General features: G+C 44.3%; 1 protein-coding gene across 1 annotated transcript; it reads right to left on the bottom strand.

Annotated features, from left to right (window-relative positions):
- Nucleotides 1-20,685: 20,685 nt before the first annotated feature.
- On the bottom strand, nucleotides 20,686-42,408 carry POMGNT2 (protein O-linked mannose N-acetylglucosaminyltransferase 2 (beta 1,4-)). The gene is made up of 3 exons (XM_084860423.1): nucleotides 42,030-42,408; nucleotides 29,628-29,759; nucleotides 20,686-22,989 (listed from the first exon to the last, which is right to left on the bottom strand). The coding sequence occupies exon 3, from the start codon at nucleotides 22,896-22,898 to the stop codon at nucleotides 21,162-21,164; it is 1,737 nt and encodes a 578-aa protein (XP_084716549.1). The 5' UTR covers nucleotides 22,899-22,989; nucleotides 29,628-29,759; nucleotides 42,030-42,408; the 3' UTR covers nucleotides 20,686-21,161.
- Between the last annotated feature and the right edge of the window lie 29,681 nt (nucleotides 42,409-72,089).

Genomic DNA, 72,089 nt, shown 5'->3' on the forward strand with positions numbered 1-72,089 from the left:
TAAAACTCTGAAAGGAATTCTGAAAGGCTAACTACCTGTTACAAAATAGGCCTCAAGCCATTCTGCCCACTGCCACCATAAGGTTCCAAACTTGTCTTTACCCTCAAGAGCAGGTTCTGGAACTTTGGAGGAAGAAAAGCAGCTGTGGAATGGGGGAAGCTGCAGTAAAACAGTGGTGGGGAGGGAAAGGATTGAGCACCTCCCACACACATATATACACACTGCTTTTCTCCTGAAAATCATCCCTTCTCAACATTGCTTCTCACAAAAGAAGTGGATACATTGAAGGGCCGCCGATGCATTGCCCCCCAAAGAGGTCACATTTAGAAGAATTGGAACATGTAGTGATGTATGGCCATTAACTGAACTCATTGGGCTGTGCAAGATGGGTAATTCTCAGGGGGGGGGGTTGTATCTTGGTTGCTCATCTCTTGCTGCCTGCACCACACCGGTTGGGGCTGTGGAGGCTGCTCCTGTGTCTGGTAGAGGAGGGTGGTGTCTTTGAATAAATAAATAAATAAATATTCATTCATTCATTCATTCATTCATTCATTTAATTTCTATACGGCCCCATAGCCGAAGCCCTCTCAGTGGTTTACAAAAGTTAAAATATTAAAATACAATATACAAAATTTAAAAGCCATTTACATAAAAGCATATGGACAATATATACAAACAACATCTATCTAAAAACAACTTTGAACTAAGGACAATTTAACAAAAAATATCCAACAATAAACCAACACAGCTTAAAAACAGTATAAAAGAGTCAGCAAAAGAGTCATGGGGGAAGGTTCTCATTCACCTGTGTGTCTTAGCTCCTCCCATTCACCTGTGTGGCTTGACTCCTCCCATGGATATTATGGGTGGGGGATTGCTTTATGATTGTTGGGAGTTGAAGGTATTGCCATAGATCCTGGGGGACCAGCTGTTGAAGTTTACTGTGTTTTGTGTTGATTAAAGCAGTATCACTTTGCTGTTGAATTTTTGCTGAAAGCACACAGAACCCCAATTGAGCTACATTGAAATTACATGGATGTTAGTGGCCAATAGTGTAGTAGGGACCACAGGACTGCTCTGCCTAAAACTCTGCTATGATATTTTGCTAGATATGGACAGAACAAGCCAATCATGATCTAGGGGCACGGTCCTGGCATATAGCAATTCCTGGCAAAAGGTGAGACTGGCAGAAATGCATCATATATCATTCAATTACACCTAGGTTGACTACAAGATGATACATAGATAGGAGATACTGATCAGGTTCACACGATCACCACAGCTCATGATGGCATAACCTTAAAATAGGCAATGGGTTTTATGAGGGTTGTTTAACCCTTGCAAAACCCACCCCCGCTAGGTTTGGACGACACGACAAGCCGCAATTGTGGCTTGAATATTCAGAATCGCTGCACGCATGCACCGGCATATACTGCAGCCTACCATGGCTTAAATAAGCCACGGTGGGCTGTCTGATCATGTGAACAGACGATCATGCGTTCATCGCAGCCAGTTATGCATTGCAAAAAAAAGGAAATGCATCACCAAAAAAGAGAGGACAAAAGAGGATAAAAGTGCACACAACATTTGAATATTATCTATATGTATTGACCCAAATTTAGCAATAATTACTATAATTTAAATAGAAATACAATACATCTTGCCATTGTGGGGAAGATTGTGAGCAGGTGAGCTGTGTGCCTGCTCAGTCTGCTGTCCAGGGGCTATGTGTTGATGGACAACTTCACGGTCCCTGCTCTCCCTTATTAGGGGTCTTCACCTTTTAAATGGACTTGGACTGGACAGATCTTCAGATACAGGACCTCATCTGACAGCCCTTCAGATGGAGAACTCTCCTCTGTTAAGTAGGACACATGGCTGCTCTACGGCTCACCAGGTTTTCCTACATGTGGTTGTATGTATTTCATACTTTGGCCCTGAGACTTTGCGAGCCAGACTTCCTGTGAACTGGAAATATAGCAGGAGGCTGAATTGTTGCTGCTTTAACTTTTGTCAGGAGCGGTTATTAACAGCTTTTATTCTGTTTTATGTTTCTGAAGTTTTATCGTAAGACAATGTGGTGGAAAATTAAGATTATGAATATATACAAATAAAGGAGTGTATTGCCATTGTTCATGTGAATGCAGCTAGTTCTTAAGTACAATTAGGAACTACCCAGGGATTTGGCTGGGGTAGCGCGTCGTATCCTACCACAGCTTTGTACTAACAACCTCTACACGTTTGTGAAAGGAAGTAGGATCTTGCTTACATAATCAACCTTCTTTAAAAGGACCTCCCTCTATAGCAACTAGTCTGCTTCAAGAAGGTCAGTAATATAGGACATGCTGACTTTTATCTTCTGCCTGGAAAAATTTGTTTTGTACATAAAACAGGGATGTCTTTCTCCATTATGTATTGGAATTATAATAACAACTGCTTTAAAAATATTAGTTCTGAACTAATATTGGTTTGGGAATATGAGAGAAGGGTAAACAAATTATAGAAGCAAAATCAACATTCTTCTAGGAATAAATTTCTTCAGCAGTATTTAAATGAATCCTTAAATTTCACAGATTTTGCCAGCCTGTTCCCCTACCCCACCCTCTCTTCTTTGTATTCAAGCAGCAGATATATGAAAACTAAATAACTAAGTTCTGTTGATAAATAAATCTCATATCCCTTGAGATAAAAATTACCACTACTCCAACCGAATGTCAGAAATATGGAAACATGTAGCTGGAGGTTTGACAGGTGGGAAAACATTTCTGGCTGCATTTTCCTGCATGACTCTAGTTGAGATTAATTGCCCGGCTGCAGTCCTCAGTGTAACAATGAAATTGAATTCAAAATCAGTCAGGCAGAAGGAAGAAGTAGGTTTAAAAAAAATGCCTCTTTGAATCCTCTCCTTATTCCCTATTATTACCGTCTCTTCAAGATTTCACTTCTGAATTGCTCCAGTGATTCTCATTGAACCTGATGGTGGCGGCGGCGGCGGTGGGGGGTGGGGGTGGCTTGCGGCCTATTTTGTTGTAATGGGTAGTTAGCCTTTCAGAACTCCTTTCAGAGTTTTACTTCCTTGGTGTGGGCCTGATAAGTCTCCTATAGGAGAGAATCCCACAGTATAGATGTCTCCATAGGTAAAGCTCTATTAAAGGTATGAGAGCTATTTTAGATTAGCCCTCATTTTTGGCCTTTCACAAATAGTGGTAAACTAATGATAGGCAAGGATTTTTTTGAGTTAGGGTCAGTGAAACCTTTGTCCCTATGCATATACAGGGGCTTGCATCAAGCCTATATTTGTCAAAGAGAGAGAGAGCAGTCATTCAGGGCACCCTGTGTGTTGTCTTTGAGTATGCTACCTGGACAGGGAGAGATGTAAGCATAAGGTGAGGGTTTAGGTTAAAACTCAGTTTAGGGTTAGGGTTACACAAGCCTGGGTCTCTGTGCAGGAACCGAAGCCTAGATCAAGCCTACGGGCATTTCTACACCAGCCTAAAATCCTGCATTTAAAACAGGGCTTTCTGCTTCTGTTTTAAATGTAGGATCACCACTGACTCCCTTTGCATGCACTTCCTTCCCACCCCCCTTCTCCCCGTATCTGAGTCTTCCATTATCTTTCATTGATCTCGCTTCTCTTCTTGCCGCTTTAACTCTTTTCACAGAGGAAACTGAAGCAGAAACACAAAAGCAGAACACAACGGAGTAATTTGATAGCTCATTATCTGTGATCTATTTAAAAACAGAACAAAGGGCATTTAGTGCAGGGGGGTCATGGCAGGGTCACGGTGTCATGTAAAGAGCCCGCAAACTTCCGTGAAGGAGCAATCTCAATTGCAGGATAAAAGCTCTGTGTGATGAAGCCCCAAATTTTTCTGCCTGGGGAGGACCAGCAAATGCCTCCCATTTCTCACTGGATAATTTGGTCCATTCAGTACCTCCCAGCTTAACCTACCTCACAGGAAATCTTTAGTTCCTGGAGGAAAGGCAAAACATAAATATAATAAAATAAAATACATAATTCCATTCTAGAAAACCATTATTGTCTTACACTATGTTCATAATAAGCCTCCCTAGCGTGTAAAATGGCCATCTGTGCATCGCTTTACTGGGTGCATTCATTTAGATGGATGTTCAGATCAGGCAAGATGCATGAAGTATCCCATTTGGAAATTTATCTTAGAGAGACCCTGGGGAGGCAGCTGGAAGACTGACACCAGCTCTTATAACTCACATTAAATATTCAACATTTGAAAAACATCCTCTTGTTGCTCACATCCCCAACCCATATGCCTCCATCTTCTGCATGAACAGCAGTTCAAAGAAACTTTATTAACAGCAGAAACAACAGAGAGTCTTGTGGCACCTCAAAAACTAACACATTTACAGTCAGGGCCAGAAATACTGGAACGAGGATAACTGTTTTGGCGGTTGGCCTCTGTACACCACCACATTGAAGTTGAAAGTAAACACACCCAGATGGGAGCCAAGTCAGGACTTTCAGCTGTAATTCAAGGGGTGTGACAAAAGTGGGGCACTGCCCATTCAGGAAGGACAGCCAGTGGCATACACACACACACCCCATTGTTGGTGGCTCATAAATAATGGAACGAATGGCTGACAAGCCTCTGCATGGCCAGGTGTGGCCTGTTTCCTGGGTGCCCCATGACCAATCAAGCAGATGAAAGGCCTGGAGGTGGTTCTGAGTGTTACATTTGGTAGCTGTTCACTGGAACTCCCAACATGAGATCCAAAGAGGTGTCCATGCGAGTGAAGGAGGCCATCATTAGGCTGAGGAAACAACATAAACCCATCAGAGAGATGGCAAAAACAGTGGTAGTAGCCAATACAACAGTTTGGAACATCCTGAAAAAGAAGGAATTAACTGGCAAGCTCAGCAACAGCAAAAGGCCTGGAAGACCATGGAAGACAACTAAAGTGGATGACTGCAGAATGACGAGGAACCCTTTCACAACATCTAGCCAGGTCAAGAATGCTCTTGAGGACGTAGGCATGTCATTGTCAACATCTACAGTCAAGAGACAGCTTTATGAATGTAAATACAGAGGCTTCACAACAAAGTGCAAACCACTGGTAACGCTCAAGAACAGACAGACCAGATTAGCCCTTGCCAGCAAACACCTAAAAAAGCCTGCCCAGTTCTGGAATAAGATTATTTGGACTGATGAAACCAAGATTAACTTGTACCAGAATAATGGGAAGAGAAAAGTATGGAGAAGGAAAGGAAGAGCTCATGATCCAAAGCATACCATATCATCTGTCAAACATGATGGAGGCAGTGTTACAGCATGGGCATGTATGGCTGCCAATGGAACCAGGTCGCTGGTGTTTATTGATGACCTGACTGCTGATAAAAGCAGCAGGATGAATTCCGAAGTGTATAGGGCTATACTTTCTGCTCAGATTCAGCCGAATGCTGACAAACTGATAGGACGCCGCTTCATATTGCAGATGGATAATGACGCAAAACATACAGCAAAAGCTACCCAAGAGTTTCTCAAGGCAAAGAAGTGGGATGTTCTTCAATGGCCAAGTCAGCCACCTGATCTCAACCCAATAGAACATGCTTTTCACTTACTGAAGACAAGACTGGAGGCAGAAAGACCCACAAAAACAAACAGCAGCTGAAGGGAGCTGCAATAAAGGCTTGGCAAAGCATCTCGAGCGAGGAAACTCAGCATTTGGTCATGTCCATGGGTTCCAAACTTCAGGCAGTCATTGACTGCAAAGGATTTTCATCCAGGTATTAAAGGCGATCCTTACGTTTGAAATGATGTTGGTTTGTTCCATTACTTATGAGCCACCAACGATGGGTGTGTGTGTATGCCACTGGCTGTCCTTCCCGAATGGTTAGTGCCCCACTTTTGTCAAACCCCTTGAATTACAGCTGGAAGTCCTGCCCTCGCTCCCATCTGGGTGTGTTTCCTTTCAACTTCAATGTGGTGGTGTACAGAGGCCAACTGCCAAAACAGTTCTTGTTCCAATATTTCTGGCCCTGACTGTATATGGCAACATTTAGAACGGAGATGTGTTTCGTATCCCTAGGGTGATTTGAGTTCCAGCTGGGGGAATATTGGGCAGAATCCAAGAGGGAGCTTCCGCCCCTGCCAATTCTTTTCCACCCGGCCAATTGCGTTACCCATCTGTTGACATTACCACATTTATTATGGGCTATAAAAATAATCACAACAAATGCTCTTAAAACCCACCACTTTTTGACGATATAATTTTGAACTCAGGACCAGCTCCAGGCTCAGTAGAGCCCGCAGCAACCCCTGTGGTGGCTCCCCCCAGGTCAGCCCTGCTTCTCGGTATGGTGGGCCGCCCTCCCTCCCATTACTTTTGAGAACAGCAGGAATACTTGGCAGCATCCAAAAAACTGCCTAGACAGCAAGTGCTGGTGGTGGTGGCCACCATTTTAATTCCCTCACAAGCCTCTGGGGCCCAACATAGGATCGCTCCATAGCATCGCTACCCCAGGGCCCCATTGGCAGTGTGGGAGGAATTGAAATGGTAGGCACCAGCCGCAACCTCCTGGGCTCCAGAGCTTCACAGCCACTGGTTTTCCTTTACCCAGCACTGGAGCCTGGGTGGCTCTAGCTCAGGCTGTCAGCAACTCCCCAGTGAAATCTGAAATGGCCTTGTGGGAAGAAAAAATAAAGGAAGCCATGCTCCATTCCATTACCATTTATTATATTTCTATACCACCCAATAGCCAAAACTCTCTGGGTGGTTTACAAAGATTAAAAAAAACATTAAAATACGTTATACATAGTATAAAAACCCATTTACATATGAACATATAAACAGACAGCACACACACAGACATACATATATCTAAACAATTTTTAAACAATCAATAAGAAAAATCCAGGACCTGTTTAAAACCTCATCATGCCTGAGAGAAGTGGAAGGTCTTAACCTGGTGCCAAAAAGATGACAGTGTGAGCCTCCTCGGGGAGATAAAATTCCATTATTGGGGGGCACTATTGGGGGGGTCACCACTGAGAAGACCCTCTCCCATGTTGCTGCCTTCCAACCCTCCAGAGGAGGTACCTGAAGGAGGGCTTTAGATGATGAAAGTAATGTATGGGTAGGTTCATGCCAGGAGAAGTGCTCTGTCAGGTATTGCTGTGTCGAGCCATGTAAGACTTTATCGGTCAAGGTCTATAAAACAAATTCCCAAATCCTCAATTGGACAATACCTTTATTAGGACCAACCAAAATGTCAGAAAATACCATGCAAACTTTCAAGTATTCTCCATCAGGCTAGTTAAGTAAAGGCAGGAGAAGTGAAGAAAAAGGCTGGCTCATTATTAAAGTCGCAAGTCTGTATTTAGCCACAATCTTAAAATAGAGTGTAGGATACCTAGCAGGCAATTGGATTAAGCTCTACCAGGAATTATGCAGGTTTCAAGTTACACCTAGGATTTCTGGGATGAAGAAACTCACAATGGCTGGATTCCTCATTTCTGAAGCTCCAAAATCCAGCAATTACCTGGATCTGTCTCGCCAGCCTTAAGCACCACAGACTCCATGTTAAGTAAAGAGAAACATGGCAGCTCTTCAACTGCTTGCCACTTGTTTCTGACAGACAGACCAACTGAAAAAGCTGATGAGCGCTGGTTGAAGCCCAACAGGAGTTAGTCTCTGAAACCTAACTGTGAGAGAAACAACATTCATTACTAAAGCTCAGTCCCAGCAGGAGCTGCCATCTGGATCTTATCTTCAGAATTAACTGAGCAGAAAGTAGGCTGAGGCTCACAGATGAGGGGGTCTGGAGATTTGGAAGGATAATCGAAAACAGCCCACAGAAGGAGAGCCTGATGAAATCTATTTTTGGCCCTACTTCCAATGTCTCTATATCAGGGCTGGGCTGGCCCAGGACATTTTCCTGCCTGAGGCAGGTTAGCAAATGGCGTTCCACCCCTCTCCAAGTCAAGGTACGTAGTACCCAAGGCTGGCCAAGATATTTTGGCACCTGAGACAGAAAATCCCACAAGTGCCTCTGCCTAGGAGTAAAAATACAATGGGTTGGATCCAGATTTAGTCATACTTAGACATAATGAAATCAATGGGAAGTTAGTTAAGTCACATTGGTTAGAGTAGACCCATTGAAATCAATGGGACTTAAGTTGTGATTAAGGCGGCCACTTCTGAATTGCCCCCAAAAAGGACAAAAGAGGGCACTTATGTGCATGAGTTTGCGTGTGCTAACTTACATATGTACAGATGCAAATTAAAAAATAATAATTATAATTTAGATAGAAATACAGCACATCTCACCATAACGTGGAAGACTTTGACCAGGTGGCCTGTGTGCCTTGCTCAGAGTGCTGTCCAGGTGCTGCTGATGGGCATCGTCAAGGCCCAGCTCTCCCTTCTGAGGGTTCTTTATCTTTATACTGGACTGGGCAGCCCTTCAAATAGAAGCCACCTTCAAAATGGCAGCTCTAAATACAGGGCTGTCCTCTGTAAAAGAGGACACATGGCCACCCTGTGGCATGAGAGGCTCCACCTCCCAGGTTTCCCCAGCATTACTGGCTGTCACGGTGGCTCATATTCCTCCTAAAATCCTCCATGTGGCCTCATCATGGCAAGGAGGCTTAAACTGGGGGGCAAGGGGGAGGGGGAGACATGAGAGAGAGAGAGAGAGAGAGAGACTACCTGATATAAAGAGCAAAGGCATGGAGGCTGCCATCAGCTGGTCACTAGCATGGGGGATCACCCAGGGGACACAGCCAACACAGACTGCCATGGGCATATGAATATGCTGTGGTCATTGCCCTGTTATAAAGAGATGCACAGAGTGTCTCTGACCCTTCCTGTCCAGTGTTGCCCCCTCATGAAGCTATGTGGGTAAAATATTCAGGATCTATTCCCTATTGCAGAGGTGAGAAATCTGTGGTCCTCCAGATGTTGTTGGACTGTAACTCCCATCATCCTTGACCAGTGGCCATGTTGGTGGAGTCCCAAAACATCTGGAGGGCCAAAAGCATCTGGAGGGCCACAGGTTTGGAGGGCCAAAAAGATCTGGAGGGCTACCCCACCCTATTGCTTTCCACTCAGAATTCTGTTGGCCCTGAACACACTCAGTCCTCAGTGGGTTGTTTTAGGGGGTTCCTCCCTTTAGGACTTCCCTATTATTTTCTTCCTGTGGCTGATCCCTTCAACTTTCCTGCCCCTGCCGCCAGATGCAACAACCTCACAGAGATTGCTCTGCCTGCCTTCTAGCATGAGCTCCGTGGCAATGTGGGCTCCAGCCCTCAAATAAGAAGTGCTACAATAAATCTATTATGGCGCAAAGTAAGGCCAGGCATCAGCACCTAGTAGGGCAGCTGCTGGGGCCCCAGTACTCCAGCAGAGGCCAGCAGCACTGACACCTGCCCTGGGCCCTCCACATTGGGCAACTGGATCTGCAAGCCTCCATTTTAATTTCCCACAATGCCCCAGTGACACTACCTTGGGTGCTTCAGGAGGTTGTTTAAAAAAAATTATTGCAAAACTTCAACAAAACAAAACAAAATAAAAATGGGGGGAAATGCATTTTTAAATCAAGTATCTGTCCATGTCCGCCACAAAAACAATTTCTTGCCAATTTTAAAATTTGGGTTTCCCCACAGAGTCAATTTAGCATGAGAGAATGGATCAAAATGTAATTGAGGTGACATTATACACCATGCATCTCTAAAAGCTGTAATTGTGGGAGGAACCCTATCCGTTTTAATGTGCCGAGTACCTAATGCCATCCATTTAGAGAGAGGATCCAGACAAGAAGATCAAGGTGGAAAATCTTATACAAGTGAAAGAGACCATAACTGAGCCAACAAATAGGCCCAATGTTATAAGACAAGATCCAAAAAGCCAAACTCACACTCTCTAATTGGAAATTGCATCCCTTTGAAGGTTATTCGTGGCAGCCCCCAATTTACAAAACAGAGCATTAAGTTTTTGAAAATATTTGCCAGGGATACACAGAGGAATCCCACGTATTTTTGTGGGAAATTAAAATGGCAGCTCCCCAGCAACCCTTGGAATGTCATTACCACCACCACTGCTATGTACATTGGGGGGGGCAATTAACCAGGGGGCAGTGTACTCAAGGCCACCTCAGACCTGGAGCCAGCCCTGCACAAGTCCCCTTTCGGTTTGCTGTACGAGACCTACATGGCTACTCCTTTAAGATTCTTGTTAATGATTCAGAGACACAAGGCTTCCTATTGGCCAATGTGCTAAAAGATCCAAAGATCCATCAAAGAGGACTTGGGGTAAATTTAAATGTAATTAAAACAGTGGGGTTGGGGAAAATAAACACCCTCTACAGTCAAGTGGGCCTTAGGAAGCATTACTAACAACAAAGCTAGCGGAGATGACAGTATTCCAGCTGAGCTATTTAAAATCCTAAAAGATGATGCTGTTAAAGTGCTGCACTAAATATGCCAACAAATTTGGAACACTCAACAGTGGCCACAAGACTGGAAAAGGTCAGTTTACATTCCAATTCCAAAGAAGGGCAACGCCAAAGAGTGTTCAAACTACTGCACAATTGCGCTCATTTCACGTGCCAGCAAGGTTATGCTCAAAATCCTACAAGCTAGGCTTCAGCAGCATGTGAACCGAGAACTACCAGAAGTACAAGCTGGGTTTCAAAGAGGCAGAGGAACTAGAGATCAAATCGCCAACATTCACTGGATCATGGAGAAAGCAAGAGAATTCCAGGAAAACGCCTATTTCTGCTTCATTGACTACGCTAAAGCCTTTGATTGTGTGGATCACAACAAACTGTGGCAAAGTCTTAAAGAGATGGGAGTACCAGACCACCTTACCTGTCTCCCAAGAAACCTGTATGAGGGTCAAGAAGCAACAGTAAGAACCAGACATGGAACAACCGATTGGTTCAAAATTGGGAAAGGAGTACGACAAGGCTGCATATTGTCGCCCTGCTTATTTAACTTATATGCAGAGTACATCATGAGAAACGCTGGGCTGGATGTATCACAGGTTGGAATTAAGATTGCTGGAAGAATTATCAACAACCTCAGATACGCAAATGATACCACCCTAATGGCAGAAAGTGAAGAAGAGGATCTAAAGAGCCTCTTGCTGAGGGTGAAAGTGGAGAGTGCAAAAGCTAGTTTGAAACTCAACATTAAAAAAAGTAAGAACATGGCATCTGGCCCCATCACTTCCTGGCATATAGAAGGGGAAGAAATGGAAGCAGTGACAGATTTTATTTTCTTGGGCTCCAAGATCACTGCAGACGGTGACTGTAGCCATGAAATTAAAAGGCGCTTGCTCCTTGGGAGGAAAGCTATGGCAAACCTAGACAGCATAGTAAGAAGCAGAGACATCACCTTGCCGACAAAGCTATGGTTTTCTCAGTAGTAACGTATGGCTGTGTGAGCTGCTGGACTATAAGGAAGGCTGAGCGCCGAAGAATTGATGCTTTCGAACTGTGGTGCTGGAGAAGCCTCTTATGAGTCCCCTGGACTGCAAGGAGGTCAAATCAGTCAATCTTAAAGGAAATCAACCCTGAGTGCTCACTGGAAGGACAGATACTGAAGCTGAAGCTCAAATATTATGGCCACCTAATGCAAAGAGAAAACACCCTGGAAAAGACCCTGATGCTGGGAAAGATTGAAGGCAAAAGGAGAAGGGGACGGCAGAGGATGAGATGGCTAGATAGCATCACCAATGCAATGAATATGAACTTGAGCACGCTCCGGGAGAGAGCGGAGGACAGGAAGGCCTTGCGTGCTATGGTCCATGGGGTCACGAAGAGTCGGACACGACTTAACGACTGAACAACAACAACAACAACCATTCTTTGAAGTATCCTTTTCTGATTCAATAAATCCTCATGTGATTGATGGGTCTTGGCTTCCTTTCATGGTTGCTTGTTTGGATAAACAGAGCGCACAATGCAGCCACCTCCAGCAAAACCAGCATGGCTTCCCACTCCGAATACAGAAAATGACTGAAGAGAAGGTTTTCAAACAACCCTTCCTTGCTAGTTCTCCAGCCTTCCCCAACCTGGTGCCCACCATGCTGGCTGGGGATGATAGGAGTTATGGTCCAACACATCTGGACGACACCAGGTTGGGAAAGTTTTATTAACCCATATTGTATTTTTCAGTGGGTTTTGCTGTCCTGCTGTGAAAAATGACACTATATATGGACACCAAACAGCAAGTTACAGGCATTGACAACATCATAACACTGAACAATTAATGCCAGTCAAAGAGTAGGGAGAAGTACTAATGGGTTCCTGTGCAGAGTGGACACACATTTAAATATAAGTTTGTACCTAGGGATGCATCAAATATCTGCTATTTTAATTTTGGGAAGCAAAATCTCATATTTCAAATTGTGAATATTTGAAATATAGCAACAGGTTCCTGAGCAGTTGCGATAGAATTGCAAATAGACAAGCAGTGATTCGGTATGAAAGTTATTTCACTATTAATGACTAACTATTACACAGGCTTAATCTGTAATTCGATACACACTTACCTGGGGTAAGTCCCATTGAACTCAGTGAGACTCATTTCTGGGTAGATATGCCTAAGATTGCACTGTTCGCTAATTGAATGGGGAATGGCGGTGAGAAATATCCCAGCACAAGTTAGTTGATTAGCCTGTTGCACCCATGGGGTCACGAAGAGTCGGACACGACTGAACGACTGAACAACAACAAACAAGCCTTGCCCAACCTGGTTCTCTCCAGATGTCCAAGAGCTGTGCTGGCTGGAGATGATGGGAGTTGTAGCTGAATTATCTGGAGGGCACCAGGCTGGGGAAGGTGGATTTAAGTGAACATGTGAAAGAACTATTTAGAAAACGCCCTTGTGAAAATTATGCATCCGCATCATTTTCAGAATGTGCAACATCACGTTTTTCAGCAAAGCCAAAATCTCTGTAGAAAATTATGTGGATCTCCCCTCCCAAACTTCTAGTCAATACATGCAGCACACTGAGGTGACAGAATCCTGGGGTGATACAGCAGATTTTACCACTCTAGACTGTAGGTGGAAGGTGCTGTTAATACACACACCTGTGCGCGCGCACCTGCACACATACACATATAACGTCCCATGTGAAAAACTCCCTGCAAACAAAAAACTAGCCCAGCATACAATTTGTTGTGCTAATTTTTTGCTTGCAGGGATTTAAAAAAAAACACTGAATTTTTATTAGTATAATTCAGGGGGCTGGAGAAGAGTTAATTCTTTCTTGTAAGCCACTTTGGAAATTTCATATAAGTATATAACACTTTAATTTAAAATTAAAACGCTTAAAAATGGGAGAATGCCATCCAACTGATACCATCCATTCTGGCACCTCTGGTCCACCTTAGACTGCTGCATGTATAGATGAGGGTTAGACTGCTTTTCATTTTGTCGTGCTAGCACAAGAACTGCACATTCTCTCAAAGGCAGGTTTCTTAATTTATTTCTATTTTTTATCCATCAGCAACATTTGACACTTTCTTTCCAAACATTTTGGAGTCGAAGAGGTAACTTAACATGGCAGAGCTATGTTTCTTCTCATGCTCAGTTGTGTCCTAAGGCTTTTTTGAAATTACAGATTACATTTAAAATCTTATAAAATGTTACTTGGCAAACACAGGAGCTTCCATCACACTAAAGCAGGAGTACCCACATAATTTGAGTTGATGGACACGTTTGTAATTTTAAGAGGATCATGGGTGTTCTCACAAAATAGCTGCCATGGAACGATTTGCCCATTCATAAAATGGCTCCCATGATGGGCATGGCCAGTCACAAAACACTCATTTCCCAGGAAGCAAACTTGTGGGACTAAACGAGAAAGAACTTGCTCAAGAGCCTAAGTACAAAGCAGAGATGGGCACTGAACTCCAATGCAGAAAAACACTTTCAAACACCAAAACACCAAATAAAGATGGCACTGAAGGGCAGCACTTTTGCAGCATGTCAACCTTCCAGTTTTAAAAAAGTACAATTTAAAACAATTTTATGGAAAAGCAGAACAAAACAGGAGGGACAGGAAGCCTGGCATGTGCCAAGAGAGGGGTCTGCAGGCACACTGATGCTCATGGGCACCATAGTGGAGACCGTAGTGCTAAAGAAACTCTAATGACAAGGCCACCCTTGAGCACAGCCTGTTTATTATTATTATTATTAGTAGTAGTAGTAGTACTACTATTACATTCACATTCCACCTTGTTTCCTCTTGCAAGGAACCCAAGGCGTTTTACATAGCCCTCCTCCTCTCCATGTTATTCTTACAACAACCCTGTGAGGTAGGCTAGGCTGATAGTCAGTGACTGGTACAAAGTCACCTAGTGAGCTTTATGGCCAAGTGGAGACTAAAACCTGGCTCTGCAGAGTCCCAGTCCAACGCTCTAACCATTCTCACTGTTTATCTTTGAGTGGCTACATCAATTTGCTGTAGCTGAGGATCTTGCCCACAGCTGTTCCAGGATACATTTTGAAGATACAGGCTTATAAAAAGCTCTTTTTCTTCTTTTACACAGATGGGATTGCTCTCCACACCTCCCTAATCACAGATGGGCTTTCAGTCATGATGCTGGATATACTTTAACCACATTTCTAATCCAAATGCACAAGCGTGGTGGAAATCATGTTCTTTTAATACCTTAATCCTACAGTGTTTTACAACTCACAGGAATCAAAATATTTTAGAAATAAACCTGCTACATTTGTAGAGCTCAGCCGCCCTGCTTTTACCCCGAACTTTAAGACTGATGTTATTGTGGTTTATGCTGAGTAATTGTTTTCGGCTTGCATAAAATTGCAGGCCCTAAAATACTTTGTAAAAAGCTGAGCCAGTCTTGTAGCCTCCATTTCACAGGGAGGAGAAACTTGCATCCAGGGGAGAAGATTGCCTCTCCATCAAGGTGATACCTGCACTAGCATTGTCTTGCCACTCTCAATACACCTGTATGGGTTGACACTTCTAAAAGGGTTGTTGCAAAACAAAGGACTAAATTAAACATTAGTGTTAGGGTGAAGTCACACACTCGCTGGAGAGAGATGACAGCTCAGTGGTAGAACATATACTTTGCACGCAGAAGGTATTTAACCAGACCCTGGTTAAATCCATGGCATCTTCTGTTTAAGGATCAGGTGGTAGGTGAAAACCCTGGAGAAACACTATCAGACCGGGTAGGCCATAGTGGGCTAGGAATACCACTGGTCTGACCAGGTATAAAGCAGCATACTATATGCAGTATCCAACTGTGTCATTCCATTAGCAGAAATGATTAGGTTCTGAACTATAGAGGAGAATCCAACTAAAGTTCTGTTTGCACAAGCATAGTTGTGCAAGCAGTCGTGCATTATGCTTCTGCAACGTGTTGTGCAAAACTCTTGTGTAACTGTTGTGTGACCCACTGTGCAACTGCTTGCACAACAAGTTGGATAAGCGTAATGGGCAACCGCTTGCACATGGAAAGATGCAGTGGAGCTCTGCTAGCGCTATTGGAGTTTGCGGAATGACACAGCTGGATACAGCCCTATGTTCCCAGATGGGAAGAAGTCACCACTAGGGTGACATATATTTCCAAGATATATTAGTTTTCTATGCTCAAGGTTCTTTTGGCATAGAGAGGCGCTCAGTCATGCAGTCCCCCACCTACATTTTGAAATGCACACAGCCATGCACACCTCTTCGGCAGTGAAACTCACTGCCTGGCCTTAGGGAAACTCACCATCTCCCACGGTCTTTGTGAGGTTAACCAGACCCCTTTGAGCTCCTTGGAGGAAGAGTTGGAAACAAATTATTTAATAATGAAGAAAAATAAAACATGACATTTATGCATCCTGTATGACCCTCCCATATGCCTGCCCACCAGCTGTTCCCTCACTGCATGCTGATAAGACCATCTTGGGAGCCATAAGCATCTTGCCAGCACACCTTGTGAGCTATTTCCCGTTATGGCTCAATAAAAGGCTCCAGCACAGAATAGTCAAATAGAAGGCAAAACAGATGTGAGGAGCCTCTTTCAGCCTGAGGGGCCAGATGCCTCTGGGACACTGCCCAGAGGCTGCATGACAACAGTGGGCACGGCCAGAACCCCAAGCGCTTTCCTCCACATGTATAAGGCTACCTGAATTCTAAGGATGTACAGTGTCCTATATCCTGATTGTGCATCAGCTGGTCTATTTGCCTACGCTGATGTCAAATGTTATTGCATACCAATGGAGCACTGTTTTGTGACAGTGCTCTGGCACAACTGTTGGCACACCCCTGGCTCCATTCACACATCACAACAACTGAGGGGGGTTTCATTTTTTAATGCACACTGCCCAATCACTCCTGCTGCAAGCAGGAGCACCTAAACGGCCCTGGGTTCCTACTCTGGCTTGTCTCTCCCCTGACAAGCCTGAGTTCCAGGTTCACCCATCATGCTAAACAACCCAGGGACTAAGCAACCCAGGGCTGTTGTTCCATGTGATCCAGGCTGCTGTCTCAGGATTGGACCACTGGCTCCATTTATAAGACTATTGAGTCCAACTCCCTGCTCAATGCAGGAATCTAAGTCAAAGCATCTCTGACAAGCGGCTATCCAGCCTCGTCTTGAATGCCTCCAGTGTGGGAGAGCCCACTACCCCCCTAGGTAATTGGTTCCATTGCCATATTGCTCTAACAGTCAGGAATTTTTTCCTGATGTTCAGCCAGAATCTGGCTTCCTGTAACTTGAGCCCATTCTTCCGTGTCCTGCACGATGATCAAGAAGAGATCCTGGCCTTCCTCTCTGTTACAACCTTTCAAGTACTTGAAGAGTGCTATCCTATCTCCCCTCAGTCTTCTCTTCTCAAAGCTAAACATGCCCAGTTCCTTCAGTCTCTCTTCATAGGGCTTTGTTTCCAGTCCCCTGATCATCTTCGTTGCCCTCCTCTGAACCCTCTCCAGTTTGTCTGCATCCTTCTTAAAGTGTGGTGCCCAGAACTGGACACAGTACTCAAGATGAGGCCTAACCAGTGCTGAGAAGAGGGGAACCAGAAGCTATACTTCTATTAATATAGCCCAAAATAGCATTTGCCTTTTTTGCAGCCACATCACATTGTTGGCTCATATTCAGCTTGTGATCTACAACAATTCCAAGATCCTTCTTGCTTGTAGTATTGTTGAGCCAAGTATCCCCCATCTTGTAACTGTGCATTTGGTTTCTTTTTCCTAGGTGTAGAACTTGGTATTAAACAATGTTCCTTTCATAAAATATGTCATTAATGTGCCTTAAAAATGATGATGAAGTAATTTAGCATTCAGTCTTGGGGCCCCAATTTTATGCAGACTTACTTGGGAGTGAGCACCTCTGAACTCAGTGCTGCTTAGTTCTCGGTAAACATGGAGAGAAATACCCTGAGATAGAGACCTCATTCTCATGGAGATGGTGAATTTGTTTCTGGGTTATGCCACTTCAGACTGCAAGCAGGGGGGGAATCACAGGATGGAATACTCCTCCACAGAAAAAATCCTTGATATATCTGAGGGAAGACCAACTCAGAACCTTCTCCCTGACATCAGTTTTCTATTTAGAAGGAATTGGGGTTTTATTGTTTTGAGTTTTTTGTATGGAGAGTCATTCAATTGTGCTAACTGACGTGGCAGAGCAGAAGCACAGGCTTGCCACATCAATGGGAACTAGGGCCATTGTCTAGTGAGTCAGAGCTCCTGAAACCTACAAGAGAAAGAAGATACAGCTCACGGGGGTCTCATCCAATATCATTAAACCTAATATAAATATATGACTTGAAATAGTTGGCAGATGCTAATGGATAAATGAAAGCCCAAAGGATGCCATTATTCTTCTGTGAGCCTTCTCCTTCTTCTCGGTGTGGTGTGCCTCTTTAATGGCAGTTAAATCCCATTTCCACACAGGTTGCTCTCTGTGGAGCTCCAGAAGTTAAGCAGCCATGCATTGCAAGGGTCGGAAGAAGGGGGCGGGGGGAAGAAAGAAAAAAGAATAAGCTGTTCAACAGTGTTCAGTATCATATCTGAAAAATGAGCATGCATGCGTGATTCTCCAGATGTGTTGAACTTCAGCTCCCATCATCCGCAGATAATGTCACTGCTGGCTGGAAATGATGGGAGCTATAGTCCAGCACAACTGGACACAACTGTAGACCCCCAGATTGGGGGAAGGCTGAGCTAGCTAATGTACATTACACAGTTGCTGTGAACAGCCAACACTTCTCCTCTGATGTTACTTGACCTGTTTCTCATGCAGTCTAAAGGCTGTATTAGATGTTCAGCATTAGAGCTGGATCTCCAAACAGCTGCAAGGAGGTGAGGGGAAGAGTGCAATCTGCAGAAGAGGAAGGGCATGACCCTCTCCCTCCAGCCACTTTCCCATGCAACGTGATAAACATTCATCTGCAATCCCAACAAAGGGGACAGGGTTACAGGGAAAGAGATAAGCACCTTCTCCCACATGCAGCTTCTCCACTGAAAATCACACCCTCCTACTGTCACTTTGCAACTGTTCAGTGGTGACCTGGATCTGTCCAAAGGCTCTGTTTAAACACAGTGGGTTGTATCCAATGTTAATCTAACTTGAGTCCAATTCATTTAAATGGGTCTCCTCTAAGTAGGACTAACATTGGATGCAACCCAATGTATTTCACAATCTCAAGGTCACGTTGTCATACCTATCAATCTGGCCAGAAGTAACCACCGTTAAGGTGTTTGCGTAACACATGACAGCCACTGATGTGTAAATTGTGATATTGTGCAACATTCAGCAAGAAATGGAATTGCTCCCAAGCATCGTATCTTCTTATTTAAGATGTTCAATTGACAAGAGATGTCCAGCATGGGTCAAGCAGCAATACATGTTTAGGTAATCAGAACTTGGTTTCCCAAGTCCCACGTGCCAAAATTCATTAGACAGTTAACTTTGCGAACATGTTTTGAAGGGAGAAAAAACATACCCATTCAATTTACTCTGCCTACCTTCCACGTTCTAAGTCTCATAGTTCTAGTATGAGACTGAGGAATGCTCAAATTTATTTGGGGTCTTGAGATGAGTCAAAGGTCGATAGCGGCCTCAGCACATTCCATACTAACAAGCTAGAGTGTCTTATCAAGATGTGCCTGGGAAGTGAAGCTATGTTTATGCTGAGCTGCAGGTGTCTGTGCTGGGAAAGTTTCCTTCTGATCAAGCACTGCTAGCCTATGCTGGGAAAGCTGCAGACGAATGCTAATTAATGCTTGCTGTTGTCATGCTGCCTCACTGCTGACATGTATGGTATAAGACCCATTTTACCCCATGGCTCAGCGTTCAGAGAAGCTGTCTGATCCAACCATTGGGTGCACCTGTGTGCTGATTGTGCTCAATAAAGCACAATTTAGTGCACAATAATTTAGTGCACAATATAATATAATATAATATAATATAATATAATAATATAATATAAATAATAATTTAGTGCACAATAATTTAGTGCACAATTTAGTGCACAATAAAGCACTCCTGCTAAGTAAACCTGGATCTGATTTATCACTATCTTGGCACCTCTAAATTAAGAGTTCGAAGCCTACTGCAGGGGCAATACAGGTCTGGAACACACCAGTCAATTTTAATGCATGATAATGAATGAACAGAAAATATTTGTTGCTTAGAACCACTGCTATCTAAAAAAGGCCAGCAACCTTTTCTGCAAACTTAGTACCAAATCCACCTTGGATTTAATATGTTCAATAAAATCTCTGTTTTTTGCCTCTTTGGTTTGCCAGTTAGTTGAAAGAAAAACAAAACCGGAAAGGTGAACACATTACTCTCATATACTCCAAGCTACAGAACTGAAGTGCTGAGTGCAGAACATCAAAGACTGCTTACCCCTTGTCATGGCTGCTTATATGCCGGGGTGGGGAACCTGTGGCTTGTCAGATGTTGGACTACAACTCCCATCATCCCTGTTCATTTGCCTTGCTGGCTAGGGCTAATGGGAGTTCGAGTCCATCATCATCTGAAGGGCCACAGGTTCTCCACTCTGACTTATGCAGTCCAGTGACACACCATTTTGATCATCAATCCTTTCCAACCATTATGTTACATCACCTTACATAATGTAATTATGTTACCTTACATAAGTTAGAACTACATACATTGCCATTCATTGCACAGAAGCCTGGTTTTGAATATTTTACCTATTTCTTATCAAAATGTGAAAGTGCCACACATCACTATAGTTGCACACACACTTGTCCTCTAGGATGACTTTTCTCCTCGTTTTAATGAGCGAGGCTCTACGTAGCTTTCCTGAGTTCAGCCTTTATATTTTGCATCACTTGACTGCAACTGGGCATTGGGTTTTGACAGAAAGGATACCCATCACTATCTGATATGTGGCTGATACATAATGCAAAAACAGGATTATAAACCAATAGCAATTTATGTATTTATTACATTTATATACTACCCAACTGGTAGATGCCCTTGGAGCATTTTACTATCGTAAAAACAAAACAAAACAAAACACCAAAGCAATAAAGCAACAACCAAAATAATAAATACAACAATGAAAATATCAAAATAATATTAATTATTAAAGTAATAAAATTTTTAAAAGCCATGCACACCTCACCATTTGCTGTGAAATAGTCATTCACATACGAATACCCATTTGGGGGGCATGAAAGAAAGAGAAAGTGCTTGAACAGGTTTTCAACAATTTAATGAATACTCTGGTACCAAATATTTTGCTCTGGGATACAGATATTTTGGGGAAGCAGAAAAATAAATAGAAATAATCTTAAACAGTGGAGAATATGAAAAAGATTGCCCATCCAGTGACATAATCAAATTCCATTATAAAGCTGGGTTTAAAACATTCAACACACAAGAGAGAGATTCATATAACTAGCAAGGTACAACAGTTACTTTCCATTCTGATTTCAGTTTTGTAGCATCATGCCAGTAGACTTCTTTCAAGGGCCAAAGAGAGTTCACACACCGACTGGAAACAATGCTGCCAACACAGACACACTGGACACAATCAAATGGACACTTAGGCACTAGCATGGTCTGCAAATCCTTCTCAGCCCTCTAAAAAGTTACAGGACAATGGGGCCAGGCTTGTTTTATTGAAACCCACTTGCCGGAGTAGAATTTGCACTGCACAATGGAGTTGTTACGTACTGCACAACAGTACGTCCGCAAAGGGCCCAAGGAGATTTTTGTTGAAAATGCAGCGGATCCATACCAGATAGTTCGTGAAGGGCTTGATGTTGTCTGAAAAGGTATGGTTCTGATGGGACAAGATGTAAGGCATGTACGTGTTTTCCCCTTGCTCCTGGATCCACACTTCATATCTCACTTCCCTGACCTTCAGGTACTTAAGGTTCCAAGGGATCTGCCAAGACACAGAGAGTTTCGCTTCGCTGGTGCCCTGCACAGAAGCTTGGCATTTGGCATCACGGACTTTGCCCGGGTAGAGACCCCAAGTCCACTTTTGCCTCTTCGGCCCAGGCTTTGTTTTCACCATTTGCCTGATCGCCTGGATAAGGGAAGCAATGTCGATTTTTGTGTCCTGGTAGATACGGAAAAGCCACTCTGGGTTTCGGCAACAGAGATGCCGGGGAACTTCTCTGCTTTTTGCAATGCGGTCTTGCTCTGCCTTGTCCAAGTGGGCAATTCCTCCTTGATCCCAGGGCCTGTCTGGGTAGGTTATAGTGTTCTCCTTCTCAGTGTTCTGCCAGGCAATGTACTGAAGGTCCATGCCAGGAAGAGTACACAACGTTTTGTAAGGTGTGTAATGTTCAGGGTTTATGGCATAAGGGAAGAGTTCCACCACAGTGGCTCCTCTTGGCAGGAAGAGAGACATCACTAGCTGGGCTCCATGCATGCTGACGAGCATAGACGCATTGCTAATCAAGCGGACAATATCAGAGAACGTATGGTCTTCGAGGGAAACTGTGATGGTTTTCATCTGAAACTCTTGGGCCAGTGCCAAGATAAGTTCTGCCTCATTTAGAATTAGTCTGTTTATGGTTCGACTGAACACTACAATATATTCCTCACTGGGCATCCCTTCCATGCTCACATTCAGCTTCTCCATCATGAATTTGGTGAACTGTCGGATCTCATTGCCAGAGACCAGGATGTTGGCCTTTGGCCCCTGAGGCTGAACAAAGCCGTACTGATACCACGTTGTGATTTTGGAGAGCCCCACATATGACTTGGTAAAGCAAAGGAGCCGCCCAAGGGTTTTAAGCTGCTCCCTCAGGAGAGGTTGTTTGCTGCTCAGCAGTCGGTACAGCTCAAAGTGCAGGCCTTCGCCCCACCCTTCCATGAAGAACAGCCTTGTCTCCAAGTCCAAATCTGGGAACTGCTGCATGGTGTAGAAGATTGGGAGGAGGTCATCGTGAAAGACATGCATCAAGTTGTCGGGGTTGAACCTATTCACAATCAGCGCCACGTCGGGGACGAAAACAGGCTTTGGCATAAATTTCAGTGCCGCAGCAGGCAGCTCGACAAAGTTGAAGTACTGTGTGTTGTGGTCCTCCACCGATGAGAGATCAAGCAGGGCGGGCTGAAATCGCCGGGAGCCCAGGTTCGGAAGCATGATGGAGGAGTTGCTGTGGAAGAAGACAAACTCCTCGGCCTCGGTGGAGTAACAGAGAGACTCGAAACGGCAGATACGGTCGGTGTGCATCCGGCCGGTGCACACCATCCTGGTGCCATCTTCCACAAGAGCTTGGAGGGCAGCATGGTAATCGATGCGGACCTGGGAGAGTTCCTGGGACTGGCGGGTGAGAACCAACTCCTCTTCCAGCACAAAGATGTGATCGCGCAGCTTGACGTATTTCCACAGCACAGCTGCAAGGAGACACACTAGCAAGGCATTAAACACAGCCGCTATGTTCATTCTGAATGCAGATCCTAGCAAGTGGGCAGGTGGTGAATGCAAAGGAAGAGGGAGACATCCTTAGTCCTCTTTAACATGGTGGAAGAGAGACCTATAAAAACAATAGCAAAAAAAGAGAAAAACAGAGCACAATTCAGTATAGTTTTCATAACTTCACTGTAAAGGTTTATAATGTCACTGAAAATATCCATGGGGTTCCCACCCACCTCTAATTAGATTCATAAGTCCTTCAGCTTTCATGCAAGGAGGAAGGCATGCAGATAAAATGTAAAAATACTCTTTGGAACAGCTGCCCAAATAGAATCCTCTCTAATTTTAGCTGCACCGCTCTCTGCACAAAAATACATGCCTTCCTGCTGCAGACTGAATCACAGATGCTACAGCAGCCTTCCTCGGGCCAGCACCCTTCAGATGCGTTGGGCTACAAGTCCCATCATCCCCAGCCAGCATGGCCAATGAGGAAAGACTAACTTGATAAATAATTTTCTATTTTCAAAACTCTCATAAAAGTTATTATCATTATTTATTACATTTCTATACCGCCCCATAGCAGAAGCTCTCTGGGCAGTTTATAAAAGTTAAAACATTAAGATATAATACACAAAGTTAAAAACCATTTACATAAAAGCATATGGACAATATATACAAACAACATATAACTAAAAACAACTTTGAGCTAAAAGCAATTTTAAAAAATCCAACAATAAAAAAAACACAGCTTAAAACAACGCAGCTTAAAAACAGTATACAAAAGTCAGCAAGAGGAACAAGATTTCTAAACAAGGAAGGCCTGCTGGAATAAGAGAGTCTTTAATGCCTGCTTAAAAACCTTCAATGAGGCGCGTTTCAACCAGCAGGCCATTCCACAACTGAGGGGCGGCAAAGGAAAAGGCCCTCTTGCGAGTGGCTGCCAATCTCACATTAGGCACCCGCAGCAGAGAGCCCTCAGAGGACCTCAGGAGGCGGACTGGGAAGTTCACCGCTTTGCTTGCATGCTTTGGGATGGACAATGTATTTACAGATTCACTGCCATTTCTTCACTGCAAATCAGATGCTTTGTATTCCTTTCTGAAAGAATCCTGGTAGAAAAGAGAACTATAAACTTTGGTGTTTCCTTCATAAGGGAAGGGAACAATCGAACAACAACATCTTGTCCAGAAAGACTGGGTTGGGATGGCAACGAAAGCAACAGCCTGGACAATATTCCAAGTAGTAAGGACAGGATGATGGGGCTTAGTCACCCCACATTATCAAATTAGGGGAATGAACCTGAAGGATGGTCAATAACAGTGCAATCCTATACACATCTACTCAGAAGTAAGCCCCCCTAAGTTCAACTGGACTTTTCCCAGGTAAGCAGGGAAATTCCATGGTAGTGTCCAGATGGCACCAACCCAGTGTCCACTGTATCAGCAGTGGAGGTGCCAATGAAATGCAGAAAATAAGGGAAGGAAGAGGACAATGGCACAGAAGGAGGTGAAGCATACAAGCAGTTCATAGAGCCTCCTTTGTCTTCATGGTAGGAGGGAAGCTTTCCAAATTCTTAGCAAAAGGTGAATTGGGCAGGAAGAATAAGCAACAGGTCTTGAAAGGGAACTGAGATCTACTCTAAAATGCTGGGTCGATATGAAAGAAGATCTGGCGTTATCTTTTGGAAACTCTAGAACAACCTTCCCCCACAAGCTGGTGCTCTCCTGGTGTGCTGGACTGTAACTCCCATCATTCTCAGCCAGTAGAACTTTTATGGTATCCTCACAACAACATAATAAATGGAATCATGGGTTTGGATCCGGACTAAGTTAGCTGACACAAAATATCAAGGAGTGAACAAGCAAAACATAGGTAAAGCCAATGGGTAAGGTGTAAAGTTACTGAAGTAAAGCCATTACTGATAATAAGATCACTTACATCAGTAGGGAAGCTAATTAGTGTGATCTTTCCCCAAACTGTGTCAACAGGAATTTAACTATTAGCTTCCATATCAGGACTGCATCCAAGTTGTTTGACTAGAGGCATGAAACTAAGCCAACAAGAGTCCATAAAGGGCTGTGTTTGGACATCATGATAAGCCTAACCCTAACTCCCCCTGTGTTTGTGCATTAACCCCCCATCCCACCCCAGTTTAGCTGTGATGAAGAGTTGGGAAGCTTTTGCCTCTGGTTTAGATGAATCTCGGTTTAGCGTGTTGACCGAACATGGACGACCTGTAGTTAATCTTAACTACGGTTAGTGGAAACAAACCAGCTTCATACACTCTAGTTTATGAAGATGGCTTGTTTCCACTAGCCATAATTAAGATTAAATACAGGTTGTCTGGGCTCAGACAACACACTAAACTGTGGTTAATCTAAAATGGAACTGAACATTTCTAATCTCTGCGGCTACAACTGAGAGGCAGAGGGAAGGCGAAGCATGTGAGCCCTAGGGAGGCTCTTTCCCAACACAATAAACCAAGGTTGATCATGATGTTCAAATGCAGTCTTTGCTTCCCAAAGCATTTTAAGGGCTGGTGCCTTGTTGTGGCAGAACTACAAGTAGGTACAAATGCCAGACGTACATTAACATGACAAGAAACTAGACTGAAAGGGAAATGGCAAGCTGAAGCTCAATATGCACAGCCTTTCCTGGCATAGCCCAGCTGTAATAGGGTTAGTTCCACCTGTCGCATTTTTGCTTGTCAAAAGGCGCAGGCAGTCACCCCGGCAGACAGGGCAACCTGAAACAATTTAAGGTAAAACCAGGGCTGCAATCCTATGCAGATTTACTTAGGAGTGAGCCCTACTGGATTCCATGAGGCTTACTTCCAAGTAAACATACAGAAGTTCAGGCTGCAAGTCTATTAATTATGAAAGACTTTGAATACTAGCAATGGAAGTCTAGCAAACCAGTACAATATAGAAAAAGAAAACAAAAGAATTATAGCTCCATCTGAAAAAGGAAATTGTACAAGCTTAGAATTGTGTGAACCCATAAGTATGGTTAGGAACTATACAATAAGCAACAGGAACCTCGCATTCACTTGCACACTACATTTCATCACTAGGGATAGGGAACATGTGGCCTTCCAGATGTTCTGGGACTGTAACTCCCGTCATTCCTCACTAGTGCCCATATTAGCTAGGGATGATGGGAACTGCAGTTCAACAATATCTGGAGGGCCACATGTTGCCCGAGCCCTGCCTTACACAAAACCACAACCTCAATGGAGATTTAAGACTAGATTTAAACATTAGCACCACCTGAAACCCCAGAGTTTGTCATTTTAATGTATAAGTCTGTTTCCTATGCAAGAAATTCTCCCCAAGACCCCAAAACGTTGGCTGCTAAGCCAATAGAAATGCTCAGAAACCTTCCCACAACAATGTGGGTGTGAACAATAAAGCTCTACATATTGAATGAGACTCTACTGTATGGAACCAAATTTAAAAGAAAAACAATGTTACCCTGACCAAGTCTTTATTACAGTTCTCACCTCATCCTATGGGTCAGAAGATGGTGCAGAAAAACAGTGTGGTTCAATTAAATACTCCATGGTATACACACACTCACTCACTCACTCACTCTACAGACAGGTGGGAATGGTAAAACAATCAGTTTGAATGACAGTATATGCTAGACCGGCATTCCCCAACCTGGTGCCTTCTAGGCATGTTTGGACTACAATTTCCATCATCCCCAGCCAGCAGGGGTAATCTGGCTGGAGGTGATGGGAGGTAGTGCAACACAACTGTGGGCAGCAGGTTGGGGAAGACCAGTCCAACATACAGTATTAAAAAAAAGCAGGATAAAATTAGGGATGGACGAAACTGTGAATTTTGGTTCCTCTCAGTTTCTCATTTTTCCATTAAGTTTGGATCATCTTGAACTTTGAGAATTTCTTCAGCCTTAAGTTCGGATTGTCCGGAACGTTGAGAATTAAAAAAAAAAGTTTGCATGAAAATTCATAAGCATGTTTGTGCACATTTCTCCTAACACATGCATTTTGTATATTTGTTTTCTCTAATGTACACATTTTTTTCTGAGCAGCTTCCCTAATATAATGCATACTTGAGCATTACTTCCTCCAGTATATGCATTTTGGGATCGGAGAACTCCAATACAAAATTTGGAGAAGTGCAAATTTCAAAGGATAACTCTCCATTCACAAAGTGTCTCGAAAGGGCGAAACTAGGTAAGTTCGTATTAAAATGCAAACTGAATGAATTTCTCACCCGTCCCTAGCATGCAGGAGCCTAACCAACCAGCAGAATCAAAGCGGTGCCTGTGTGATCAGCAGATCTAATAGAGCATGTTTGCAATGAATACTAACCAAGGAAGCATATTAATTTCCAGCAGCCTCCTCCTCTTACTCCACGGAAGTACCATCACTGGCAGATTAAGGGCGCAATCCTATGCATGTTTAGACAGAGAAAAGGCCTACAACTCCCAGCATTCCCCAGCCAGCTATGCTGGCTGGGGAATGCTGGGAGTTGTAGGCCTTTTCTCTGTCTAAACATGCATAGGATTGTGTCCTAAGGTTTCAAGGCATGTATGAAATGCACACCTGAGGCTGCTTCAGCAAAGGAAATGCGATGCCCAGGCCAAAAAAAAAAGGCAGAAAAAAGAAAGTGGGCTTTCTTGCAAGGAAATATGCTCTGACGCCTTCCTTTCTGCCCCACTCACCCCTGAAAGAAACCTAACAGCTGTCAGGGCAAGAGTTTGTGTTTCGCCTGCAACCCCAAACTGCCTCCTGCACAGGCTCTCCCTCTCTCTGAGCATGCCCCATCCGTCAGCGGTGTCCTATTGCTCCAGCAGGCTCACCTCAATTTGCCAGCCCTCCCTGAGGTCAGCCAGCCTTGCATGCCCAATGGTTTGCTGCCGTCTTCCGGAAAACCCACAAAGGGCAGCGAGACTGAATCAAATAGCCTGGTGCCGTTTTACCAAACTATAGAGTGGGTGTCTGGGAGACAGACAGGAAGCTGGTTATGCATTTAAGCAATTAAAAAAAAAGAGAGAAGAGAGGGTGGGGGGAGAGGCACGTGCAGACAGTGGAACAAAAGAAAAGAAACAGAACCTCAGCCACGAGGAAAAAAGAAAAGCAGCTGAAAATTCCTTTTCATTCCAACCTGGCGAGTCCCTTGGCTCTTCGTAAGAGCAATCCTAACTACCTGTGATGGTCAGAAAGGCTCAGTACAGACAAAATACTCAACATTTTCTTCAGGAATGTCATTTTAAAGTGATGGGGCTGAAGATTCATATTCCTAGGCTGCAATCTTCCACATGCTTGCTTAGGAGTAAGCTAACTGATCCCACACAAGGGTACAGGAAGATTGCAGCCTTCGATGGGACAGCAGAAAGTAAGAAGAAAATGCACCTAATAGTAGTGTTGCTCTAGTTCTCATTGGAGGAAGCAAACCTGAGTCTGTCTGTACCATGTCAAGCTGCAGGTGAGCGCTCACACAAGGGAATGCTACCTCATGCATGCATGCGTGCGCGCACACGTGCACACACACACACACACACACACAGAGACTACATTCAGACGATCATATCTTGGCTTAATAAGCAGATACAAATGCGCCTTTTGTCAAGTGCCCACAGCCCTTTCGCTCGAGGGAGATATCGAACGACTGAACTGAAAGAATCGTTCTGCAAGACAACAAGGAGCCGTGGGGAAGCTGGGTGATTAGCTTCCTGCAAAGCTCTCAAGGAATAGTGGGCCTGACAGATGGACTATGAGGTGTGCCTTTTAGGGTAAAGGTGCCATATCTTAGGGCAGGTGGCTGGACATGAGATCAGCCACGGGATACCTCCTAATTCTGATTGTGGTATGCGCCCTGACCTTTACTAATGCCAATGGCAATGTAGCATGTCAAATGAACATATACACACACTACTAGTCAACAGAGTAGGCCAATGTAAGACCGTGAAGAGAGCACCAGAGCCTCAGAGGAGGCACTCGAGGGCGTACGCATCAATTCTTGCCTGCTGCACAACAAATCACAGAAGTTGCAAGACTGCCAAGACTGAGCGTATTTGAGATCTGGAAGAAAACAAGAAATCCTCAGAGGGCTGGTGATCAGATTTACCCCTCCCCACTTCAAAGTCTTTCAGGAAGCAGGTTAGTTCAGTACAAACACCCAGAAAAAAGGTCAAAATGCTTTTGGATTTGACCCTTTTTCTGGCTCTTTGTACTGAGCTAACCTGCTTCCTGGGTCAAAATCCCTAAGAATAAATTAATCCCTTGGGGAAAAAAGAGGAGATGAAGCTGTATTTGTTAGCCTCACTGAAACAGAGATGAGGGAGTGGTTCTTTCCCCCAAAGCTGTTTAAAACAGTCTGAAAGAGAACATGGTACAGCCCTCCCAGACTGTATCATTCAGATCAAAGGGTGGAGGGAGAGAAAGGCAGATTATATACCTGAACGGCACTTGTGGCAAAAACTCCCTCTATCTGGAAAGCTAGCTCTAACCAAAGTTTCTTGCCAACATGCTAGCTTTCTACATCCTTGGAGTTTCTGACATGGTGGAATGAGCATGTAAAAATCTCCAGCTAGGACTATATCATTCAGAATACAGGCAGAGAAGATAATCCCACACATTTTTTTCTCAATGTTGGGAATCATCTCCAAGAAACTGGTTTATCCCACATGGATGTCAGGGCTTCTTGCATATATAAATTCTCTTAGAACAGGGACACTCGTATCATAAGTGAAATCATGCACACTCATAGCTAAGAGACTTGCACATACCTGTGCATACCAGTGTTTGAAAATGCAAAGCAGGTTGATTTTCTTTTTCCTCTTCAGGACCTGAATATCCCGCCTACCATATTCCTTGTATTATCTGACCATGGTTGTCCAGTAAGTGCTGGTCTCACTATGCTGAAAATAAAGTCAATAACAGTTAATCAGGTACTTGTAATATTTGCATTTCTTCCAATCACATCACTAAATTTTCTGGTAAGAGTTCACAATTTCTTGTGAACAATTTGTTTGGTTGTTGCTTTTTAATTTAATTTATTTCTGTATTTATAGGCTGCCTTTCAGGGTTACCCTTCTCAAAGCAGTTCACAACATATTAAAACATCTTCAGCAACATATTACAAACCATACAGTCATAAGCTAAAACACACTAACACATCTAAAAAACATGATAGCAGCAGAGAAAAAGATCAAGAACTGACATGTAGCTGACCTCTGGCAAAATTTAATGTAGGGCAATAAAAGGGCAAATAAAATTGCAATTGTGGTTCCATGTAAACATGTGTAAAGTGATGCCCATTAGGGCAAAAAATCCTAGCTTCGTGTGTGTGTGTGTGTGTATATATATAATATAATATAATATAATATATATATTCTCAGCTGGTGGTGAACAAGAAAGGGATCTTGGAGTTATGATGGATATAATGAAAACCAGTGGAGGCTGGTGGCTTCTATGTCAGTGGGGTGGTAAATCCATTCCAGGTTTCAGTCAGAACCAGTCAGAACTCTAAAGGAGCTATCCAAGGTCAACCCAGTGTGCAGCTGCAGTGCAGAAGGTAAATTCCATGCTAGGAAACATTAGAAAAGGGATCGAAAAATAAAACTACCAATTTTGTAATCCCTTTAGAGGTTTTAAAGGAGAAGCTGGATAGCCACCTGTTGGGGATAAGAACATAAGAAGAACCCTGCTGAATCAGACCAAAGGCCTATTTAGTCCAGAATTCTGTTCAAACAGTGGCCTACCATCTGCTTATGAGAAGCTCATAAATAGGACATGAGTGCAATAGCACCATCCCACTCATGTTCCCCAGCAGCTGGTCTTTTCCAACTCTACCATTCTATGATTCTAAATCTATGGGATGACCATGTTTGGAATGTTTTGTACAGCTCTGGCTGCCTTTTAGCTTAGAAAAAAGGACGAGTGAGGGGAGACATGATAGCGGTGTAAAAAATCATGCATGGTGTGGAGAAAGTGGATAGGGAGCCATTTTTCTCCCTCCCTCATACTGTTAAAATGCAGGGTCATCCCATGAAGCTGAACGGTGGTAGGTTCAGAAGAGATAAAAGGAAGGTCTTCTTCACACAGCACATGGTTTAACTATGGGATTAGCTACCACAAGATGCAGCAATGGCCGCCAATTTGGGTGGCTTTAAGAGGTGATTAGACACATTCATGGAGCATGAGGTTTTCAACAGCTACTAGTCATGAGGGCTACATGCGCCCTCCAGAATCAGAGGCAGTATGCCTATGTATACTGGTTGCTGGGGAACAGGAACAGGAGGGGATTCTTGTGTCCTGCTTGTGGGCTTCCAAGAGGCATCCGGTGGACCACCGTGAGAAACAGGATGCTGGACCAGATATAGGCCTTTGGTCTAATCTAGCAGGGCTTTTCTTATATTCTCTCATCCAGACATAACTAGACCCAGATCCACTTATCTTCAGCAAGGTTCAGTCCACAGCTCCACTTCTTCAGTACTTCCTATGATTGTTAGTAAAGGCTCGATGGATCGTCAGCACTATGATGGTTATATGCCTAACATTAAGCAGTCATCAGTGCTGGAAGACTGGCTACATCCAAGGACAAAATCCACTGATGACGCTTCCTGGGCATACTTAGCTGAAATGAACAGTGGAAGTTGCCTTATATTGAGCCAGAACATTGGTCTATCTGACCCCACCATGTTGTCCCTGTAAGTCAGCAGCTCTCCTTCAGGCAGGGGACTTCCAGACTCAAGATCCCTACTCAAGATCCCTTTAACTGGAGATGTCATGGACTGAACCTTGGGGAGGAGGCATGGCTCAGTGGGAGAGCACATGCTCTGTGTGCAGAAGGTCTCAGGTTCAATCTCCAGTATCTCCAGGTAGGGTTGGAAAAACTCCTGCCTGAAATCCTGGAGAGCAGCAGCCAGTCAGTGTTGACAATACTGGGCTAGATGGACCAATGGTCTGAGCCAGTATAAGGCAGCTTCCTGTGTTCCGGTGACTTCCTGTATGCAAAGAATGTGTTCTGCCACTGAGGTGTATAACTCTGCCCCTTGGACTCTGCCCCCCTGGCGTCCAACTGTATTGACTGCAAATGCTATGCTCTGGTTAGGAAGTCTGCCACCTAGTGATTGAAGCTTGTGTTGCAAGCTTCAAATACACTGACACATTACAATTTAAATTAATTAAGGGCACAAACCTATGCCTATTTAGACAGAAAAAGTCCTATAACTCCCAGCATGCCCAAGCCAGCCATAGGATTGCATCCTAATGCATTTTAAAAACCAAATAACCTCAAAGTGTGCATCCCTAGGCTCATCTTAGTATGCACGCCAAGTTTCAGGTGTCTAGGTTTCACAGTCTTGGCTCTATGGCACTGGCAGACAGATGCCCTATCTTATTAATATAATCATATTATAATTGTTATAATAGATTACATTATATTACACACAAAAACATACATTTGCCTATGTATACACATTTCCACCTCAGCTTATTTATGACACACATACTCTGTGACCAAGAAAGTAACATAACCAGATATTTCAAGGTATATACAAGCAAAGACAAAAATGAATTGTTTTGCTTATTTATAAACTTGGAAGGAGGTAGCAGACCATAAATTCCTAACGGCTCATATTCAAAGTCTGAGCAGTAAAGCATCTCCCGACTTTTAACAGATGCAGTCACTCTATAATAAAGCACTGGTGATGACTTATTTATTAGATGGGCCATTAATGAGCTCTACTCACCATTTCTGGGACACACTGCTTTTCAAAGCACTATAGAAAAGACTAATGGCAGTGCCCCAAACTTCTTCCTCTGAAGTTCAGAGGCAGGTTATCAGGCAGGCTAGATAGGCAACCTCCAGAGGCTGGATTTCGCCCATGAGCCAGAGGTTGCCAGTTCATGCTCTGAACCCACTTGCAAGTGGCATAAAACCATTTGCTCAGAGACGCTTCCTTCTCCAGTTAACAGGAAGCTCTGAGAACTCCTTATCAATGCAGTGCTGGCAATAAGCCCCACCCACTATTCATCAGGCCCTTCCTACACTGCTCTGCGATGAAAATATGCCAAACGTGTGGGGCTTTTTTTTTTACAACAAATCTGTAAAGTAGCACCCATATGTTTTGTTTGACATCACAGATGTGGGGGGAGGAGCAGTTTGGCCAACAAGCAGACTGGCTTTCTGCACACATGGTACAATCACTAAGGAATGGGGTTGATCCCTCACAACTCACAAAAAGCGCCATGCATTTTACATAAGTGACTGACACTGCCAAGGTAGAGCATTACAAGCCAACTCCTGTAGAAGTTACTTAGGAATAAGCGCAACAGGCCTTTCATTGTTCACAGGTAGAGGAGTATATGTACCATTTTGGTCTAGTTTGGTCCTCACCCTCACGAGTGAAGTGTTGAAATACAGAAGTGCTCCAAATGTAGACAAGGGGTGTGTTTCCAAATGTAAGAACAAAAGGGGCATGCTGGTGAGGAGTACCAAGGAGAGCGGCCAAGTGATCCTTTCCCCCATTTGTGGCTTACTTCCCCGCAGCACTCTCCCCAAAGGTTTTTCTCCTAGCCAAGTACCAGTAAGGCAATTAATTACTGAACCTCTTCCAGCTTGTGGGCCAAATTCCATTTCAGAGACGCTCTCGGGAGCTGCATTCTGGGGTGGGTGGAGCCAAATGCAAAAGGGGTAGAGCCAAAAATACCCCAAAGACCAGCATATTTTATCTTAAACCTCTTCCTGCCTGTAATGGGGAGAGCAATCCTATGGCCCCTACACAGCATCTGGGGGACCATAGGGTATTTCGGATTCCTGTATCCGAGGTTGGAGACAGCACTCCGACCTCAGCACCAGGCGTCCCTACTCCCCTCCATCTTGCAGCCAGCATGGAAAGAACTAAGCTAGCTGCCTCTCTGAGATCACAAAAGTGACCTTGGAGAGGGGGATAAAGGGGGCATTCTGGTGGGTGGGGAGGGGACTGGAGAGGCCGGGTTATGCTGTATCCCTAGTCCTCTCCAGCCTCCTTCCCTCCCCTTCCAACTAGACAGGTGAGCTAAAATACAGAGTAGGAGTGGGGAGGCGAACATCACCTATGCCACTCCTCCAGCTCTGCCCTGCATGGCCATGAGCCTCCAAGTTCAGAAGCATATGGCCATCCCAACAGGATTGTGCCCTAAGCCTTAGGAGAGGCATTTCAACCTGTTAAAACTGGGGGGAAACTGCACAAAAGCCAGGAAACCACCCAATGGCTGGTGGTTGAGGGAAAGGGGTGGGGCCGGAAAGAGCCATGGCCATGGAGGAACCCCGGAAGGCCGAATTCGGTCTCTGGGCCTGAGGACCTGCATCGCTGCAGTAAGACTTCAGCTAAGGAGAAAAGAGCTTGGGAGGAGCAGCTACTGAGCAGGAAGATGGGTTTGCGCATGTGAATGCTGCCTGTCTCACCTACGTGCCTATTTTGCCTTTAAAACTGAGCTCCCCGCTCACCCATTTTCGACGTGATGAGGCTGTTCCATATTTAAATACACGGAACCGCTGGCCATCTGTCACATCTAGGTTGGCCCCAAATATGGCCTTCAAGGACTGGGCACAGGGACCCAACAGGTGATCCATTCCAAAATGGGGCTGCAGCATCCACCAGGGTGGGCTATTGGCAGGCAAGAGGGAGAAGGCTGCACAACAGAGACGCACTCAATGTCAGCGCAAATCGCTGCACACAATGACACAAGTGCAATCCAAGCCTTTGCGGTGAGCAGCTCCAAGTCTATTAGGTGCACATGCAACCATTTACAGCCCCACAGCTAGCAAAGACCCCTGTGCACCTTTTGACAGCCAGAAAATGGCAGGGTAGGTGCTATCAGAGGCATGTTTATTCATCAGGGCTGTAACTGTAAAGGCAAACCTATTTGAAAGGCTTCTTGTTTTATTTGCTTACCTTTATTCATCATTAAAGCCTTCGGGATGAAAGCGAGATGAGACTGGCAAAGTCAAGGGGGACACATTACCTTAAGCGGTTTGGAGAACATCAATAACACCGCTGTAGGTCATTTGTGCTCTGACAAACACTCCCTCCTTTGCTCCTCCGGATTTGATTTCCTAACACAGTCACATCACAATTAAGCCACTAGTCTGCTGTTCCAGGAAGAAGGCCGCACCATCACAAAATGAAAAGGCAATGCAGAATTGTATTTTGCCCAATAAAACTGGCTCATAAGACCCCAGGCCCCAACATTAAGGCCTGGTTGAATAATTTGCGTTTGTTCTGCACAAGTATTCACCAATACTGGGGCTTCCAATGTGGTGCCTGTGGGCAGTTTTTTGGTGCACACCAGACTTCCCTGCCCCCCTTGATTTTTATTTTATACGTCACCGCTGAGACCTCTGTTTCTGGGTATGGCTCCTGACCCAGACTGGAAGACAAGGCCACCCACACCTTGATCTACGCCACCCTGCCCAAGAACTGTACAGGAACAGAGAGCAACTGCAATCATCACCACCAGTTAACTACTCCCTGCATGAACCAGAGTAATAGCCTGAAGCACAGAGAACAAATAATAATGACCATGGTGTGAGAATCAGCCATACTCAAAAGACAACAGCCTTCAGTGGAGTGAAAGAATAAAAGCAAAACAAGCCAACTGCCCCAAACCCTGAGCTGATTTTCTGTATGAACTTTGGGCATGAAACAACACCAGGCAAAGACCGTTTTTATTTTTCCCATGCCTTATAATCTTTTATGGCCTGTTCTAATTTTTATGCAACTCAGTTTTACTGCCTTATATTTATTTTAGTTCAAGTGTAATTTATTTATATATTTTTACAGAATTTCATTGTAAGGGTTTTATTCAAAGACGGTATACTGGGAGGTGTGTGTGTGTGTGTGTGTGTGTGTGCTGGACTGCACATCAGGAAAAACCTTGATAACTGTGGAGGAATCAGAGGGAGCATACGGCTTTCATAGTGGAGTTTCTTCAAAATACATCTGAGAAAGTGCACCGAGGGGATGCTGGGGGTTGTAGTCCAACACATCTGGAGGGCACCAGGCTGGGGAAGCATGGATAAAAAGGTAGCTACTTCTGCATCCCTGGCTCCACCCCAACATTAGGGTGGCCGTGTGCCCAATTTTACAGAAGAGAGTCTTCTATTTGAACCACTGTTCCACTGAAGTCCACGCCAAGAAGGAGAGGAGGAGCCTAGACGCATTTATTTATTTATTTATTAATTATTAAATTTATATCCCACCTTTTTTCTTCTTCCAAGGATCCCAAGGCAGCTTACCTTGTACACTTCCTCTCCATTTTATCCTCACAACAACGTGAGGTAGGTCAGGCTGCGCATCCGTGACTGGCCCAACGTCACCCAGTGAGCTGCATGGACAAGTGGGGACTAGAACTCAGATCTTCCAACAAAGCTAGCACCTGAACAGCAGACTGAGCATGTACACAAGGACGCCTGGTCACAGTCTTCCCCACCCCACACTCATGTGAGACGTTTTGTATTTCTCTTTAAATCATAGGAATTATTTCAAAATTGGAATCTATACATAAAAATTAACACATGGAAATATTATGAACATCCCCGTCCTCCTTTGTCCTCCTTTATTGGTGATGCATTTCTGGAGGACTGCACCCGACACTCCACCAGGTCACCCGGCACACCCTCCAACTTCCATGTGTTGAGAGAAGGACTGAAGCAGGGAGCCAGCTGTATTTGTAGAAGCTCTTCTCCAAGAGCTTTTCTACATGAGGCTGTTAATCTGCTGTATCTACTTTAGGTATCACCACAGGATCAAGAGCTGAGCACTACACAAGGAATGTTTCCCTTCCTGCTCTTTCGCTACATAATACCTAGGTGGCACTGTGGTATAGCAGAACAGTGCAAATACACAAGAGGAAGTTGCGCTTACTTTCACTTTCACAATTTAATGCCACATTTTCCCTGCTCTAAAAAAAACTCTCCAAAAGTGCTGGCTAGAAACAAACAAAACTGGAGGATCATGACATCATCTACGGAATCCGTCAACTGTGAGTAGAGAATGATGAGCACACAATAAATGCCTCATGTGGAAATGCAACTGCACAGCGGGGTCCAATCTATGCCAAGCTGCTACGCAAAACTAACAAAGCAAGTGGAAAAGAAATCACTTCGGGGGAGGGGCTATATAGAGGAGTCTTCAGGGCAGGGGTGTTGAACTTCAGGCCTGAGGGCCAAATTCGGCCTACCTGGGGCTCCAGTCTGGCCCTCTGGGGTTTCCCAGAAGGCCCTGCCCCCTTTCCCCAGACCGTTTTGGTGGTTTCCCAACTTTTGCACAGTTTTTTCCTCCCCATTCTAAAAGGTTGAAAAACGCCCTTCCTCAGGCTTATTGACGAGCAGAAAGGGCTTTAAGCTAAAATATGCCATTTGGGCTATTTGGGCCCCACCACTAGAATGCAGCCCCTGAGGACACAATCCTATGCATGTTATGAGAGAGAAATGTCCTACAACTCCCAGCATGGATAGCTGGAAATGCTGAGAGTTGTAATACATTTTTCTCTTTAAACATGCACAGGATTGCACCCTAAGAGCTTTGCTGAAATTGAATGTGGCCCTCAGGCTGAAAAAAAGTTTGAAACCATTCCTTTAAGGCCCCTTTCTGCAGTACTCATTCTGAATATGAGCATAAAATCAGGAGTGCAGGAAATTGACAAAGGAGGCCATGGCAGGTGAGGGAACCAGAAAGATCTAAAGGTCCATGCCTGGTGCCTGTGGAAAGAGGTGACAACTCCAACCCAAAGCAAGAATCCTGCCACGGAGATGACGCCGCCTATTCTGGTCCTGAAGCGTGGTCAGGTAAAGGACCAACGTCGTCTAAAGCAGGGATGGGGAATGTGTAGTCCTCCAGATGCTGGCTGGGGATGATGGGGTTGTACTCCAACCCATCTGGAGGCTGCTAGGGTAGGGAAGGCTGCTCTAGGCAGTCAGATTTTTGACACTTTCAAAAACAAAGGTAGAGATTTGCGAGGCAGAAGCATGTAGCATCTATTTTTATTATCACAATACCCCTCAACACCTCACTATGAACTTCAGTTTGAAAAGCTGAAGGAGCCACTCTGAATTTTTGCCTGGGTTAAGAAGAGTTCAGCTGTCACCAACAATCTACCTTCCCCACTGAAATATTACACAGCTGAGAGAGAGAGAAGGAAGATCCTGGTGAGGATCATTTGAAAGCACGAGTCAAAATATTTTTATAGCATGAGATGGTGTCTTCAGGTTAATGTAACTGAGACAGACAGAGAGAGAGAGATCTTACCACACCAATAAGTAAGCAAGGTTGTATACTTCTAAATCAAGTGGCAGTAGAACTGAACATTTCAGCAATAAGACTGTAGCCTTAGACAACTTGTTTGCAAGACTCAGACAGTCAAGAGTTGCATCCTGCTCAGCGATGCTCCCATCCCATCCGCAGCAAAGCATCCCTTCCTGTAGATGCTCAGAAACTGGAGAACATCACCCAAACACAATGGCGGTGTTTCAAAGTTTTTTAAAAATCCCTGTTCCTAAGACATTCATTTCTACAGACTGTAGTCAGCATGGAGAATCAGGCCCACCAGCAGCATCATGATCTTTTCAAACAGGAAGCATAGGAACCAGCCTCAGATCGGTCCATCTAGTTCATCACTGTCCATGCCGACTGACAGCAACTCTCTGGGGTTGCAGACAGAGGTCTCATACCTGGAGATGCCAGGGCTTGAACCTGGAACCTTCTGCACACAAAGCAGGTGCAATGTCACTTTTTATCTTTCACCTGCTTCTGTTCCCTTTATTTTTTGTGTTTTTCTGACCTTGGATGGTGAAAAACAGATCAATAAAATCAATGTAAACACCTGTTGTTTCAGCTACTGCAGATGATGGTTAATAGTTTTTTAAAGCAACCATTTGTATTGGGGATATTGTTCCCAGCTGACTACCTTAGAGAGGTATTCTAGGGCAGAATACAGCCTGTGAAAGATAAAGGGGCAGTCCACTGACCATCAGTCAACGTAAGTATCATCACATCAGATACCCCAGTGCTGTGTATTAGAGGAAGTAAGTCCACTTTTCTGAACATCATGGCACAGACAAACGAGAGCCTGAAAGGGTGCCCTTATAAGTTCTCATATTGATGTATGGAGGCTTCTCTTAACACTTTGAAAACTATGGCTTACGTGCAGAGTAGTCCTGACATAACCTACTTAAGTGCTTGAGAATGAAACCCTATGGGACAATTCCCAGTGCCCTTTTGTTTTTCTGCTGAGAACAACTTTGGACAAGCAGATTGAGTTTACTTATGCTAAGAGTGGTTGCTATGGTCAGATCACTGTGGAGTTCAGCTTCCCCTAAAATGACCCTACTGGTGATCTAGACGAAGACTGATTACTCAGGCTCAATATTTGTAAATTCAGCCTACGTTGGTTGACTTGGCCTGAAAACAGTCTCAAAAATGTTTGGGGAATTTGACCCAATTCCACCTGGGCTCTTCTTCAACCCAGAAACGTGTTAATAGGTCAGATTATAAACAATGGGTTGTTATAGACAACACTTTCACTTGGTGAATCTGCCTTCTGCCTGATGAAGAGCCCTGTGTAATTCAAAAGCTTCAATATTCTTACACCAACAGAAATTAGTCCAGTTATAGCATCTAGGCCATTTTGTATTTCTTTTACACACAAACAGGCCTTGTTTTCATTGCCGTCTGGCACCTAGCACAGCTGTCAACTTCAGGCGCACATCTTTCTCAAACAGGACAGGAATACCTATCTCTTCCTCCCCACCCCCATTTTTGCAATAGAGTCCCAGCCGAGGCTAAGAGATAGTCACTTGCTTAAAGCTTGTTCACAATTTCATGCTTGAGATAAGATTTGAATGGAGGATTTCGAAGCCCACAGTCTTGACCCCAATGCCACAGAAACTCTCTCACATCCTTTGGGTCTCTGCTTGCGTTGTTGGATTCTATTTTCTTCTCTCTCTCCCCACCCCAAACATGCAGGCTGAGATTATGCATGTTTCCTTTGAAGTCAGTCCTTTGAAATCCCACTGAATTTAGTGGGATTTATTCCCAAATAAGACCTCTGTCCTTCTCAGAGCTGGTGAACAAGTGATCACTCAGAAATCTGTGTGTAGTTTAAAGTATCCCAATGCATGCTCTTTACTTTAAAAGAGGATTTTATTAAATGCACTTTTAAAACCTTTATTTGCTTTTTGTGTCCCTTCACCCCCGCCCCCAATCAATTATTCAGCCTTGAATCCTTCTGCAAAAAATGCCTAATTATCACCTAAACTACCCAGAATTATTCTCTGGGGCGGACCTATGAGCCTGGGCCCCAAATCTTTTTAAGTACCTAGCAATGCCCCTGTAGCACTGCACAACGATGTGCACACAACTACACGGGCCACCTTCAGGCTCATTCACACATCCAATTTGAGGGTTTAATTCAGGCTAGCAATCAGCCACTTACTTGGTTATCTCCTGTAGTAGCCAGCATGAGAAATCAGCACATCACCTGCATACATAAGCAAGGAAACAGGCCTATTCGAGACATGCAGAAGAAAACATGTATATATGTCGATATACTGGCTAAGTATATGCCAGAGGTGCCTCCTGAAGATCTAATGTGTGAATCCCAAAGGTGAGTTCAGATACATCACTCCATGAATGAAACATCCAGTGATAATCTGGAGTGTGAAAAAGCCATCAAAGATCAAAACACAGACAGACAAAACACAGATCATCTCGACCCACCTCAGACATCATACAATATCAATGGAGGCACTTCACGCTTCAGGTTGCAGAGACCATGAGCAATGAGACATCAAGGCTGCAATCCTATGCACACTTTCCTAGGAGTAAGTCCCACTGAACTCAATAGAGCTTACTTCTGAGCAAATGTGTATAGGATTGTACAGCAAGTGATGTTCACCCACAATATGAAACACAGCCTATGAGTTGATCTGGGTCGTATGAGGACTGCAGACAAGCCACAAATAATGTCAGAAGCCATATAGGAATCCCAGGAGCGAGCACAAATACAATAATTGGACTACTGTGCCCAGATGGAGGTACCTGCCCTTCTTCATCAGCTTACAGGCTTGAGTAATTCAGATGAGACAATGCTAATGAAGAGGAGCAGCAGGACCTGAAGTCGCTAATGGGTTGCTATAGCACCCAGCCTTCCCCAGCTTGGGGCTGTGCAGATGTATTGGACTACACCTCCCGCCATCCCAGCTAGGCTGGGAATGATGGGAGTTGTAGCCCAACTCATCAGGAGAACACCAGGTTGGGGGAGGCTGTATAAACTAGGGAACGTACACGGTACAATAATCTTTGCTCCTTGTGCACTGCCTGCGACTGAAGCTGCTGCGCAGACTGCATTTCATCTCATTTAAAGGGCAGGATATTATACTCAAGTGTCATTCGGATAGCACTGGCTGAATATTGCAGGAGTATATTTTCAGAGTCAGTGAAGTAAGGAAGGAGACCTATCGCACACTTTCCCCTTTTCAAAAGCAGTGTCCGGCTGTTGAGATTTTTTATAAAGCACTGTGTGCGATTGCGATGGTTAAATTTTTATTTAAAAAAAAAACACATTCTAAAGGGAAATAAACGCCATTATAATTTAGCAATATCTGCCCCCCGCTCCGAAACTTATTGCAACCCCACACTTGACATGATTACGTTTCACGTTTGCATTTCACCCTTCCTAAACAGAAGACACTCACTCCACCACCTTCTCCCCCAGGCGGCCCCTTCGAGCTCCAGTCCTACGAACCCTATACCGCAGCCTCCCAAAACCTGGAGCCCTCTAGCTGTGTCGGACTACACCCCCAGCCCTCCTGGAGATGGGAACTGATGGGAGCTGTAGTCCAGCACACCTGGAGGGCGCCTGGGGAAGGCTCGCGTTGCAGCAAGCCCCCAAACCAGAGATTGATCTCTCCGGTCAGGGTCGGCAGTCACCGGCTGCTTCGTAACGCCATCAAAAGGAAAAAACCTCCCCCGCCGGAGCTTAGAACCAGGAGGGTTATTTCTTTGCACATCTGGAATGCCGGTCGAGAACAGATCGACGTTCGAACCCGGGCATAAGCGCCATCTGGCCCGCGATCTATTGCCGCGGCCGGCCTTCATCCTTGCAGCGCCCCCTACCGGCCAGACGGCAAACTGGCTCCTCACCTCCTGCTGCGGGCGATGATGTTGGCGGCGGCGGCGTTGCCGCTGGTTCCCAGGACACTGCAGCAGTTCTTGCCGTGCTGCCACCGCTCTTCCCCGGCCGCCGTTTCCACAGCAGCTCGGTCCCCGCCCACGAGCGGAACCGCACAACTTTGCCTGGCACAACGCAGCAGCAGCGGCCGCCTGCAATCGCTGGGCGAGATTTCTTCTCCCGGCCGCTTCTTCGCCGGCGGAAGAACCGGTGCGGAGTCGCCCCTCTTGCGCTCTTGTTTACGGCCAGTTCTTTCCGTCCGGCGCTGCTCCGCGGCAGGACGCACGCATGCTCAGGCTCAGGCCCGGCATGGTCGGCCGGTCGGTCGGTCCGTCGGCTCTGCCCGCTGCCAAGAGGCATGCTGGGGGATGTAGTTTTCCCACTCCTTCCAAATTAGCGGGCGGCTTCGCCTTTGCCTTGCCTGGCTTTCTTAAGGGAGGACGCAAGGGGAAACGTAGATGCATCATCGTGATCAATTTTGTCCGTGCTTCACTTAAAGCCCCAGCATCTGTTTCAAGCTGCAACAATCCTACAACCACTTACCTGGGAGTAAGTCCCACTGAACTCAATGGGACTTCTGAGTAGGCACGGGTCAGATTGCGCTGTCAAGTGCCAGAGCTCAGCCCTGGAACGTATATGAAGTACAGAAGAGCATAAGAGGAGCCTTGCTGTCTCAGAACAATGTCCCATCTGGAGGAATTTATTGCTGCTGCTGTTATTATTAAAAATGTATAGAGCTTTCAAGTGTTCAAAGAAAGGAAAGTTTCCTCCTGTGCAAGCACCGAATCATTGCTGACTCCTAGAGGGACACCGCTTTCGCTGGCATTTTCATGGCAGACTGTAGCAGGGTGGTTTGCCATTGCCTTCCCCAGTCGTGACTACCTTTCCCCCAGCAAGCTGGGTGCTCATTTTACCGACCTTGGAAGGGTGGAAGGCTGTCGACCTGAGCCGGCTCCCCAAGACCCAGCTTCTGCTGGGATCGAACTCTGGTCTTGAGGGGAGAGTTTTAATTGCAATACTGCTGCCTACCACTCTGCACTGCACGAGGCTCTTCAAGTGTTCAAAGCACTGCACAAACAGTATTAAGTTGCAATCCTTACCCCCCCCCCAATCTTGTGGCAGTGAGCTCCATAACTTAGTAACATGCTGTGCGAAGAGGTCCTTCCTGCTGTCTGCTTAATTATTGTTCTTGTTCAGTCGTGTCTGACTCTTCGTGACCCCATGGACCATAGCACGCCAGGCCTTCCTGTCCTGCGCTCTCTCCCAGAGTGTGCTCAAGTTCATATTCATTGCATCGGTGATGCTATCTAGCCATCTCATCCTCTGCCGTCCCCTTCTCCTTTTGCCTTCAATCTTTCCCAGCATCAGGGTCTTTTCCAGTGACTTTTCTCTTTGCATTAGGTGGCCAAAATATTTGAGCTTCAGCTTCAGTATCTGTTCTTCCAATGAGCACTCAGGGTTGATTTCCTTTAGGATTGACTGATTTGACCTCCCTGCAGTCCAGGGGACTCGTAAGAGTCTTCTCCAGCACCACAGTTCGAAAGCATCAATTCTTCGGTGCTCAGCCTTCCATATAGTCCAGCTCTCACAGCCATACGTTGCTACTGGGAAAACCACAGCTTTGATTATATGAACCTTTGTCGGCAAGGTGATGTCTCTGCTTCTTACTATGCTGTCTAGGTTTGCCATAGCTTTCCTCCCAAGGAGCAAGCGTCTTTTAATTTCATGGCTACAGTCACCGTCTGCGGTGATCTTGGAGCCCAAGAAAATAAAATCTGTCACTGCTTCCATTTCTTCCCCTTCTATATGCCAGGAAGTGATGGGGCCAGATGCCATGATCTTAGTTTGTTTAATGTTGAGTTTCAAACCAGCTTTTGCACTTTCCACTTTCACCCTGAACAAGCAGCTCTTTAGATCCTCTTAGCTTTCTGCCATTAGGGTGGTATCATCTGCGTATCTGAGGTTGTTGATAATTCTCCCAGCAATCTTAATTCCAACCTGTGATTCATCCAACCCGGCGTTTCTCATGATGTACTCTGCATATAAGTTAAATAAGCAGGGTGACAATATGCAGCCTTGTCGTACTCCTTTCCCAATTTTGAGCCAATCGGTTGTTCCATGTCCGGTTCTTACTGTTGCTTCTTGACCTTCATACAGGTTTCTCAGGAGACAGGTAAGGTGGTCTGGTACTCCCATCTCTTTCAGAATTTGCCACAGTTTGTTGTGATCCACACAATCAAAGGCTTTAGCATAGTCAATGAAGCAGAAATATACATTTTTCTGGAATTCTCTTGCTTTCTCCATGATCCAGTGAATGTTGGCGATTTGATCTCTAGTTCCTCTGCCTCTTCAAAACCCAGCTTGTACTTCCGGTAGTTCTCGGTTCACATACTGTTGAAGCCTAGCTTGTAGGATTTTGAGCATAACTTTGCTGGCATGTGAAATAAGTGCAATTGTACGGTAGTTTGAACGCTCTTTGGCGTTGCCCTTCTTTGGAATTGGAATGTAAACTGAGCTTTTCCAGTCTTGTGGCCACTGTTGAGTGTTCCAAATTTGTTGGCATATTGAGTGCAGCACTTTAACAGCATCATCTTTTAGGATTTTAAATAACTCAGCTGGAATACTGTCATCTCCGCTAGCTTTGTTGTTAGTAATGCTTCCTAAGGCCCACTTGACTTCACTCTCTAGGATGTCCGGCTCAAGTACAGTGACTGCGCTATCATGGCTATCAGGGACATTCAGATCTTTCCTGTATAATTCTTCTGTGTATTCTTTCCACCTCTTCTTAATCTCATCTGCTTCTGTTAGGTCCCTGCCTTCTTTGTCCTTTATCATGCCCGTCTTTGCACAAAACGTTCCCTTGAGATCTCCGATTTTCTTGAAAAGATCTCTTGTTGTTTATTTGGTCAGTCGCTTCCAACTATTTGTGACTTCATGGACCAGCCCACGCCAGAGCTTCCTGTCAGCCATCGCCACCCCCAGCTCCCCCAAGGTCGAGTCCATCACCCCCAGAATACCATCCATCCATCTTGCCCTTGGTCGGCCCCTGTTCCTTTTGCCTTTCACTTTCTCTAGCATCAGCATCTTCTCCAGGGTATCCTGTCTTCTCATTATGTGGCCAAAGTACTTCAGTTTTGCCTTTAATATCATTCCCTCAAGTGAGCAGTCTGGCTTTATTTCCTGGAGTATGGACTGGTTTGATCTTGCAGTCCAAGGCACTCTCAGAATTTTCCTCCAGCACCACAGTTCAAAAGCATCTATCTTCCTTCACTCAGCCTTCCTTATGGTCCAGCTCTCGCAGCCATAGGTTACTATGGGGAATACCTTTGCTTTAACTATGCGGACCTTTATTGTCAGTGTGAGATCTCTAGTCTTTCCCATTCTATTGTTTTCCTTGATTTCTTTGCATTGTTCATTTAAGAAGGCCTTCTTGTCTCTCCTTGCTATTCTCTGGAACTCTGCATTCAGTTGGATATATCTTCCCCTTTCTCCCTTGCTTTTCGCTTCCCTTCTTTCCTCAGCTACTTGTAAAGCCTCATCAGACAGCCACTTTGCTTTCTTGCATTTCTTTTTCTTTGGGATGGATTGAGTTGCTGCCTCCTGAACAATGTTACGGGCCTCCGTCCATAGTTCCTCAGGCACTCTGACTATCAGGTCTAATCCCTTAAATCTATTCCTCACCTCCACTGTATATTCATAAGGGATATGATTTAGGTCATACCTGAATGGTTTAGTGGTTTTCCCGACTTTCTTCAATTTAAGCCGAAATTTTGTAAGAAGCAGCTCATGATCTGAGCCACAGTCAGCTCCAGGTCTTGTTTTTACTGACTGTATAGAGCTTCTCCATCTCTGGCTGCAAAGGACATAATCAATCTGATTTCGATATTGACCATCTGGTGATGTCCATGTGTAGAGTCGCCTCTTGTGCTGTTGGAAAAGAGTGTTTGCTATGATCAGCATGTTCTCTTGGCAAAACTCTATTAGCCTTTGTCCTGCTTCATTTTGTACACCAAGGCCATGCTTGCCTGTTATCCAGGTTATTTCTTGCCTTCCTACTTTAGCATTCCAATCCCCTATGATGAAAAGGACATCTTTTTTTGGTGTTAGTTCTAGAAGGTGTTGTAGGTCTTCATAGAACCGATTAACCTCAGCTTCTTCAGCCTCAGTGGTTGGGGCATAGACTTGAATTACTGTGATGTTGAATGGTTTGCCTTGGATTCGTACTGAGATCATTCTGTCGTTTTTGAGATTGTACCCTAGTACTGCTTTTCCCACCCTTTTATTGACTATGAGTGCTACTCCATTTGTTCTAAGGGATTCTTGCCCATAGTAGTAGATATAATGGTCATCTGAATTAAATTCGCCCATGCTTGTCCATTTTAGTTCGCTGATTCCCAAGATGTTGATGTTCAATCTTGCCATCTCATGTTTGACCACCTCCAGCTTACTTTGATTCATTGATCTTACATTCCAGGTTCCTAAACAATATTGTTCTTTACAGCATCGGACTTTCTTTTCACCACCAGTCACATCCACAGCTGAGTGTCCTTTTGGTTTTGGCCCAGCCGCTTCACTCTTTCTGGCGCGACTTGGAAATTCCCTCTTCTCTTCCCCAGTAGTATACTGGACACCTTCCGACCTGAGGGGCTCATCTTCCGGCGTCCTATCTTTTAGCCTTGTGATACATTCCATGGGGTTTTCTTGGCAAGAATTCTGGAGTGGGTTGCCATTTCCTTCTCTAGTGGACCACATTTTGTCAGAACTCTCCACCATGACCTGTCCATCTTGGGTGGCCCTGCACGGCATAGCTTATGGCTTCACTGAGTTACGCAAGCCCCTTTGCCACAACAAGGCAGTGATCCATGAAGGGGCCACATGTAGTACCTGTGTGCAATAGCATCCCCCGCTCACGTTTCCCCAGCCATTAGTATACAGAGGCATACTGCCTCCAATACTGGAGGTAATGCATGGCCATCACAACTAGAAGTCATTGACAGCCTGGTTGATTTGATTTGTACCCCACCTTTCTACCAAAAAATGACACTCAAGGTGGCTTGCACAATTAAAATTGGTTAAAACAATACATTAAAATACTATAAAAACATAACAATTACAGAAAAAAGAATTAAAAACAGCATCCAAACCAACAGACCAACTTACAGGCCAAAGGCCTACTTGAATAAAGCAGTCTTTGCCTGCTGGTGGAGGTCAGCAGACAGGAAGTGAACCTAGCTTCCCTTGGGAGGAAGTTCCACAGTCTGGGAGTGGTCACCGAAAAGGCCCTCTTTTGGGTCTCCACCAAACAGGCCTCTGATCTTCCATGAATTTGTCTATAACACCCTTTGAAAACTACATCAAGCTACTAGTAGACAGAGGGTACAAGCCAAAGAACATGCAAATCTATGTCCCAGTGTGATCAATCGAACTAAAGTGTATAGTTACAGGCTATGCACATCTTTTATGTATCTGTAATATGGGAGCGGGGCCGTGTTTGAATCTCCTTCATGTCATGCTGGCTGGTTTGATCCCTAAGGTTACGATCTTATACATACTTACCTGAGAGTAAGTCCTACTAAAGTCATGGGGCTTTCCTCTGAGCACACATGCATAGGATTGCGCAGATAGTCTATTTCAATCTCGTGTCTGCGAATGTGCTTTTCAGATTTTACAGTGTCAGTCTGTATATCTTCTTGTTTAGCAAGGTAGGGAGGTAGTTAGAACAACTGAGTTTGATCCAAGCACTGGTGCAGAACCTCCTTCAGCCCAAGGGCCAAATTCCATTTCAGATGAGCTCTTGGGGGCCACGTTCCAGTGGCAAGGAGGGCCAAAGCCAAAGGGACCAGAAATACCAAAAATACCACCATATGTTAGCTTAAGGGTGCAATCCTATGCATGTTTAGACAGGAAAAACTCTTACAACTCCCAGCATGGCTGGCTGGGGAATGCTGGGAGTTGTTGGAATGTTTTTCTATCTAAGCCTTAGGAGAGGCATTTTAACCCTTCAGATTGGGGAATACGTACAAAAGATGGGAAACCACCAAATGACCAGTGGTTGAAGGAAAGGGGTACGGCCAACCGAGAAACCCTGGAAGGTCGGATTTGGGCCCCGGGGTCTGGGGTTCTGCATCCCTGGGTTTGGGTCACTTAGGGCTTCATGACAACAGCAGCAGGGATTAGGGTTAACTTTTGAAATGATACCTGCTCCTTTGGCTTTAACATCCACCTGGTCTGCAGACATTAGCAAGCGATCATGCATATCTCCATGCTGTGAAAAGCTTCATCAGCTGACTTCTGTAGATCAAAAGAGCAGAGCAAGCCATTTTTCCTGGTAAATTTGGAACCCTTGCAGTGACCAGGGACTGTCATCCCATGAGATAGGGTGCCTCAGACAGTGGAGCAGTAGGAGTGGTGAACTGCGCACTCTGCCTGCTCACACCAGCAGGGCTCCTGCCGCCTTGCTCCAGCAAGGCAGCACTACAGTGGGTGTTCTGGAGAACCCTGCCAGTCGCTCTCCCACTTGGCTTCAGTATGTGGAATGAGTTAAGGGTGGGGTGCCATTTTGTCCTCTGTCTCAGGCAGCAAAATGCCTTGGGCTGGCCCTCAGTATTGACCTCATAGCATGGAAGATGGTAGCATCATCATTCATAGCATCATCATAGCATCATCATTCAGTGTCTGTTGCTCAGTAAAAGAATAAGGATAACAATTGGAGGTTTGGAACTGTGTCTCATATCAGCTTATGTTTGTATGCATAATTAGATATTCCCAAGGTGACTAGATAGTTAAACATCTTTTCAGTAAATTAATGTCAGGCTTTAACTGCTGAAGTGTTTGGCCCTGGTAAGTTGATGCTCATCTGGGGAAAACTAAGTTTTTAATTGCTGAGCACTCTCCCACTTCCTGGCTTGTGGTTTTTGGATACGGTATATGCACATAATGACCCAGTCTTCTACTGCAGAGATATACTTATTTATTTATTTTAAGCATTTATATCCCACTCTTCAAACATCTAGGCTCCCAAAGCGGCTTACATAAAGTCAGTAAGAATAATAATATGTAATTAAATCAGCAGGCTATTTAAAGTCTGTTCGCTTCTTTCTTCCTCTCTTGCTCACAGGGTGGCTAGTTCTGATGACTTCCATGAGTGGACAAGGGGGGCCAGTCCCAGCTTGGCAAAACAGCTACTGCTGGTAGAGAAGGTGATGACGGCAGTTTGCCCCACTGGCTTCTTATAAGGCTGAGTGGTGGGCCCCAAAAAGAAACTGTGCGCCTAAATTGCTAGGTGGGTTTGTGGTAAAGGCCTGAAAATTAACAAAGTCCATCGTCATCACATTTATATCCTAAGTGTTTTCTTCTTGCAAGGAATCCAAGGTGGCTTACATGGTCCTCCTCCTCTCCATTTTATCCTCACAACAGCCCTGTGAGGTAGGTTAGGTTGAGAGTCAGTGACTGGCCCAAAGTCACCCAGTGAGCTTCATGGCCAAGTGGGGACTAGAACCCGGATCTCCCAAGCCCCAGTCCAACATTCCAACCAGTAACCACTGCACCACACTGGCTTATTCTAAAACACACACACAAACATTGATAAATAATAGCCATAGTTTCCATTATACATCAGCATATATACTAATAGTGAACTCCATTCTCCAAATGCTGGTCCTTATCTAGCCAAAATGGCCCCATCCACACACAAGACGGAAGCATCAGTAGGTTTGGGGAAACCCCAAGGTTTGCAGAAGTACAAACTTTCTTTAGGAAAAAAAATAAGGTGAGAGAACCCCAAAACAGCCCAGTGAGGATTAAGTATGACCATTGGGCGCAGAATGCTGGCTGACTGTTGGAGGGCAGGCTGGGGGTGGGGGAAGAAACCAGGGGAGGGGGAATGGGGAATGGAGCAGCTGGAAAACTGAGCGGAAACACTCCTCACTGCAACAGTGTGTTGCAGGCCCCACTTGGTTATCTATTTCTCTTCTGCATCAGGACCAGCTTCAATCTCTGTTTAGTTCTCGGCAAACAGAATATCGGTGGGCCTTATCCTTCCGCATTCACCTAGTCCAGGCATAGGAACCTCTTCCAGCCCAAGGCCAAATTCAATTTCAGAGAAGTTCTCCGTGGCCACATTCCAGTGGTGGGTGGGGCCAAAGTAGGTGGGGCAAAAGACAAAAGGGGTGGAGCCTAAATAAACGAAGTCAGCAGATTGGTGCTTAAAGCTTTTCCTGCCAGTAACTCAGCCTTGGGAGAGACATTGCAACCTACTGTACAAAAGTTGGGGAACCATCAAATGATTGGTGGTTGGGGGAAAAGGGATGGGGTCCTGGGGGTGGGGGAAGGGGCATGGTCATCTGGGAAACCCTGGAGGACCGAATTAGGACTCAGTAGGGCCAGATTTGGCCCCAAGGCCTGAGGTTCACCCCCCTGACCTAGCCTCACAGAATGCTGGTGTAACACTTTCCTTCAGGGTCCTAAAGGGCTGCACAGCAAAGGCCTTGTACAGGGACAATTAACATATATAATTTTAATTTCTTAATTAAAAACAATAATAATGCACATGTAATAATTTTACATGCATAACCATACACTTACCACCAAAACAATAAAACAGACCACAGCCCTCCCAAAGTTCTGTCTTTCACCTTGAGTCCACAACAACAACAAAAATATAAATAAAACTTCTCTCTGAAGCTTCATTTTTCCGTTGGCCGAAGAAAGAAAACAGTCTCTACTCAGTTCACTCCAGCTCCGCAGCAATTCTTCTCAAGGTGGATGAGTCCAATAACACAGGAGCAAATTTTGCAAACAGCCTTTCATATAATATAAAAGAACAGAAACAAGGAACTCATAATGTTTGAAAAAATAGCATGACTCTTAAAAAAAAAAATTAAAAGAAGCCTCGCTACTAACCTGTCTCAAGGATTCAGGGCCTTACAGAGAGGAGAAAGCAAACTTCTTCCTAACTGCAGTGCGGTAACTGCCCATAACGGTGGCTGATCCCAATCTCACTCCCTTACTGAGCATGTGCAGAAATATTCCCTAAGAATTCTTAAAGAAAAATATACCAGTGGGTTGCACTGGGACTTGCACTCAGAGACGTCTGGAGGGCACTAGGTTGGGGAAGGCTGCAGTAGGGTGATGCTGTCAAAATGACCGGCCCCCATTTAATCATTGGCAGGGTGTAAGGTAAAAACTGCCCTCTCTGTAGCTTTGATACTTGCCTTTTATTCCATTCTGTTTGCCAAGGACTGTGGTTAACTCATCTCCCCTTCTTACTTAACACATTCAAACCATTAGATTATCAAGAATATTTTTTTATGGGGGGTGGTCTTGTTAAGATCCAGTATTCATTGGGTCAATCAAATACTTTAGGACTGGGGTCTTCAACATTCTCCCTGTGGATACCAATATGCCCATGGACACCTCTCTTGGCACTCATCAAGCTCCCTGCCCTTCCTGATTTTTATTTTATTTCTTAAGATTGTTTTTTTAAAAAACCTGAGGGGCTGGCTTGCTGCAAAGTGAAATACTGTCCTCCAATGCCAGCTTTATGGGTTCAAAAGAGTGGTTTTGTATTTTGGAGCTCCGACCCCATCTCTGCCTTTTACTCAGGTTCTTGGGCCACCATGGCAGCCATATTAATAATGTACAAGGCACCCCCATGGCAGCCATTTTCTGAGAGCGCCCATGACACTTTCAAAATTCCAAATGTGGCCACTGACCCCAAAAGGTAGGGATGAAGGAGTCATTTGTTTGGTTCACATTTTAATACAAGCCAACCTAATTTCCCCATACTGAATTATTACCTGAACCAGAACAGAATTATCCTTTGTTATTCATATTTCTCAGAATGTTGTGGTTTTGTAAATCTCCAATCACGTAATACATTCAAAAATGTGTATATTATAGAAAATACTGTACGAAAAGGCATATATTGGGGAAAATTGCTTGCCAAAAATGGAATTTATTAGGAAAAATGTGTACAAGAAATGTGTATGAATTTTCATGCATACAAAAATGTACACAAAAATGCGAACAAATTTTTCCACAAAATTTAAAGAAAAAACATTTTCAAACTGATGCAGAAACTTGTGCTTGAAAAAAATGCAAACATTATAGAGAGCAAAACAGACCCCTACTTGTGGGTCAATTTTGTGACAACTAAAGTAGTGTTCTCATCTTGTTTAAGGAACAGATTGCTGAACACACACACACACACACTCCAAACAAAGCCATATAATCTAAATCACTTGATGGCTTGAAATTATGGGAATGATGATGAATAATCTCCTCATGTTGACACTAATTCCCTCTTACCCAGACCAGAAATGATTGATTTGAATATGTCTATGATGTTAATATAGCCTCATTGTCATGATTATACCCAATATTCTCCTTACAGTAGAGTCTATAATTGACATGAATGCCTCTGATAATTTATGTAGCCACCAGATTTTTACACTTTCCTGATTCTGCATAGATGCTAATATTTCAAAAGTCAGCCAATCCATTAAGCAACTCCACTTCATTCATCTGCTACTATCTATCACAGGATTATGATCGTCTAGGTGCAATCTGTTTATAATTTACTCCCTTCAGTGTCTTTCTAGATGATTGTCATTACCAACAAACTCCATTCCTTGCTCATTACTCCTTATTCTCTTGCGTTGTGCAGTTCTTTTTAAGAAATGGAATGCATCAGTATAAATCTCTGTAGGCAAAAGCAGAAATCACTTACCCTTTAAAGCTGCAATCTTATGAATTGTGGGACTTTTTTCCATCTAAACATGCATAGGATTGTGCCCTAAGCTACATATGCTGTAGCGTAGTACAAAGTTACAGATTGGTAAAAGCATGTTTCTGTATCATCCAGCTGTTCTGATATCTATACAGTACATATTTACTCACTACATGTGTAAGGCTTATCATGGTGATGGTTTTGTGAGTTGGTACTTACATATTACTGTCTATGGCAGGCGTAGGCAACTTGTGGCCAGTTCTCCATCAGCCAGCATAGCCAATGGTGAAGGATGATGGGAGTTGTAGGCCAAAAACATTCAGAGGGCCACAAATTGCCCCCGCCCCCGATCTATGGGATATGGTAACTTGTTACTGCCTAGTATAAAATAGGGCCTCAAGCTTTACTTGTTACAATTAGGCTTTCTTCACATGGAGCTTTTATCCTGTGATGGCCATAGGATATGTGGATTTCTGGGAACCGACCTTTCCCCGCTCCAAGGCAGTGCAGAACAGCCCCGTGCTCAGAAGAGGAGCACGGAGAGGTCAAAACGGGGCATTCCGAGGGGCGCTCCAGGTCCGGAAGGCGGAAATGCCGGTACAACATATCCTATGTGTCGTCCATCAGCCTCCTCCCCCGCTCCACCTTCCTGTGGCTAGACGGCCGAAGTCAGCTGTCTAGCTGCAAATGCAGGGCAGGAGACGCATGGAGGGAATGATCCCCTCCGTGCTTCTCCTGCCCTGCATTGGATAGACGGTCGCCCTAAGGGCCTAAGTCTATGTCTAGCAGCTAGGTCCTTCTTTTCTTCATTTTTGCTCCAGAGTAGGCACAGGGCACTGAATTTGGGGCCATAATGTGTGTGGAGGGTGCGTGAGGGACTTTTAAGATCAGGGCCCCTGCACCTACCTTAAAGTAAAAATGAACAAAAGTTGTAACTGATAGACACATATTTAAAATCGTGTCTGTTTTGACCCTTACTAGGAAGTAAGTCCCACTGAACTCAATTGGACTTGCTTCTCAGTAAACGTGTAGGGATGGAGCTGTAAAGCTTTATTCACAGATGAATCAGTGGTGGTGGTGGTTACAAACAGCAAAAGTCTGGGACAGTCACTCGGGACTTTTGAAAGTCCTGCGACATAAATGTGCCTACTTGATCTGCCCTGGAGTCTGCAAATGTTAAGCAGAGTGTTTTTAAAATCCTTCTTACAGAATGCCAGTTAAATGACAGACAGAACAGAAAAACAGGTTAGCTTCCTTGCAATGCACTAACCTACAGGATGTTTTGTTTTATATCATTCTTTTTTTATTGCAGTAATTAATCAATGAATAATCAAGCACTGATTTTCCTCAACAACCAGAAAGATCTTTTTATTAGCTGCTGGCCCAAGAATAAACACTTATCCTTTCAGAAGGATAGAAGTGAGTCTATTACAGCAAAAACGAGAGTCGTCTAGCACTTTAAAGATTAAAGATTAATTCTGGCATAAGCTTTCGTGGACTATAGCCCACAAAAGCTTATGCCAGTATATATTTATTAGTCTTTAAGGTGCCACAATACTTTGCTATTTGTATTTATCCTCCCATAAATATAGATGGCACAAATGGAGTTGAACTCACAATAATTTCTGAGTTGGGAAAATTGAACTTTGGTAGATAAAGAGAGTTTGTTCCTCTGTTCTACATTACAACTTCTACACACCATTCTGTTTTCCGTGTTATGTCAAGACACTCGAACTAATCTTGGATGAGTTTCTTGTTTGGATGAGATGAGTTTGGATGAGAGTAAGTGTTTCTTACTCTCTTCATAAGATCCTCAGACACCGCAGGATTTTAGCACAGATTTTCTGTCAATTCCTTGCAATAAAATATAATAATTTGGGAGCCTATATTGACGCTTCTAACTACTCAGCTGAATTCCTCTGAGATGAATTGCTAGGAGCTGGTAGAATGTATTTTTGGAAACTTGGCTTTTATAGGTGATCTTGACCAATATTGACTTTTGAGTTTTTGTAGGAATTCTAGCATGAACTGGAAAGAGCGAACTATGGCAGGCTGCAGCTGTATAAAGCATAAAACTTGCTGCTGCTCAAAACGAACTATTAAAACTAGGTATTTCATTAATCGTTGGAGAGGTACTACATTTGTTCTATACTTCCTTCTTCCACTTCTCATACTTTCTCAGTCCTGAGGGGTTTTATGGTCTCTTTCCTGTAGAGGAGAGAGCAGCACTGTAAATTTCTGGTAGCTTTACAAATGTAATAGCATGATACGTATTATTTTATTTACAATATTCATATGCTTCTTTTCAACTATATAATTCTACAGATAGTTACAAAATGAGAACAAAAACCTTTATAAAGCAGTTAAACCCCCATATAAGCAAATGAATAAAATTCAGACAGCTTAACTAAGCTACCCTCCCCCTCAAAAACATATCCATAAAAATGTACCTCTCAAAGGTGTGGCAGTATAAAACTGTCTTCACCTGTCATCAAAAGGCTTCCACATGAAAATAAAGGCTTCACAGAGTGACTATAACACATGAACCAACCTCACTATGTGGATTTAACTGGCAGCAGTTTGCACTATCCTGGAAGATAGGAATTCCACATCTTTCCCACTGAATTTGCCAACACAGAATAGCCCATAGATTATGGTGGGATTGATGACACATACATGAGGAGGGGGAGCAAGGTGCTAAGTATTTCACCTGCCCTGTGTCATCCCCACCACTATTAGCTAAGAACCAATTGGTGGGTACCAGAAACAGGGTCTTTTCACAGTGGCACCACAAATGCGGATTTCTCTCCCCCTATTCCAGTTTTAGACTGTGTTAGAAGAGGTTTTTATTTCAGAAGGCATTTTATGATGGCATCTGCTGTTTTCACTATTTCTTTGTTTTGGGGTTTGTTTTCTTGCTGGTTTTTAATGCTACTGTATGTTTTTAATTTGTTATGTGATTTTTGCATGGTTTTAAAATAGTTGTCTATGTTTTGTTTTTAATGTAAGATGCGTTGAAAAATACATTTGATAAGTACAACATAAATAATTTTAATAAATAAAAAACAAAAATATGCAGGGGGCAGTAGAGATTAAATATAAAACACATTTAAATATAAAACCTATAAAAACACAACCATGATTATCTTGCTGTAGAGCAGCCTTTCCTACCTGCTGCCCTCCAGATGTGTTGGACTACAACTCCTAGCATCTCCCGATCAACTGGCTGGGGATGCTGGGAATTGTAGTTGGGGAAAGGCGCAGAGTTGGGGAAAGGAACTTGGATCACAGCTGTACCAAGTGACCAGCCGGCCAGCTCACCCAGATTATGGGTAGGATTCAAAAAGAACAAAGCCTTTATCTTTAGAAATTTGTTTAAATGATGGCAGAGTGATGAGGTGACACTACGACTGTACCTACAAGCCAAACATTACATCCAGGTTGCAAATTAAGAGGGGAGGAATGTAATCATCTGATCAGTATGTGGTTAAATGTATTATTATGGGCTGGAGCGGGACTCCATCCTTAGACCTTTTCAGTCCCTTTCAGTTTCTGTCCAGTGTTACACCTGCAATAAACAGCCTGTTTTGTTATCTTACAAATAAAGGAGGTAAGCATTTTAGTTAAATGTAAATGGTGTTCTTATATTAAAAAATGTTGTTCTCCTGTGGTTTCCAAGCAATAGCTTAGCAAATTCTGATAACTTTTTCTTTAAAAATAGTAAGGCACATCTGATATTCTTATAATGAGAAAGACAGACAGCATGAAACATACAGTGTTTCAAGCCCCTACTGAGTTTCATTCTATTTTTTTTCATAAATATCAACAGTATCCCACTGTGTTCTTAAAAAAGAGAGAGATTGCATCAAAAGAACACCTGTAGATTGGTATAAAAGTTCATGTATGTTCTAGAAGTTAGTAGGAAAACAATTATTCTGATTTCTACAGACACAATGAATAAGTAACTTGCAAAAATATGCATCAAGATGAATCTTACAAAATCTACATGATATTGAAGTGTCATGCCATTCTAAGCACATCTCCCCCCAAAGGTAGAAGAAAATATTGACCAGGGTTGTTTTTTGTTTTTTTAAGAGCTATGTGCAGCACCAAACAGAATATTTGACATTTCAAAAAATAACTCAGCTTCCTTTGAGAGTGTAAAATCTGAAATCAAAATTTAGAAAATGCTGGATATCGGGTTTGATAATATACCGGCTGAGTTTCGGGCTGATTAACAAGTGCACAACCATTAGTAGGAGAACAAATGAGACCTGCAGCAAAATGTCGGAGTATATTCTCCCTCCCTAAAGGAGTGCTCCTGTTCAATGTTCCAGCCAGCCATTCTCACCTAGCATGGCATTCCGTTCCCCTCAAGGTCTGTTTTTCTTTTCTGACTCTGAGCATCTTCAGTCCTCGTTGGACTGCTTTTCTGGGTAGAGAGTTGCCCCCTTAGGGTTTTTTTTATAAAGCATTTTTGTACTTCTGTAAATCTCGGGATTCTCCCAAGCATGCGAATAACTCTCTCATGTTTGTCAGTGGCCCTGTTCTGGCTACAGTTCTGGTGACACTCATTACTGTATTCACTATTAGAAAGACTGATACCTTTGACTTCCTTCTGACCTCTGGCTGTATGACTGGGTTCACATGACATGCCAATCGATCGTGGGTTGAACTTGAGGGAAGTGGCAAGGGAGTCATTCAGCAAGAGTGCCAAAACTTTTGCTGCTCTTCCCAATCATGGCCAAGCTGCTTGATGCCTCCCTCATCAGTGGCAGCCCCACTAATGGTGCGGAAATGGAACTTTGGAGGCTCTGTCACTGGTTCCCCACCCTAAAAAAAAAGAACTGTGTTCCATGCATTTGTGCAAATGGAGACAGAGAGAGAGAGAGAGAGAGAGAGAGAGAGAGAGAGAGAGTTGGTCTTTCGCAATAGCACTATAGCACCATGAAGAAATTAAAAAGAAGGGGGGGGGAGGGGAGCAGCTGAGGAGAGCAGGGATGAAACTGACCAAGACATTGACAGAATGGAGCAATGTAATGTAAACATCATGTACAAACAGTACAATGTGGGGGGAATCAAACAGGAACAGGATGTCCCTGTTGCTCCATCAGAATAGCAAGCAACTCCATCAGAATAGCGATTCCATCAGAATAGCAACATTACTGACTTCTCAAAGGGATCCCCAGGATTTTAAGGGTGGAGCAGACCCTTGGGGGTGTCCTCCTTGTAGCCCACACCTCCTAAGTCGGCATCCCCTCTTTTTCATAGAAAAGTTTGCACCACTCCATTTTTCCCTCCCCACTTTTCTAAAAAGAGGGGATGCCAACTTGACAACATGTGAACTTCAAGGATGACACCCCCAAGGGTCTGCTCCATCCTTGCACACCCTTCTGAGCCACCTCATAAGTGAGATAAGCACAAGAACACTGAACCCAACCCATGAGAATTTCTCTGAAATATTCTTCCCTTTGAATTTCTTTTCTATCAGATCAAATGAGAATGGTCGAAAACAATGTGGAAGTAATTTTTTGGTACAGCACTAGTTTTGATAAATAGTAGTACTCTCATGGCTGTGACACACGAAATGACTGCATTTATGTGTATTTAGAGGTCATTTCCATGTAGAAAGTTACTCATTTTCAACAAACTAAAATGGTTCCTTTAAAAAAAAAAAAATCCAGACTGGCATATGAGGCCTGACATATTTGGCATATGAACCAATTTCAGACTAGCAGTGTCAATCCTGAAAAACATGAGCAATTTCTTGGGCAAAGGAAGTTCCTAACTGTAAGGCTGCATTCTGCATCTGGTGGTGTACAAGACTCCTAATGTGTGTATTTTTTAAAACACACATACACATCAGACTCTGGATTAACTGTGACAAATTTCAAAATGCCTTGGAAAACAAAATATTGCTGCATGCTAAACGGTCGTAGGCGATAAAAAAGATGGCACAAAAGACACCTGGAAAATGTGTTAATTGTTCTGTTAGAACCATGGGCTTGGTTCAGTTGTTAAATATATGACACAGTAGGACACTTTCCCTTGATTAAGGACTATTAGCATTGCTTAAGTTGTATATGCAGGATTTAATGGGAATTTAATAGGAGTATTATGCAGGTCCTCTGTATTATGAGATTTTCCCCCATATTACATAACATACTATATTGTCATGGTTTATTATTATTCCTTAAAAAAACCCTTTAACTGTCTCTAATGTCTTACTGCTAAGGGCCTTTTTAAATTTTCCTTTTCCCTACTTATGCATTAAAGAAGCCAATAAGGAAAAAAAAAATGCTGAGTCAGGGGGATTCAGATTGCTGAATATCCCACCTTTCTTTGAAGGAGCCCAACGCGTTCTCCTCCTCCTCTCCATTTTGTCCTCACAACAACCCTGTGAGGTAGGTTAGATTGAGAGTTAGTGAATGGCCCAAAGTCACCCAATGAGCTTCATGGCCTAGTGAGGACATGAACCTGGGTCTCTCGAGTCCCATTCCAACACTCTAACCACTACACCACACTAGCTATCAGGAAGTCTGCTTCCACCAGCCCCATGTGTAATTTTACCCTCACTTGGAAGTCCAGGTCCTCTGCGGTAGATGGGTCTGGTGTAGCTTCTCCTGAGATGTTGGAGGCATCTGGGGTAGTGCTGGAGTCAGGGGGGCTACATGGCGTCTTTGGATATCGTGAAATCGAGGTCGCCATCCAAGGAGAAGTCAGGCTGACTCAGGCATGATATCAAAAATAGCTTGTTTAAGGCCACCTAGTGAGTGCATAGTAGACGTAGGATTCAAACTGAGCCCTAGTTCATATGTCTCAGAGCCAGGATGGCCAAGTGTCCTCTTTTACAAAGGACAGTCATCTATTTGAAGGACTATCCAGTCCAAGTCTGGTTTAAAGATAAAGAACCATCAGAAGGCACAGCTGGGCCTTGAAGTTGCCCATCAACAGCACCTGGGCAGCAAGACTGAGAAAGACACAAAAGTCACCTGGTCACAGTCTTCCACACTATGGTAAGATGTACTGTATTTCTATTGAATGCATAATAATTACTTATAAATATGCACATATACATATAAATTAGCCTATGCAAAATGTATGCAATTTGTATGCAATAGTGAATGCAATTCACTATCCTCTTTTGGGGTGATTCATAAGTGGCTACCCTAATCCTTGTGTTCCCAACCAATAAAAATCAAATGTGTTCCTGCAAAGCCCGCCCCTTCATCCACTTAGCCCCCTTCTTGCTCAGGCCAATGTGATGGGATATTGAAAATAGGCGTGTGTGCGCGCATGTGTGTATGAGTAAAACATAAGGATCTTATGACAATAAATCCTTCCCCTACTTGCTTCTTTATGAGTTTTTCTACATGAGGCTGTTAATCCACTGTATCTACTTTTTATTTCGTCGCAGAATTGAGATCCAAGCATTACATGAAGAGTGTTTTCTTTCCAGCTTTTCTGCTACATAACCTCTAGGTGGCACTGTGGTATAGCACAATAATGCAAATACACAAGTAAACCCCCCCCCCATCTTCTTTTGCTTTTACAATTAAACACCACACTTTCCCTGCTCTTAAAAAAAAAATTCACAGAAAGTGCTCTTTAGACACAGAAGCACTGGAGGGTCACAACATCGTCTAAAGAACCTGTAAATAACCATGAGTAGGGAATGGCGAGCGCGTGATAAATGTCTCATGTAGAAAAGCCTGATGAGACAAGTAGGAAGAGAAGCATCCAAAGTACTTCAACTTTGGATCAGAACAAACAAATCTCCCTCCTAGGGTGCCTCCTTACAGACACCTAGGTTTTATTTATTATTATTTGTTTGTTACATTTATCCCACCTTTTCCTCCAAGGAGATGAAGGAGGCATACATGGTCCTCCTCCTAGGTTTTGTAGAGCAGAGGTATTCCAAATGTTTTGGAATATAGCTCCCATAATCCCTGACCATTGCCGATGCTGGCTGAGGCTGATGGGAGTTGTAGTCCCAAAACCTCTGGGAGGCACCAGTTTGCCTACCCCTGCAGTAGAGTATTGAGACTGGGGGGTTGTTCAGAAGGCATTCATTTTTCAAAATACACCAGCACACTGACAGGAGATGGTGTGCTTTAAACAGTCATCTAATTTTGGAATCCTTCCTTAGGTAATCAAGCAATATTTCATTTGTAGTCTTTACTTTACTTACATGTTTCAGGATTTTCAGAATTGGGCCCTGACATTGCTATGCAGGCATCTCATATGCTTATGTTAATGGCAGAACTACAGCAAGGCAAAATTATCATAGCCAATGATGCCCCCTACTGATATCTGAGCAGTTCCAGTCTAAATCAGGGATTCAAATACAGCTCACAACAGAAGCCGAACAATAGTGCACAAAGCAACCACCACAAAAATCCATTAGTAAGAATGCTGCTAAGAAGCATCATCCTGAAGAGTGCAGGCATGTATGATTAAAACAGCAAAGAATGTAAGAAAACCAGTCCTTTAACAAAATGAGATCGCTTTGACAAAACGACATGTAACCTTTATTTCTCCCATTGCATAATGTAAGAATTTATCAACAGATTTCAATAGGAAGCACCGACTGTACTATTGAGCCTTGCAACCCTGCGACTGCATTAATTAGCTGGTGTTAATCCTCGCATAAAAATGTTATTAGCGTCTTCCGTTATTTGCTCCTGAGCTGAGTGGCACAATTTAAGATTGTGGCCATTTCAGGTCATCATATATTTTTGTTGGCAGCTTCTGAAAAAGAAGAAGATGGATCGGATCGTCAGCACAGTCACTGTGCCAAATGCTCTTCCTTGTGGGCTGCAGACACTCTTCAGCCCCACCGCGCACCTGCTTTCCTGCCACAACCGATGCACAGTGTCAGTAAAACTGCATCCTAATTTAGGGTGCTTCCAGATTATCATTTGCACAGATGATTTACACCCATTGTGTTGCTGTTGGACTACAACTCTCATCAACCCCAGCCAGACTGAGGGTGATGGGGTTTGTAGTCCAACACATCTGGAGGGCACCAGGTAAGTGAAGGTTGTTCTGTGCAATCCATATAGGGACTGGGCTGATGATCTGGGCTGTTAACGCGAGCAGATTAGTCAAATCAGCACAGGCAGCGCATGTCACTGCAACAGTAGCGCCACTGCAGAGAGAGGCTTCCAGCTAGACACAGTTCTATAAAACAGCACGTTTGTCTATTTGTTTCCATTTAAAGCTTGTGGATCTGTGCCCACAAGGTGACATTTGCAGGGCCATGACATAAACACTCCCTTCCCCACCCAGCATGGCCCCCTTTAATTTAGCCAGGTATTGTCCCTGTATCTCAGAATTCAAATTTGTAAAAGAATCCGCATTGCTCCTAAGTCTGGCTGAAGGCACTAAAACTCTCTGTGATATCAGAGCAACTCAGCCAATGGCAGTGGAAGGGGCTGTCATAAATGGGGCCTCCTACCTGCCAGGCAGCTGACTCGCTGGCAGGAAGAGCGACAGAGGTCCATTGTGACATATGAGCAAATCAATCAGCCAAGAGTATAAAGGGAGGCAGGGCAATCAAAGAAGACAGATGCTGGCAATCTTTTCGGTAACAGCAGGAGGATTTTCAGCAGCACTCATGGCCTATGGTATGCTGGGTTCCTTGACATATGCATGTCGCCCATGCCCCCAAGATGCTCCTACCATCTCCAGGAAAGACCTCCAACTTGTTGTTCCAAACCTGGCTTTCTATTCAGATAAATAGAGATGATCCAATAGCTAAAATAGACCTACCCTAACGCTACATATTATTGTTAATATTATTATTAATATCATTGTTAAAATTATTATTGTTATCTATCTGAAGCTGTTTCTGCCTCTTCCTTCTGGAGGAGCAAGCCTGGAAACCTAGACTGTGAGCTTCTCCACATGCGGTTAAAATCCCACACCCTTACAAGGCTTCCGCTTCCAGATTCCTTGCATGATTAAGATTGCCTCCTTTACACGTGGTTGTTTCTGCATATTTTTTTTCTTTCCCGGCAAGTTCTATATGTTTTGTTATACAACCACTAGATGGCACTGTGATAAAGTGGGATTCCGGAAATTTACTGCCCTTCAAAGCATGATAAAATCTCTTATCGCGTTATCCCAACTGAGAATTATGCTGCTATAATGGCAAGAAAGCACGGGAGGGGCTCTGGAGGTTGTTGATGTTGTATTAAGTACCCACAAAAAAACGTGAGTAACCAACCACAAGCACACAATAAAAGTCTTGTGTAGAAATGCCCTGTATCACCAAGTGCCAGAGGCCAGAAGAAAGTGCCCACATGTACCAATATATTCCTTACTATACTGATTTTAATGATAAGCCACTTTTGCAGCCCATCTTGGCTGGGAAATGGGTTATATAAATATAATAAGTGGGACCTGCAATAAAATGTTGCAGTGTGGAAGGCTCCTATTCACTGTTCTACTCATAAGAATTGCCCCATGATCAGACCAAGGACCCTTCTACTCTGATGCTCTGGCCGTCAACCGTGGCCAGACAGAAACTCACAGCAGAGCACCATGCAGATTGTTTTCCCCTATGGCAGGGGTAGGCAACCTGTGGCCCTCCAGATGTTTTGGACTACAATTCCCATCAGCCCCAGCCAGCATGTCCAATGGTCAGCAATTGTGGGGGTTGTAATCCAAAACATTTGGAGGGCACCCAGTTGCCTACCCCTGACCTATAGTTTGTCCTCAGGATTTGGCAGCCTGAGGTTGGTATTTAGTCTCTACCTCAGGGGTTGTGAATGTGTGACCTGCCAGTTGCTGTTGGACAACAACTCCCATCATCCCTGGCCATCCTGGGTGGGGCTGATGGGCATCGGAGTCCAACAAAATCTGGAGAACCATCATTACCTAGCATAGCTAAATAACCAGAGTAAAAGATCTGTCTTCCCTATGGGGCAGCACGCGGAGTATACCATTCCCCAGCTACTCAGATTAGGGGTATGGACTTTCAGGGCCAAGGGTATGATGCCTATTCATACTTGAGTCATCACACATGTCATTTTAGAAATGAAATACTGTGTATACAGCCTGAAATCAATACACTTTTCTAGCAATTTTGGGGGGTATGTGAACAATACATTTTGCACTCTTTTCAATACAAAACCTGCTAAATAATTATACTAGGAACACCACGAGGTCACTGTGCAATGACAAGACTCATCGCGGCTTTCCTTTTTCAGTGCATCGGTAGCCATAGCAACTCTGAAGATGCCATTTACTTGGAATCAGAAAAAGGGGGGAGGGACAGCACCCAGGGCCTTGTGGGGAAATGTCACATATCGGATATCTTGGGACATATTTTTAATTACTGTATTCACTTAATTACTGCTGCAGATTTTCTCTGGTGATTTGCATTTTTTGCAATCTGAGTGGCTCATTGGGCACTGAAATAAATCGGTTGCTTCTTTAGCTACATTTATTCTAAATGAGAGAAATTAAAGTCATCTGAGGATTTGTGTGTAGCTTTCAACACCATTTACATTGCAGTCATATTCTGAAAAGTAAAACTGCGAAGGCTTTGTTGGTTGCGTCCCTTGAGTGACTCCATATCCAACAGACCAGCTTTCTTTCAGACCATGCACCTCACCTGCCTTCCCAGACCAGTGAGGAAACTGGATCGCCCCTCCTCATATGTCATCACTAAGTATGCAACTGAGACAACTGAGATCCTTCCTGGCAAGCTGTGCATTCTCAGTTGTTTTCTTGACTTTTTACTATAGTCTTATAACCTAACCAGCTTTTATAAGAATGATTGGTCCAGACTTCATAAGCAATTGCGTGGTGATGCTGGAGAAGAAACAGAATCCATTTGACTCTTCTTGGTTATTTTTAGAGAAGTTGCTGAAACATGTATTTCCTACCTTGGATATATGGACTACGGGGGCTGATAATGCTCCCCTCAAATACAGGGTGAGCATTAAAGGTGTCCCCAACCAGTCGTGTCCGACTCTAGGGTGCGGTGCTCATCCCCGTTTCTAGGCCGAAGAGCCAGCGCTGTCCGAAGACGCTTCTGTGGTCATGTGGCCGGCATGACTGAACACCGAGGTGCACGGAACGCTGTTACCTTTCCCGCCGAAGTGGTACCTTTTTATCTACTTGCAATTTCTTGCTTTCGAACTGCTAGGTTGGCAGGAGCTGGGACTGAAGACGGGAGCTCACTCCGTCATGCAGCACTAGGGTCTTGAACTGCTGACCTGCCGACCTTCCAGTCTGCAGTTCAGTGTCTTAACCACTAAGCCACCGCAGCCCCTTATGACTCCATTATGACCCCGTAATTATTCTCTTGATCAGATTTAAATCTGTGCTACAGAATAATTCAACTCTTTCCTCTTTCTCCCTCCCTCCCTCTCTCTCTCTCTCTCTCTCTCTCTCCCCCCCTCCCCGCCCCCAACACTCTTTCTCTTTCCTCCCACTTGTTTACTTGCCTGCTGGCTTCACCAGTGGAGCTCGCAACGAGAGCTCTCTCCACTGCCAACTCCACGCTGGCATTTGCCGAAGCCCTTGGGAAATCTATGTATTTATTATATTTATTTGGGGTGCAATCCTATGCGCATTCAGACAAAAAGAACTGGCTGCGGCATGCTGGGAGGTGCAGGGCTCTTACTGTGCTTTTAAACTGCCCAATAATCAACATTCTTTGGACAGTGTACGGTATGTTAAAAATGTAAAATACAAATATTAAAACAAGAAATAAGAACAGTGCAGAATAAAACCAAGATAAAACCAGCAGCAAGGAATAAAACCCTCAGCACATAAAACCAAATTAAAACCACCAGCACCTTAAAGGACTGAAAGAACAGTTCTTAAAATGCCTGGGAGACTAAAGAGATCTTCACTTGGCTCCCCAAATACCATAACAGAGGCGCCAGGCCAGCCTCTCACAAATGATGACATGTGCTTGCACCTGGCATGCCCCAGGATGCGGCAAGTAGAGACCTCCAGGTGCTGCCTTCACCATCACGGCCAGAGCAAGCAGCCAGGTAAGCTAGTGGGAGGGGGGTTGGGTGGGTGAGAATGAAGAGGAAGGGGGTTCAGAAGCTTGTGGGTGACAGAGAAGGGGAAGGAGTTTTGTGGGAGCACTGGACCAGAGATGTCAGAGAAATCCACAGTGGATTCAAATGAGTTTGGATTACTATGAATCCGACCTGCAGATCCTGCAGCCGACCGGCTTTTTCTGACTTACATGGATTCAACAGGCTTGCAGACTTTTTAAAAGACTTGGGGGGGGGGGGGATTGTGCAATTTCATTCATTTGTAAATGTGCACTTGCACTAATGCATGTTAGTGCAACTGCACATTTGCAAATGAATGAAATTCTCATTCAAAATATCTGATTCCATCAATAAATGGATGATGGAAGAAAGATGCCTGACAATCCACAAAACACAGCCGAGATTTAACGGAATCTGTACATCCTCACCCTCAAGGCTGGCCCAAGACATTTTGCTGCCTGAGGCTGGTGCCCCCTCCCATTCCACGTACAAAAGCTGACTGGACTGGCAGATGAGTCTGTCTTCAACACTAATGATGGGGCAAGGTTCTCCACTGAACATGAAGGCAGCAGGGTAATTTAGGGGGTGCAGAGTAGGCTGGAAGGGACACAATCCTCTCCTTGGATGCCTTGCTACTACCTCCCAGCATCTGCCACCTGAGGCGACTATCTCACCTTGCCTAATGGTAGGGCTGGCCCTGCCTACACTGGAGGGGCTCTGACCCTCACCAGGAAGGGATTGGACTCTATTATGCTCCTGATGACATTGTCACAGGCCTGATGGGGGCTGGTTTGGCATACATTTGGGCTTAGATTAAATTGAGCTATTTTCCCAATTTTGTGAGTGGGAAGTTTCACCAGGCACTATTACTTTGTTTCTCTAGGAAAGATAAGGTAGGGGGCAGGGAGACAGAAGAGTCTCTTCAGCTTAGTTCTTCATGACAGCCAAGTATGTCAGATATAAGACAGGAAAATGATCAGAGATTCAAGTCATTTCCTCTAAATGACCAGAAAAGCTGAGCGAGAACAGAGGAAGTTGCATTTTGTGGTTTTACTTGTTGTGAACCGCCCAGCGAGCTTCAGCGGTCAGGCAGTACAGTAATGTAATAAATAAAATACAGTCATTAGCTAATAGTATGAATCACCCTCGTGAAAATGCTAAATGTGGAGTCAGATGTGAAGAGTAAGCAACCAGTGATTTGAGGTAGTGTCAGAATCAATGAGAGAGAATTTGATAGTTCCTGATACTATTTGCAGTGCTGCTCACTGACTGGATGAGAAGGAAGAAAAAGCACAGAAAGTAACAATGACAAGAAAGAAGCTAATTTTTAAAGACACCCTTGAGTGGCTTTGATGTCACAAGTGACATCAACTTGATTTTGAACACAGCATGGATACCCTTGTGATAAATATCATTGTACTGGCAATCTGCTCACTGCTAAACACAGGCTCTGTTCACTTTTCCCCACAGTACTCAAAAGGAGCTGTGTCCTGCTTTTGCAACAGCATTAGGGCAAATTAAGGGTCAAATCCAATGGCAAGTCAACAAGCAGGCAAAAAGTCAAGTACAGTGGTATCAGAGTCCACCAAGAGCGCAGTTCAAGGCAGGAATAGTCAGGAAACAGGCAATGGTCACATAAGGCAGAGTATACCAGACAAGAGTGAGAGTTCCAAGAGAAAGGTCTGAGGTACAGCTATGGTCCAAATACAAGTAGTCAAACACAGTCCAAGAAACAAAGGCAAGTTGGCATTCAAAGGTCAGTAATACAGCAGTTCAGTCACACAGAAGAAAATCAAAGAACAAAAACACTGGAACTTGCAATAAGACATTATTCCAGCAACTCTCAAGTTCTGACTGAGAGCTGATATAGCCAGAGCCCCACCCACAGCTCAGCTGCTGTTCATCACAGGGCCCCCTGGCAAAAGTCCTTGTGAGGAAGACTTTACTCTTGAGTAGCCCTCCTTTGCAACTGAGCACTCAGAGGAGCCCTCTTGAGACAACGACACTCTTGGGGGATAAATGGTCACCACTAACCTCTGCCTCAGAGGCAGAGTTCCCCTCATCTTGTGGGGATGGAGCCATGGCTATGTCCCTCGAAGGCCCAGGCTCCCCTGGGTCTTCTGACATGGCCTGTTCTTCAGTGTTGTCCATCTCTAGGATCCCTAGCTTTTCTGAGGAGGAGGATTCTTCCAATTGGGGCATGACACTATGGGAGAAAGCAAAACCTGTACAATTGGCAAAGCTTTGGGTATGTGAGCAAAACCTCCATTCTCTGATCTTCGGGTCATCAGCGGCAGAAGGCAGGTTCTGTATTCATCATAATGATGACCTCAAGTACAGCACCTTGTCATTTTTCCCAACTGGAATCCAGGGGAGCCATTCCCTTACAAGAATGTCCGCCAATGTGGTGGAGCATACATAAATAGCTGCTTTATATCAGGTTAGACTGTTTATCCATCTACCCAGTACTATCAACTCTAACTGGCAGCAGCTCTCTGGGGGTCTCAGGTAGAGGTCTTCCACATCATCTGCTACCTGATTTGAACCTAGGACCTTCTGCATGCAAAGCATATGCACCTCCATTGAGCTATGATCTCCCCCCTTGGATTAAATGCAGATTGCAAATTGAACCTCTGCTGAGCCCTGTATCTGAGGAGTGCTGGTTTTACCTCTCCCACAGCAGCCTTATGAACTGAAGCCTGTTTACTTTCTGTCAGGGAGGCGAACCACTGGGCTCGCCGCCAGACCAGACCAGCAGCATCTTTCCATCTGTCCTCTGGCCTGTCCTCCTTGGCCCCGCCCTAACTGCATTCCACTGCAGTTTCCAGTTGTGTGATGCCCCAAGAATCTCTGATCAGTGTCATGCAACAACCCCTCCCATGCTGGCCCATCAGAAGAGGCTGACAGGAACAGTGGCCATTTGCATGATGCTGGTCAGAGGCGCCCTGAGCGCTGCCAACCAACGTCACCCCTCCCCAATGACAGATGGGGACAAAATACTAACTGAATACAGCCATTTACTCCCTTCCATTCATTTACCACCAAGAATAGCCCAAATCTGCCCAAACCATTCACTTTTATGGGGGGATGGACAAAGGGGTACACTTGGGGACACCGTTGTGTGGGCGCTAAACCTACCCTCTGCCATTCCAAGCATTGAATCTATTCTGATCCTCTTTGCATAGCTAGATTCTCTTTTTTGATCACATTAAAATGTTACGGGGTATTAGGGGAGTAGAACAGAATGTTCAGGGAAGGTTTTTAGATTGATCAATGAATACTCACCTCCCTACCCCTCACTCCTAAGGTCAAGTCAGGAATAGATTGATCCCTGACTGGATTCCTGCATTGAGCAGGGGGTTGGACTTGATGGTCTTATAGGCCCCTTCCAACTGTACTATTCTATGATTCTATGATTCTAGTGCAACATTTCTTCTCTCCAACTCAGTATTGGCATATGGGCTTTTCCACACGAGGCATTTATCATGTGTTCATCATTCCACACTCATGGTTGTTTACAGGTTCTTTAGATGACGTTGTGACCCTCCAGTTTCACTTCTGTGTCTGACCAGCACTTTCAGTGAGTTTCTTTAGAGTAGGGAAAGTATGGCATTTAATTGTGAAAGCGAAGGAAAGCAGGATTTCCTCTTCTGTATTTGTGTTATTCTGCTATACCACAGTGCCACCTAGAGGTTATGTTTTGGGAAAGCAGGGAAGGAAACACATTGTGTAGTGCTCGGGCCTCAGTTCTGCAATGATACTGAAAGTAGATACAGTGGATTGACAGCCTTGTGTAGAAAAGCTCTATATTGCCAGATGTGATAGGCAGGGATAGGTGGAACAGTCTTAATCTGGTTCATGTCCCTTTCACAGGATTAAGTCTGTTCTGTACCATTTCCATTCAGATTTCTTCTGAAAAACCTGCACAAACTTAATATGTTACAAACACTACTTATGAGGTATTCCAAGGGCTAACACTTTTCTTTCTTTCTTTCTTTCTTTCTTTCTTTCTTTCTTTCTTTCTTTCTTTCCAAGTACTAGCTGGCTGAAGGGCCTAGAAAGTATTGCTGCTGCCAACTGGGACCGCAAATGCCCTTGGGAGCAATGGCACATCATAATGATGTGCCATCCCTCCCAAAGGAATTTGTGGCCACAGTTGCAACATGTGCAGCAGTAGCCATGCTTTCTAGCTGTTCTAGGCTGTCAGTATCTGTAAAAAGGGGTTCAAGGCACAGCAAACACACACACACACACACACACACACACACACACACACGGCACCCCTCACAATATTAATCTGGAGCAGGGGTGGGCAATGCATTGCCCTCCAAATGTTTTCACCTATAACTCCCATAAGCCCTAGTCAGGAGAGCCAATGGTAAGGGATGATGGGAGTTGTAGTCCAAAGCATCTGGAGAGCCACAAGTTTCCCACTCCAGTCTAGAGCAGCTTTCCCCAACCTGGTGCCTTCCAGACATTTTTTTGGACTTCAGTTCCCATCAGCCCCTGCCAGCACAGCCAACAGGCAGGAATGCTGGGATTAGAGTCCCAAAAATCTGGAGGGCAGTTGGGGAAGGCTGATCTAGAACACATGGCTTAGGAAAGATGAGTATCGGAATACCTGCTGAGGGTACCTTGACGGTGCTAAAGTCTTGACTGTGCCTAACCAAAGCCCTGGGGTTTTGTTTTTATTTTTTAAATGTTTTGGCTGTGCTGAGATCAAAACAAAGCACAACCTCAGTCTGGAATCAGTGAGATCAATGTACGTTAAAACGTGTCTGATGGGGGGGTGTTAACTGATAGATTTTGGAAAGAAAAAGACATTAAAAGGCTGTGAAGGGGTTAGAAATGAAGGCGAAATAGTCTCCGGAACAGTACCACTCTGATTCTGACAGAGGGCAGTCTTTAGTTTATTTCCGTTAAATCAAATCTTCCTGGGCTCCTAACTGAGAGTGCTGCTCAGGGAGAGAGAAAACACCGAAGCAGGATTTTTGATCAGGCAAGATCAACCCTTATTTTAATGTGCAGCATTATCATTATCCACAGTATCCAAAAATCATTAGCCACAGTATCCAAAAAGTCCTTGGTTCTCCAAGTCACAGAAGGCCGCCATTTCCTGTTTAAAAAGGAGGAGGCAATTTTGAGGAAAGCTTTGGTTGTGATTGGAACTCATTACTCAGCTGTAAAATTTTCATTTCTATTAAACTGCAGCATCTAAAGAGCTTGACCCTGTTACAATTTAGTCAATGAGATTTGGCCTTAAAAGGGCACAGAATAAATCCCATGGCTTCGTTCCTGGGGAAAGGCTGACCCTGCAGTAGCAGAAGCAGTTCCTTGCGCCACTGCAGCTGAGCCATGATCTTATGCCAGGGGCGCATTTGCCGGGAAATTGCTGCCCTTTCCATTAAGCTCAGAACTGGTGAGCGCGCGCACTGCGCCCCCACAGGATGCTGTGCAGCTGGAAGGGAGAAGATCTGCCACCAACTCTCCCCGCCAGAGCAGTGCAAAAGCCCATCGGACCCAGCCATGCAACCCTGGGAAATCGGAGGGCGGCCATGTGTCCACTTTTACAGAGGACCGTCCTCTACTTGAAGGCACCGTCCGTTTGAAGGGCTGCCCTGTCCAATTCTAGTTTAAAGATAAACAACCATCAAAACTATCACCTGTCACCAGACAGCACCTGGACAGCAGACTGAGCAGGCTGACACACAGGTCACCTGGTCGCAGTCTTCCACTCTATGGTAAGATGTACTGTATTTCTATGTGAATTGTAATACTTATTCCTAAATTTGCATCTATGCATATGAAGTAGCATATGCACATTTAATGCAAATGCATGTCCTCCTTTGCCCTCTTTTTTGGTGATGCGTTTCCTCTTTTTTGGCAATTCATAAGTGGCAGTCAATTAAAACAGGCTGAAATAGACCTGAAATGTATACATGCAGCTGAAACTGATAATGGAAGTCCAGTTCCCCCTCCATTTTGTAAAACTTCCTGTCAGGGCTGACGTTGGCACCTGGCACCTTTGGCCAGTTGCCAAGGCCCAAGTGCTGATGCCTTGACCCTCCCGCGCATTCATGTTCCCAGCTATGGACTTATCTGGCAGCACCAGCTGGGCCTGGGAAGCCAGCTGCCATGTTGAATTTCCCCCACAGTGCCCCAGAGTGATATTATGTTGGGCACTCAAGGGCATTGTAGTGTCACCCAATGTAGTATTGCTCAGGAGCCTTGTGGAAAATTAACATGGCAGGTGGCTTCACCACCACCAGGTAAGC

The sequence above is a fragment of the Heloderma suspectum genome, chromosome 5, assembly GCF_057233095.1.
Source record: "Heloderma suspectum isolate Gila_16-S chromosome 5, 16-S_ref, whole genome shotgun sequence".
NCBI lineage: Eukaryota > Metazoa > Chordata > Lepidosauria > Squamata > Helodermatidae > Heloderma > Heloderma suspectum.

Coding starts and splice junctions, on each gene's coding strand:
- POMGNT2 (XM_084860423.1), bottom strand. CDS start 22,898: ATGAACATAGCGGCTGTGTTTAATGCCTTGCTAGTGTGTCTCCTTGCA.